At 37.6% G+C, this 63289-nt stretch overlaps 4 protein-coding genes and 1 pseudogene across 4 annotated transcripts; all 5 read left to right on the top strand.

The window, feature by feature from the left end:
* Window positions 1–5320: 5320 nt before the first annotated feature.
* LOC111380977 (FIP1[V]-like protein) lies at window positions 5321–8152 on the top strand. Its single transcript, XM_023004660.1, has 2 exons — window positions 5321–6357; window positions 7868–8152. Exons 1-2 carry the CDS (start codon window positions 5404–5406, stop codon window positions 8135–8137), a joined length of 1224 nt encoding a protein of 407 aa, XP_022860428.1. The 5' UTR covers window positions 5321–5403; the 3' UTR covers window positions 8138–8152.
* Window positions 8153–15014: 6862 nt separating this feature from the next.
* LOC111380976 (FIP1[V]-like protein) lies at window positions 15015–28022 on the top strand. The gene is made up of 9 exons (XM_023004658.1): window positions 15015–16046; window positions 17557–17813; window positions 20249–20375; window positions 20506–20574; window positions 20757–20894; window positions 21176–21277; window positions 21370–21665; window positions 22433–24107; window positions 26843–28022. The coding sequence occupies exons 1-9, from the start codon at window positions 15093–15095 to the stop codon at window positions 27404–27406; spliced, it is 4182 nt and encodes a 1393-aa protein (XP_022860426.1). The 5' UTR covers window positions 15015–15092; the 3' UTR covers window positions 27407–28022.
* A 465-nt stretch (window positions 28023–28487) lies between these two features.
* On the top strand, window positions 28488–29833 carry LOC111380975 (temperature-induced lipocalin-1-like). Its single transcript, XM_023004657.1, has 2 exons — window positions 28488–28925; window positions 29478–29833. The coding sequence occupies exons 1-2, from the start codon at window positions 28554–28556 to the stop codon at window positions 29661–29663; spliced, it is 558 nt and encodes a 185-aa protein (XP_022860425.1). The 5' UTR covers window positions 28488–28553; the 3' UTR covers window positions 29664–29833.
* A 1231-nt stretch (window positions 29834–31064) lies between these two features.
* Window positions 31065–34593, top strand: LOC111380978. Its single transcript, XM_023004661.1, has 3 exons — window positions 31065–31546; window positions 33420–33443; window positions 34217–34593. Exons 1-3 carry the CDS (start codon window positions 31354–31356, stop codon window positions 34516–34518), a joined length of 519 nt encoding a protein of 172 aa, XP_022860429.1. The 5' UTR covers window positions 31065–31353; the 3' UTR covers window positions 34519–34593.
* A 23337-nt stretch (window positions 34594–57930) lies between these two features.
* Window positions 57931–63289, top strand: part of LOC111380972 — a 15647-nt pseudogene continuing 10288 nt past the window's right edge.

The following is a 63289-nucleotide window of genomic DNA, read 5'->3' as shown; positions in this document are numbered from 1 at the left end:
TATATATCCATATCCATTGCCATAGAGAAAAGATTTCCTTCACTTTGCAAAACATTTATACACTCAAATAGAGAGCAAAACCGAAAATAAGAAAGGAAAGGAAAAGGAAGTAAGCCTAACACTTTCAATTCATATCTCAATCGAAGATTCTTCTAGTTTTACGGTAAGATACTTTCTATGCTTAAGGGGTATGATCTTCATGGTAATATTTATGCTTAAACTATGCATGAAAAATCATAATATGATTATGGTGGACAAGTCCACAAAGTTAGATATCTATTTATGTCTTAGGACAAGTCCGAAGGGCACCGGCAAGTCGGAATGTGCAAGTATGGGTTTGATTGCATTCTTTTGTGTAGTATTATAATGATAAAAATCCAAACATGGTATCTTACTGAGTATTCCTTATACTCATAGTATGTTATGCTAAATTTTCAGATCCATGATCGTTGTATTGATGGAAGTTAGTTGGCAAAATCGATGATGGATTAAGGACAAAGATATTTTGTACCGAAAGTTTCCTCTTGTATGCTTTGTTCGATGACTATTTTTCCATCTGTTTTTCTTATGGTATTATGTAAAAATATGTTCATGACATGATGTAATATGGTATTAATAGTAAATTTTGTAATTATATCTTTAATGTTATGTTAAGAGACATTTTTGTAGTTTATTTTCCTTACAAGAGACAGAAGGCAGAAACGGGACAGTTTCTGGAGTCAATTTCAAAATGATGTTTCTAACTTTATAAAGGTCCATTTGAGACTCTAAAAATATTTCTGTTTTCCTCCTTGAGTTTTCTAAATATGGCCGAAGGAATCACTCAATTTGGATATTTGTGACCTGAGATATAAATTTTTTAACGTCAAGGGGTCAATCTGGATTTCCTATGCAACACTTCACTGTTTTCAATAAAACGTCTATATCATATAATTTTGGAAAATTTTCATATTTTAACCTAGAAAACTACTTGAAATTATCTTTCTAATGCCACAAATTTCATATAAAATGGAGTTGGGATGAATTTATAAAAATTGTCAAACTTGCTGCCCCAACTAACTTTGATAGTGCCGAGGCCGTATATGTAATGTATAATTTCATGTTGACATACACTTTTACCGGCCATCAAATTTTATAAGAATTGTTTTACCAAATTGAAAATAAGTTTCTAACATGTAGTACTTCTATTTAAGAGTATCTACATGTACCAAAGACTAAAGTTATTATGTTTAGTACGTGACCCTCGAAGCTTAAGTTCGGGGTGTCACAACCAATCTGGTCCTCGTAAAATTTGGGTGTAGATTTTGATCATCTGAAAAATGATATGTTACTACTCTTAATAAGAGAAAATATAAACATTTTCTTTTGATAGAGCATTCAAATCAGGCAATGGCCTCACTGCTTTCTTCGAGTAAAAATCATTTCTAAAAATTGTTGTACAGTTATTTTCACTGGGATTTATTAAAATGTAGACTATTTATAGATTTTGTACTCATGGTTTAGACAAAGAAATAAGAGAATCGCATATGCAGAAAAATTAGGGACATATTTTTTAGAATACAGTGAAGAAGTGGGAAGTGTGTGAATATGCTTTTGTAAATGAATGTGTTTTTCAAAAGACAGTATCGTGTGTAAATAAATTATAAGCATATTTTTGTATTCATGACGGTGAAGAAGTAGGAGAATCACATGAATCATAGTGAAGAAGGTAGTAAATGTGTTTTTGTCTATATTTTCAAGAAGAAGTGGGAAATGTGTATTTGGATAATTTCAATAAGATAAATAAAAATATGTACAGTTTCAAGATTAAGTGGATGAATTAGACAAAGTAAATATGGGTATATCAGTAAATGAACAAAACAAATACTTTCTCAATAAAGAAACACAACTATATAAACGGGACAAGAAAATAAGGAAAGTCAGCTTATATAAATGAAAGAAGAGAGTACTTATTTACCTAGTCAATTAAAACACTCATCACTAATATTTAGGTTCAATTATTACTTGTTCACCCAAGAATAAAAAATAATTGAGTACTCACTCATTTTTGTACAAAGTTACCCATCCATCACCCATGTTAATTCTATCCGTCTATTTGGACAAAAAATTACACATGGCTTATGAAAATCCTACACGGTTATTTGTCAAGGATATGACTGATCATTGAGATAATGTCGACGTCACCCAATAATCATAATTCATTGATTAAGTTTTAACAATATATCTGCGATGAAGAAAAATTAGAGTTCATCAATAGAGCAGAGCAATACACACAAGAAGGCAATGATTAAAAACAAAGAAGAATGACTTGAATAGGAGCACTCTATACTATAAGAAAGTTAGAAAGTTAAGATCCTCCATCCAAGGTAGCCCGAAGTTAAATGCATCTAGTCCAATTACCATTACAATGTATTTGCTTTGCCATTCGGAAACAAATGTAGTTAACTCTCTTGCTAACCACAAGGTTGGAAGGTCTCTATTTGTATCTACTATCTACAAGATCAAGATATTTTGAGGGAGATCTTTCAATTTTGAAAATGAGTAGGTGTAGGAGTCTAGAAGAAGTACTATACATGCCATTACAAGGTTTGCCATGCACTGCCAACTATAAAGAACTTAGAGAAGAGTTGAAACCCTACACTAAGGTAACATGTACTCGTAGAAGAAATCACATAATCTTTAGAGTCCCTTGTATCTATTGACACGCTAAAAGTGCAGCCCAAATCAAATAGCTTAAAAAATGAAATCCAATTGGACAATTCAGGATAAAGGCCCAAATAGGGTTATTAATGAATGCAGTGGAAGCCTACAAACGAGGTAACACCATCGCCCAAACTTGCAAGACGCTAAAGATTTGAGCGAATGAAGTGCCTTGTAGTCACCTATGGTTATGACCTTGTTCTCGTCCAAATCTTAGAATCGCCCAGGATCTTAGCAAACATAAGATGTTATGGTTATCCAAGAGTGCAGTTATCGAAGCAGTTATTAAGTAATCTTATCACGTTCCACGATTCAAGGATGTTCAGTTGAAGACGGTTGAACGACAAAGAGTAGTGGCAGCAGTTAGAGACGACAATTCTACGATAAGTTGGCCACCATGAAGAAAGTGGGCAGTTATAAAGCAATTAAACAGTTTCTAAGCGGTTGATCATGAAGAGATCATTAAGAGAATATAAAAGGAAGAAAAGACATAGAGCAAAAGACCCCGAATCAAACACTCTCAAACAAAGAATATGTAATTTCAATTCCTTAGTTTAGACTTAAACATTTCTTTTCAGTACTCGTGTGCTTGCGCCCCTTGGAGACATTCTATTTAGTTCCAATTGTAAAGTCATCGCCAATAAAATACCCCTTTTTGGGACTTTGTTTCAAGATGTTTGTTCCTTACACAATCGTTTAATCCCTTTTTAATTGTTAGCGACTACCCGCGTAAAACAATTTGGAGGTTTGTTCCTTACACAATCGTCTAATCCCTTTTTAATTGTTAGCGACTACCCGCGTGAAACAGTATCAACAAAGAATATTATTGTGCTCACAATAATCATGTCAGGGATACAAAAAGAGCAACCAACAACGGTCATGAATAAGGAAACAATATGATGTCAAAAGGTATTTGAGATGAAATATGAAGTTCTATTGTACAAGGCATATTGTTCTACATCTTCAACAAACGTACTAATACTCTTTTCATTATCTAGGATACACAAGCTAGTGCTGATGAGCTTTGTGGTCTGTGGATGAAAACTTGAGATTCAACTAGATTTTCATATTGACAAAAGACCACACATTTTACCTTAAGAATACAGAACTCATTTTCTATGAACTTGTCAAATTGGTATTTGTAAATTGTAAATCAACTCGAAAAAACGATAGAAGTCAATAGCCATTGAAATGTTGGCAATTACACAAGAGTTGTTAAACGTGTACCTTGGATGGAGCCACATATAGACCATATAGGTAATTGTCAATGTTGGCCAAAAATCTGCATCACAGAATTTTAACTTCGCCTTGATAAAAAAGAAAGACACTTTACACATTTGAGAACCCTATGGTTTGCTAAGTGTGTCCAATGACTCAGATGATCTCGTTAGACTTTTGTTCAAGACCAGAAGTTGATCGCCGAACCATGGACAATCATCTTTTATAATTACGTGAAGCTAAGAGCCCAATTCAACTTGAACTTAACATGAAAGATGTGAGCCTCCAATGGAGGAACAATGCTCATATCCAACCAACCTACCCCTTAGAGGATCTTATATGCAGCAGAGATATGCTCATTTGACAACCTGGGATAAATGGTCAAAAATATTTTGTTGAACGAGATGTCGAGTCCTATCACTGTCTATCGAGATATCTCCCAAATGGTTAAATATCAATGTGTACCAATTATTTGCCAAGAAAGTTTGAAGGTAAAAGGCCACCTATAATAGAGTAATGTTGTGTGCCTACAAGCACCATTCTAGTGCAAAGAATTGGGCCACCTCAAGTCTAATGACATCAACTAGATGTAAAAAAGGGTAATGATAGACCTTCGATATGTGGGAAAATTAGCTAAAGTTTGAACAGTTTTGTTTGACACTTTACCCGTGAATACCACGAACAAATTTCAGTACAGGGTATGCATTATTTCACAATCTAGACAAAAAATTTCGTATCCAACTTATGTTTGGCTTGATAATCAAAGTGGATACAAATGATGCACCACTCCTGGTAACAGTGACATTGTATTCTACCTTGTTCTCCTAATGTACATATAACATACAAGAAGATGGTGAGGATGACGATGTAACGATATTTGCTTCTTCTTCTTCCTTTTATTTATTTATTTTTTTAAAAGAAAGAGTTGGCTACTTCTTGCAAAATTTTGAGGTCAACAATAATTATATAGATGTAATCTTGTAAGAGCATTCCGTGGTCTTTAGGTTTACTATATGAAGCTTAATTCTGTCAAGTGTACAAATGCTACGAGCTCGAGAAAGTTATCGAGATTGTGATCAATCAATTATAGGGACTAAATTATACATTTAATAGAAGGCCACGACTTGAAGAGTAACTCTCCTTCAACTCAAATTGTGAAAAAAAAAATAGGAATAATATTATTTACAGACATTCAGACATAATATACATGTGGCATTAATAATTAAGATGTATCAGAGCCTCGTTTGATTTTCATTTTTGTGAAAATAAATTTTTTTCTCTTATATTTTCAATCACAAATTATTTGACCTTCATTAAAATAAGTGTCAAACAACTAGTGTTAAACAAACCCTCCAGCTAATAGAAAACTACCACGTTAGTTCATGCTATACCCACAAATATCTACATATAGATTCTGGTCACCTCCATTACCTAGCACCCCTACATGAGAAACCCCTTTGCGCCTTCATCTGTACAAACGCACACATGGAAGATGACGACTTCGGAGATCTCTACACGGACGTGCTAACGACGACGTTTCAAGCCTCCCAGCCACAAATTGATGCGTCGGCAGCCGGAATCAAATCGACGTCGTTTCAGGGTCGCTCGATCGATCCGAGGATCAATAGTGACGATGAAGAGATTCTGCACGGAGCTCAAAATTCTAGGAATTCGAATTCCCAATCGGCCGATGGTTTGAATTTGAATGTCGTAATTGTAGAAAAACCCCTACCCGAACCGAGAGGGTTCAATTTGAATTTGGGTTCGAATCAAGAGGGAAAGGGGATTCCAGGTTTACCTGGGAACAAGGGTGGTGAGTTGAAGTTTGAAAGTAGGGTTTCGGAGACTTCTGCGGGCTCGAATTTTGCGGTGGCGGAGGATGATATTAATATCGTAGTGGAAGAGGGGGACAATAAAGATGATGATTTGGTCGAGAAAGATGAGAACTTGATGAACAGAAATGCCAATAATTCAGTGGACGAGAAGAAAGGAAGTGTTAATTTCGCCAGCGAAAGTGGAGTTGGAGAAATTGGCTCGGAGTTGTTGATCCCGGGATTATCAGGTGAACCGGAGAATCGTGGGGGAGAAGATTTTGAGGACGAGTGGGAGAGTGAAGAAAGTGAAGACGACTTGCAGATAGTGTTGAATGGGCCAATGGGGATCGAAAAAATGGCGGGAATGGATGACAATGACGATGAAGATGGGGAGCCACTGGTGATTGTCGAGGATAATGGTGACACAGGCCACCACCACTCGCAGATGACGGAGGAGCAAGTGTGGGATGGTGAGGATGTGGGGCCTGGGCCAGAGGGAGAAAGGAAGGAGTTGGGTGAGGCAGCCAAGGCAAGTGGAGGAGGTGCGGTGGCTTCGACAGTCGTGCAGTCTAAGATTGGGATCAGCAGTCATGCTTACCATCATCCCTTCCATTCACAATTCAAGGTCAGCATCTTGTTCGATGAGAACTTGAAATGTAAATTGGATTGTAGTTGTACTTGCTACATTTGTATGGTGAAAGTGTGGAAACTAGTGATATTGAAGTTTATCAGAGTTTGTTTTACTGGTGGGGTTAACTATTGTACTGGTTGTAATCTTTCACTGTCAATGAAATTAATTACATTCTTCATGAAACTAATTTCTGACTTGTGTTATTTTGTAATGCTTGTATATAGTGATGTCTGGAAACCTAAAGTCTATGGTTATGTTGAAAGTTATCAATCAACTATGCAATTATGCGCCATTTAAGGAATCTTTCAACAGGGGAGCAAGAAGCCTATTGAGTTTATAGGCTAGGCAATACCCTTTACAATCAGAAGTTTGCAGATAGGCTATGAATTGTTTCATTCAAGTGCATGTGAATACAATCTTTTCGCAGTTCCTGTTGCCAAAAGCATTTATCAGCTAATAGTTTCTATCCAGATGCATCTGAAACGATAATTGGAAAATTTAACACGTGATTACATGTCAAATGTGTAATCACTAGAGCTCAGATTTTTTGGTGCCGCTCTTAGTTCTGTTTTCTGTCACTATTACTCATGGTCAAACATGATTTCTGAAACATATCGGTATATTTTGGTACGACGGCTAGATTGTTGTAGGCATTTGCAATAACCTGGTAAATGGTCACTACCAGCACTCTGGCACGAAAAATTCTTGAAAACGAACTGCGATGTATTAATGAGCATTTCATTTAAGTCACTCTAGGAAGCTTCCCACTTTATCCCTAACCCTAAATCAATCATATTGTGAATGATGTATGAAACCGTTAGTATCATTTGCCAATTGCACACTGCAATTTTAAGTATCTCATACCTGGATGAATTATGCCACTGGACTTTAAAATGGCGAGAATTTTTTTGGAAAGCTAATTTTGGCTAAGTTTGCTAGTAGCATTTGACTTTTCAAGACTTTTATCTCTACAGATTTTTTGAATTTTACTTGATATCTTCTGAAGTTCTATCGCATTTGAAACAAAATGGTGACAGCTTATTTTTTATTTAATTTGAATAGCATGGTATGGAAAACAACTGAAACTGCCTTTTCAATTAATCATGAATGGTTCTTGTCAAGTCCATTGTCTTGTACTTCCTCATTGTCTAATTTTGGGATTAAGACTGTAGGGGAAGTTTAAAACCAATAGTAATTATTTTAGCAAATAACCATTGTCTGGTGCTGATGTTGCGTTGAACCAGAAAAGACAACTTATGTATTTATGTACCATCTAGTACTTTGTCTATTGATTAAATTCTCTTTCTAAGTCTCTGCAGGGTCTGCTTTAACGTAGTGAAAGATAACTATAATTTGGAACTTTGAATTTCATAAATGTGCAATCTCACTATTTTTTTTATTTGTTCTAATATGCTCGAAAGCTTTACTACATTCTTTTAACTGCTTCCTCGACTATGTTAACTTGTTTTCTTTCCCTGCCTTTTTGCCACTGGGAATCATTTAGTACGTGAGACCTGGTGCAGCACCTATGCCTGGAGCTGCTTCTGTGGGACCTGGTGGAATCCCGGGTCAAGTTCGTCCAACTGTCCCCATTGGCCCTATTGCTGGACGTGGTAGAGGTGACTGGCGACCAGCAGGAATAACAGGTGCTGTTCCCATGCAGAAAGGGTTTCGTCCAGGTTATGGAATGCCCCTTTGGGGAGCTAATGCAGCAGGGCGTGGTTTTGGAAGCGGATTGGATTTTACTCTACCATCACACAAGTATGTTATTTAGGTGCATATGTCTGAGCTCCAACACAACAATGTTCTTGATTCTTGGTTGTTTCACTTTATGTTTTCCTTGTATGTCACTAAGCCCCTATTTGAGCTCCATTAAAATGTGTTTTTGGGAAAAATGTATTTTGGAATAGTGATTTTTTGAAGAATGAGTGGTTAAAAAAGAAGAAAAGTTTTGGATTTACGTTTAATAGTATTTTTATAGGAGAATGTGTCCTTAAAAAAGGAAAGAGAAAAATGCATTTCGGATAAACTGGGACTCAAACAGGGGCGAAATCAATATTTCCAAATGGCATATGACTGCCTGATGGAATTGGTGAGTGAGACTATCATTCTTAACCTGATACCTACAAAGCTTGCAGTATCTTATAACTTTTATATCCAACTGCAGTTTCTTTATGTAGTTAGGCACCTTACGAGTCAATAGGAACTTTGTAGATTGTATTTGGAACTTTCATGTTTCAGTATATGATATCATGCATATGGTTTATAATTATTTTTTGTGTTCATGGACATTGTGTCTAATAATCTTTTCTGTTGGTAAACAAATAATTCTTCTCCTTTTTCTATCGTCATATCTTCTGTTCTACCTAAAATTTTTGACAAGATACAATCTAAAAGTTCTGTGTAGTTGAGTTATATCCAAATGAGGTCCATTCCCATGTTAATCAATGGTTTCAAAGTTGCAAGTCTGATGGCCTCCCCTTTGATGTTATACACGCATGTACGCATGTCCACATATGATCTCAAAATACAGTTTCTTAAGTGGATGTGACTTATAGTTTGGGAAATACTATATAGAGGGAGTACATTTAAAGGAAGTGGTAACCCTATATGCAATTGCGATTATTTAGTGTATGATGTTATTGGGTAGCTCATGGAGAATATATTAAAAAATGTGTGCATTATTTTGTTCATGGCATTGACTAATTATGGCTTAGTTCCAAGTTAGGGATTAAAAGTTTGGTTGAACTATAAGCAATGTGAACTCATGTAGAATATATGTACGTAAAATCTTATTGCTTACAATGTCCACAAGATACATTAAGGAATTAATTATTTAAAAATGATTGTTAACGAAGTGAGCTGCTAAAGGGCTTGTTATCTTGCTTTATTCCTTTAATCTTTTCCTCTTGATCAATTATCTTTTTACCTATCAAGAAAGAATTGGCATGTGTTCTTTCTTACTCTCTTTCTCTCTACCTCATTTTCTCTCTAGCGCTCTCACCCTCTTATGCTGAGGTAAAAACATTTGAATCCATTGTCCTAAGATAACATGGAATTCTAACTTAATTCCGTTAAACATTCCACCTTTATATTTATGATTTCACCACAATTATGGGGGAATACTTTAGCAATTGAAAAGATTGAAGAAAATCATTAAAGTCCTGGGTGGTTGGACTTTAGTTGGGCAGTGCATGGACTCGAATAAATGAATCTTGTTATACTCTTTCTCAATGTTTTCTTAATACAGACGCTGCTACCATTTTTTTGGGAGTGGCTGGTACACCTTTTAAATTGTCCCTTTCTCTCTCAACCATCCATTATGACATATCTACTTGACGCCGTCTGATAAAAAGGTGTCAAATCTTCTGGTAAAAAGTTAATCCTTCTTCAAAATTTAAAAAAACCGAAAATAAGAAAGGAAAGGAAAAGGAAGTAAGCCTAACACTTTCAATTCATATCTCAATCGAAGATTCTTCTAGTTTTACGGTAAGATACTTTCTATGCTTAAGGGGTATGATCTTCATGGTAATATTTATGCTTAAGCTATGCATGAAAAACCATAATATGATTATGGTGGACAAGTCCACAAAGTTAGATATCTATTTATGTCTTAGGACAAGTCCGAAGGGCACCGGCAAGTCGGAATGTGCAAGTATGGGTTTGATTGCATTCTTTTGTGTAGTATTATAATGATAAAAATCCAAACATGGTATCTTACTGAGTATTCCTTATACTCATAGTATGTTATGCTAAATTTTCAGATCCATGATCGTTGTATTGATGGAAGTTAGTTGGCAAAATCGATGATGGATTAAGGACAAAGATATTTTGTACCGAAAGTTTCCTCTTGTATGCTTTGTTCGATGACTATTTTTCCATCTGTTTTTCTTATGGTATTATGTAAAAATATGTTCATGACATGATGTAATATGGTATTAATAGTAAATTTTGTAATTATATCTTTCATGTTATGTTAAGAGACATTTTTGTAGTTTATTTTCCTTACAAGAGACAGAAGGCAGAAACGGGACAGTTTCTGGAGTCAATTTCAAAATGATGTTTCTAACTTTATAAAGGTCCATTTGAGACTCTAAAAATATTTCTGTTTTCCTCCTTGAGTTTTCTAAATATGGCCGAAGGAATCACTCAATTTGGATATTTGTGACCTGAGATATAAATTTTTTAACGTCAAGGGGTCAATCTGGATTTCCTATGCAACACTTCACTGTTTTCAATAAAACGTCTATATCATATAATTTTGGAAAATTTTCATATTTTAACCTAGAAAACTACTTGAAATTATCTTTCTAATGCCACAAATTTCATGTAAAATGGAGTTGGGATGAATTTATAAAAATTGTCAAACTTGCTGCCCCAACTAACTTTGATAGTGCCGAGGCCGTATATGTAATGTATAATTTCATGTTGACATACACTTTTACCGGCCATCAAATTTTATAAGAATTGTTTTACCAAATTGAAAATAAGTTTCTAACATGTAGTACTTCTATTTAAGAGTATCTACATGTACCAAAGACTAAAGTTATTATGTTTAGTACGTGACCCTCGAAGCTTAAGTTCGGGGTGTCACAAGCAATCTGGTCCTCGTAAAATTTGGGTGTAGATTTTGATCATCTGAAAAATGATATGTTACTACTCTTAATAAGAGAAAATATAAACATTTTCTTTCGATAGAGCATTCAAATCAGGCAATGGCCTCACTGCTTTCTTCGAGTAAAAATCATTTCTAAAAATTGTTGTACAGTTATTTTCACTGGGATTTATTAAAATGTAGACTATTTATAGATTTTGTACTCATGGTTTAGACAAAGAAATAAGAGAATCGCATATGCAGAAAAATTAGGGACATATTTTTTAGAATACAGTGAAGAAGTGGGAAGTGTGTGAATATGCTTTTGTAAATGAATGTGTTTTTCAAAAGACAGTATCGTGTGTAAATAAATTATAAGCATATTTTTGTATTCATGACGGTGAAGAAGTAGGAGAATCACATGAATCATAGTGAAGAAGGTAGTAAATGTGTTTTTGTCTATATTTTCAAGAAGAAGTGGGAAATGTGTATTTGGATAATTTCAATAAGATAAATAAAAATATGTACAGTTTCAAGATTAAGTGGATGAATTAGACAAAGTAAATATGGGTATATCAGTAAATGAACAAAACAAATACTTTCTCAATAAAGAAACACAACTATATAAACGGGACAAGAAAATAAGGAAAGTCAGCTTATATAAATGAAAGAAGAGAGTACTTATTTACCTAGTCAATTAAAACACTCATCACTAATATTTAGGTTCAATTATTACTTGTTCACCCAAGAATAAAAAATAATTGAGTACTCACTCATTTTTGTACAAAGTTACCCATCCATCACCCATGTTAATTCTATCCGTCTATTTGGACAAAAAATTACACATGGCTTATGAAAATCCTACACGGTTATTTGTCAAGGATATGACTGATCATTGAGATAATGTCGACGTCACCCAATAATCATAATTCATTGATTAAGTTTTAACAATATATCTGCGATGAAGAAAAATTAGAGTTCATCAATAGAGCAGAGCAATACACACAAGAAGGCAATGATTAAAAACAAAGAAGAATGACTTGAATAGGAGCACTCTATACTATAAGAAAGTTAGAAAGTTAAGATCCTCCATCCAAGGTAGCCTGAAGTTAAATGCATCTAGTCCAATTACCATTACAATGTATTTGCTTTGCCATTCGGAAACAAATGTAGTTAACTCTCTTGCTAACCACAAGGTTGGAAGGTCTCTATTTGTATCTACTATCTACAAGATCAAGATATTTTGAGGGAGATCTTTCAATTTTGAAAATGAGTAGGTGTAGGAGTCTAGAAGAAGTACTATACATGCCATTACAAGGTTTGCCATGCACTGCCAACTATAAAGAACTTAGAGAAGAGTTGAAACCCTACACTAAGGTAACATGTACTCGTAGAAGAAATCACATAATCTTTAGAGTCCCTTGTATCTATTGACACGCTAAAAGTGCAGCCCAAATCAAATAGCTTAAAAAATGAAATCCAATTGGACAATTCAGGATAAAGGCCCAAATAGGGTTATTAATGAATGCAGTGGAAGCCTACAAACGAGGTAACACCATCGCCCAAACTTGCAAGACGCTAAAGATTTGAGCGAATGAAGTGCCTTGTAGTCACCTATGGTTATGACCTTGTTCTCGTCCAAATCTTAGAATCGCCCAGGATCTTAGCAAACATAAGATGTTATGGTTATCCAAGAGTGCAGTTATCGAAGCAGTTATTAAGTAATCTTATCACGTTCCACGATTCAAGGATGTTCAGTTGAAGACGGTTGAACGACAAAGAGTAGTGGCAGCAGTTAGAGACGACAATTCTACGATAAGTTGGCCACCATGAAGAAAGTGGGCAGTTATAAAGCAATTAAACAGTTTCTTAGCGGTTGATCACGAAGAGATCATTAAGAGAATATAAAAGGAAGAAAAGACATAGAGCAAAAGACCCCGAATCAAACACTCTCAAACAAAGAATATGTAATTTCAATTCCTTAGTTTAGACTTAAACATTTCTTTTCAGTACTCGTGTGCTTGCGCCCCTTGGAGACATTCTATTTAGTTCCAATTGTAAAGTCATCGCCAATAAAATACCCCTTTTTGGGACTTTGTTTCAAGATGTTTGTTCCTTACACAATCGTTTAATCCCTTTTTAATTGTTAGCGACTACCCGCGTAAAACAATTTGGAGGTTTGTTCCTTACACAATCGTCTGATCCCTTTTTAATTGTTAGCGACTACCCGCGTGAAACAGTATCAACAAAGAATATTATTGTGCTCACAATAATCATGTCAGGGATACAAAAAGAGCAACCAACAACGGTCATGAATAAGGAAACAATATGATGTCAAAAGGTATTTGAGATGAAATATGAAGTTCTATTGTACAAGGCATATTGTTCTACATCTTCAACAAACGTACTAATACTCTTTTCATTATCTAGGATACACAAGCTAGTGCTGATGAGCTTTGTGGTCTGTGGATGAAAACTTGAGATTCAACTAGATTTTCATATTGACAAAAGACCACACATTTTACCTTAAGAATACAGAACTCATTTTCTATGAACTTGTCAAATTGGCATTTGTAAATTGTAAATCAACTCGAAAAAACGATAGAAGTCAATAGCCATTGAAATGTTGGCAATTACACAAGAGTTGTTAAACGTGTACCTTGGATGGAGCCACATATAGACCATATAGGTAATTGTCAATGTTGGCCAAAAATCTGCATCACAGAATTTTAACTTCGCCTTGATAAAAAAGAAAGACACTTTACACATTTGAGAACCCTATGGTTTGCTAAGTGTGTCCAATGACTCAGATGATCTCGTTAGACTTTTGTTCAAGACCAGAAGTTGATCGCCGAACCATGGACAATCATCTTTTATAATTACGTGAAGCTAAGAGCCCAATTCAACTTGAACTTAACATGAAAGATGTGAGCCTCCAATGGAGGAACAATGCTCATATCCAACCAACCTACCCCTTAGAGGATCTTATATGCAGCAGAGATATGCTCATTTGACAACCTGGGATAAATGGTCAAAAATATTTTGTTGAACGAGATGTCGAGTCCTATCACTGTCTATCGAGATATCTCCCAAATGGTTAAATATCAATGTGTACCAATTATTTGCCAAGAAAGTTTGAAGGTAAAAGGCCACCTATAATAGAGTAATGTTGTGTGCCTACAAGCACCATTCTAGTGCAAAGAATTGGGCCACCTCAAGTCTAATGACATCAACTAGATGTAAAAAAGGGTAATGATAGACCTTCGATATGTGGGAAAATTAGCTAAAGTTTGAACAGTTTTGTTTGACACTTTACCCGTGAATACCACGAACAAATTTCAGTACAGGGTATGCATTATTTCACAATCTAGACAAAAAATTTCGTATCCAACTTATGTTTGGCTTGATAATCAAAGTGGATACAAATGATGCACCACTCCTGGTAACAGTGACATTGTATTCTAACTTGTTCTCCTAATGTACATATAACATACAAGAAGATGGTGAGGATGACGATGTAACGATATTTGCTTCTTCTTCTTCCTTTTATTTATTTATTTTTTTAAAAGAAAGAGTTGGCTACTTCTTGCAAAATTTTGAGGTCAACAATAATTATATAGATGTAATCTTGTAAGAGCATTCCGTGGTCTTTAGGTTTACTATATGAAGCTTAATTCTGTCAAGTGTACAAATGCTACGAGCTCGAGAAAGTTATCGAGATTGTGATCAATCAATTATAGGGACTAAATTATACATTTAATAGAAGGCCACGACTTGAAGAGTAACTCTCCTTCAACTCAAATTGTGAAAAAAAAAATAGGAATAATATTATTTACAGACATTCAGACATAATATTCATGTGGCATTAATAATTAAGATGTATCAGACCCTCGTTTGATTTTCATTTTTGTGAAAATAAATTTTTTTCTCTTATATTTTCAATCACAAATTATTTGACCTTCATTAAAATAAGTGTCAAACAACTAGTGTTAAACAAACCCTCCAGCTAATAGAAAACTACCACGTTAGTTCATGCTATACCCACAAATATCTACATATAGATTCTGGTCACCTCCATTACCTAGCACCCCTACATGAGAAACCCCTTTGCGCCTTCATCTGTACAAACGCACACATGGAAGATGACGACTTCGGAGATCTCTACACGGACGTGCTAACGACGACGTTTCAAGCCTCCCAGCCACAAATTGATGCGTCGGCAGCCGGAATCAAATCGACGTCGTTTCAGGGTCGCTCGATCGATCCGAGGATCAATAGTGACGATGAAGAGATTCTGCACGGAGCTCAAAATTCTAGGAATTCGAATTCCCAATCGGCCGATGGTTTGAATTTGAATGTCGTAATTGTAGAAAAACCCCTACCCGAACCGAGAGGGTTCAATTTGAATTTGGGTTCGAATCAAGAGGGAAAGGGGATTCCAGGTTTACCTGGGAACAAGGGTGGTGAGTTGAAGTTTGAAAGTAGGGTTTCGGAGACTTCTGCGGGCTCGAATTTTGCGGTGGCGGAGGATGATATTAATATCGTAGTGGAAGAGGGGGACAATAAAGATGATGATTTGGTCGAGAAAGATGAGAACTTGATGAACAGAAATGCCAATAATTCAGTGGACGAGAAGAAAGGAAGTGTTAATTTCGCCAGCGAAAGTGGAGTTGGAGAAATTGGCTCGGAGTTGTTGATCCCGGGATTATCAGGTGAACCGGAGAATCGTGGGGGAGAAGATTTTGAGGACGAGTGGGAGAGTGAAGAAAGTGAAGACGACTTGCAGATAGTGTTGAATGGGCCAATGGGGATCGAAAAAATGGCGGGAATGGATGACAATGACGATGAAGATGGGGAGCCACTGGTGATTGTCGAGGATAATGGTGACACAGGCCACCACCACTCGCAGATGACGGAGGAGCAAGTGTGGGATGGTGAGGATGTGGGGCCTGGGCCAGAGGGAGAAAGGAAGGAGTTGGGTGAGGCAGCCAAGGCAAGTGGAGGAGGTGCGGTGGCTTCGACAGTCGTGCAGTCTAAGATTGGGATCAGCAGTCATGCTTACCATCATCCCTTCCATTCACAATTCAAGGTCAGCATCTTGTTCGATGAGAACTTGAAATGTAAATTGGATTGTAGTTGTACTTGCTACATTTGTATGGTGAAAGTGTGGAAACTAGTGATATTGAAGTTTATCAGAGTTTGTTTTACTGGTGGGGTTAACTATTGTACTGGTTGTAATCTTTCACTGTCAATGAAATTAATTACATTCTTCATGAAACTAATTTCTGACTTGTGTTATTTTGTAATGCTTGTATATAGTGATGTCTGGAAACCTAAAGTCTATGGTTATGTTGAAAGTTATCAATCAACTATGCAATTATGCGCCATTTAAGGAATCTTTCAACAGGGGAGCAAGAAGCCTATTGAGTTTATAGGCTAGGCAATACCCTTTACAATCAGAAGTTTGCAGATAGGCTATGAATTGTTTCATTCAAGTGCATGTGAATACAATCTTTTCGCAGTTCCTGTTGCCAAAAGCATTTATCAGCTAATAGTTTCTATCCAGATGCATCTGAAACGATAATTGGAAAATTTAACACGTGATTACATGTCAAATGTGTAATCACTAGAGCTCAGATTTTTTGGTGCCGCTCTTAGTTCTGTTTTCTGTCACTATTACTCATGGTCAAACATGATTTCTGAAACATATCGGTATATTTTGGTATGACGGCTAGATTGTTGTAGGCATTTGCAATAACCTGGTAAATGGTCACTACCAGCACTCTGGCACGAAAAATTCTTGAAAACGAACTGCGATGTATTAATGAGCATTTCATTTAAGTCACTCTAGGAAGCTTCCCACTTTATCCCTAACCCTAAATCAATCATATTGTGAATGATGTATGAAACCGTTAGTATCATTTGCCAATTGCACACTGCAATTTTAAGTATCTCATACCTGGATGAATTATGCCACTGGACTTTAAAATGGCGAGAATTTTTTTGGAAAGCTAATTTTGGCTAAGTTTGCTAGTAGCATTTGACTTTTCAAGACTTTTATCTCTACAGATTTTTTGAATTTTACTTGATATCTTCTGAAGTTCTATCGCATTTGAAACAAAATGGTGACAGCTTATTTTTTATTTAATTTGAATAGCATGGTATGGAAAACAACTGAAACTGCCTTTTCAATTAATCATGAATGGTTCTTGTCAAGTCCATTGTCTTGTACTTCCTCATTGTCTAATTTTGGGATTAAGACTGTAGGGGAAGTTTAAAACCAATAGTAATTATTTTAGCAAATAACCATTGTCTGGTGCTGATGTTGCGTTGAACCAGAAAAGACAACTTATGTATTTATGTACCATCTAGTACTTTGTCTATTGATTAAATTCTCTTTCTAAGTCTCTGCAGGGTCTGCTTTAACGTAGTGAAAGATAACTATAATTTGGAACTTTGAATTTCATAAATGTGCAATCTCACTATTTTTTTTATTTGTTCTAATATGCTCGAAAGCTTTACTACATTCTTTTAACTGCTTCCTCGACTATGTTAACTTGTTTTCTTTCCCTGCCTTTTTGCCACTGGGAATCATTTAGTACGTGAGACCTGGTGCAGCACCTATGCCTGGAGCTGCTTCTGTGGGACCTGGTGGAATCCCGGGTCAAGTTCGTCCAACTGTCCCCATTGGCCCTATTGCTGGACGTGGTAGAGGTGACTGGCGACCAGCAGGAATAACAGGTGCTGTTCCCATGCAGAAAGGGTTTCGTCCAGGTTATGGAATGCCCCTTTGGGGAGCTAATGCAGCAGGGCGTGGTTTTGGAAGCGGATTGGATTTTACTCTACCATCACACAAGTATGTTATTTAGGTGCATATGTCTGAGCTCCAACACAACAATGTTCTTGATTCTTGGTTGTTTCACTTTATGTTTTCCTTGTATGTCACTAAGCCCCTATTTGAGCTCCATTAAAATGTGTTTTTGGGAAAAATGTATTTTGGAATAGTGATTTTTTGAAGAATGAGTGGTTAAAAAAGAAGAAAAGTTTTGGATTTACGTTTAATAGTATTTTTATAAGAGAATGTGTCCTTAAAAAAGGAAAGAGAAAAATGCATTTCGGATAAACTGGGACTCAAACAGGGGCGAAATCAATATTTCCAAATGGCATATGACTGCCTGATGGAATTGGTGAGTGAGACTATCATTCTTAACCTGATACCTACAAAGCTTGCAGTATCTTATAACTTTTATATCCAACTGCAGTTTCTTTATGTAGTTAGGCACCTTACGAGTCAATAGGAACTTTGTAGATTGTATTTGGAACTTTCATGTTTCAGTATATGATATCATGCATATGGTTTATAATTATTTTTTGTGTTCATGGACATTGTGTCTAATAATCTTTTCTGTTGGTAAACAAATAATTCTTCTCCTTTTTCTATCGTCATATCTTCTGTTCTACCTAAAATTTTTGACAAGATACAATCTAAAAGTTCTGTGTAGTTGAGTTATATCCAAATGAGGTCCATTCCCATGTTAATCAATGGTTTCAAAGTTGCAAGTCTGATGGCCTCCCCTTTGATGTTATACACGCATGTACGCATGTCCACATATGATCTCAAAATACAGTTTCTTAAGTGGATGTGACTTATAGTTTGGGAAATACTATATAGAGGGAGTACATTTAAAGGAAGTGGTAACCCTATATGCAATTGCGATTATTTAGTGTATGATGTTATTGGGTAGCTCATGGAGAATATATTAAAAAATGTGTGCATTATTTTGTTCATGGCATTGACTAATTATGGCTTAGTTCCAAGTTAGGGATTAAAAGTTTGGTTGAACTATAAGCAATGTGAACTCATGTAGAATATATGTACGTAAAATCTTATTGCTTACAATGTCCACAAGATACATTAAGGAATTAATTATTTAAAAATGATTGTTAACGAAGTGAGCTGCTAAAGGGCTTGTTATCTTGCTTTATTCCTTTAATCTTTTCCTCTTGATCAATTATCTTTTTACCTATCAAGGAAGAATTGGCATGTGTTCTTTCTTACTCTCTTTCTCTCTACCTCATTTTCTCTCTAGCGGTCCTAAGATAACATGGAATTCTAACTTAATTCCGTTAAACATTCCACCTTTATATTTATGATTTCACCACAATTATGGGGGAATACTTTAGCAATTGAAAAGATTGAAGAACATCATTAAAGTCCTGGGTGGTTGGACTTTAGTTGGGCAGTGCATGGACTCGAATAAATGAATCTTGTTATACTCTTTCTCAATGTTTTCTTAATACAGACGCTGCTACCATTTTTTTGGGAGTGGCTGGTACACCTTTTAAATTGTCCCTTTCTCTCTCAACCATCCATTATGACATATCTACTTGACGCCGTCTGATAAAAAGGTGTCAAATCTTCTGGTAAAAAGTTAATCCTTCTTCAAAATTAAAAAAAAAAAAAGAAAAAAAAAAAGAAGCTTTTTGTGGTAGGCTACTTTTGTTAATAGATGATTTTTTTCACTACAAATTTATTAGAAAAGAGATAATCATTTGTTTGTGTATCTGAAGTTAGCATTGCATGTACCCAACTTTTATGCTGAGAATGTGATACATTGAAGAAGAAAAATTGTGCAGATTTGTTTGTTGTATGTTACCTGTGTTTGTATATATATGTGTGTGCGCACGCGCGCTTGTGCCAAAAAGATGAGTTGTTAGATCAGACACGGGTTTTGACAAACTGGTGTAGACATTTGAGTTTTCATGGTATTGTGCTTCCGTATTGGCATATCTGACACTTGACTATTATTTTGGACCTTGCTCACCCTTTAACTTCAAATGTGAGTTTGAAGTGCATTAATAGCTCTTTATTATAAACAATTTTACTGCATTCTAGCTTCTATTACTAATTCAGTACAATGGTGCCCCTGTGTAACATCTGGTTGTCGATTTTCTAATAATTCTTAATAGTTACTTCTGTTTTGAGGTGGCAACAATTCTTGAAATTAGTTTCATGATGCTATTAGTTGTTTGTGGTCTTATTCACATTTTGAATAGTCATTGTTTTATTTTTTTTTGGTAAAATCTAAACACCTGTACTCAAGGTGACAAAGACTGGATAAAAATCATCAGGATGTATTCTTTCTACAATTTACACTTGTTTGGTTGTCCTGATTAGTGATTATATGTGATGGTGTATCTTGTCTGTCCTGATGAAATGCTGGCAATTTGCATTATGGATAATTTATGTGCTGATGATAGAGCTTAATGCCTTCTTTTTTCTATTTTTAGGACCATATTTGAAGTTGATATCGAAAGCTTTGAGGAAAGGCCATGGAGACTTCCGGGCGTTGATGTCTCTGACTTTTTCAACTTCGGTTTAAATGAGGACACTTGGAAAGATTACTGCAAACAGCTGGTAGGCCCCTGAGTCAAAATTTGCATTAGTTTCGATGCTTAGTTATATTTGTTGAGCTCGCACATTTATGTGCTTATTTGTTAATCGATCCATGGAATTGGAAGCTAAGAAGTTGAAAAAATATCTTTAGGAACAACTCCGCCTTGAGACAACTATGCAAAGCAAGATTCGTGTCTATGAAAGTGGGAGAACAGAACAGGTAGTGTATTGCCCTTTTACAGACACACACACACACACACACACACAGCACTTGCATGTATGGATACTTCATTTGGACAATGTTCGTGTATGATACTTTTCTGTTACCATCCTTTTGATTAAGAAAGTGTTCCTTGAGTTTTATTACTCATTCTTCTCCTTTTGCTTGCGGTTGTATTTTAGGATTATGATCCTGATCTCCCCCCCGAGCTTGCAGCAGCAGTTGGCATCCAAGATATTCCATCTGAAAATGCAAATCTCGGAACAGACACTGGTGGAAATGACTTAGCAAGAGCATCAGCACGTGGACGGCCCCCTCTTGTATGTTTTGGAATCTATGTTTTCTTTATGATTCATGTTGGAGGAGATTTGAAAGCTTTTATTCATGCTACCTTTATGCTTGATTTTGGGATCTTTATGGAATACCATAGCCACTGTCTTCTTCACTTAATTCTTTCTAGGAAGTTATTTTCAGCTTTGCCCGTCAAAAGGGTCAATATATGTTCTCTGAAGTTTCTAGTAAGCAAACCAGTGGCATTATTATACAGAGTTTATTTGATGTCAGAATATCGTCTCACCAGCATTCTTTCATTTGATACTAGCCTGTTGGCAGACCAATACCGGTAGAAACTGGTTCTGGCGATCGTCTCCCATCCATTGACACCAGGCGTCCACGAATGCATGATTCAGATGCAATAATCGAGGTGAGCAGTCACCTTCTTCTCTGCCTTGGCACTAAACAAATTTGTTAACATCACTGCATCTGTGACACACTACTGATTTTTTTGGCGAACAGATTGTGTGTCAGGCAGATGATGATGACATGGCTGAGCATCAAGAAAATGAACCGTCGAGAAAGGATCTCAGAGGGGATGATGAGATAGATGATCTTCTGCAGGAGGATACAGAAAATTATGATGGCTTTTCACATGCATATGATGGTCGTAAGAAGGAACTGATTGGAAGAAGTGCACAGTTCAATAAAACTGATCATGATGATGAGATTGTAGGCGATGATGCTCTGGATTTACCTTCAGAAGCACCTGGAAAATACCATCCTGGTCGGGAATTTAGTGTCCCCCATGAGGAGAGGTAGTAAAATGTTGTATGAATATCTTTACATTATCTCCACATTGACTGGTTTCCTTTTCCAGTCTCTTTAATTATGGGTTACTGGTGGTGCTTCTTTCTATGCAATCCTCCTGCAAATTGGATAACATCCTAGGAGCTAATGAGTTTGATTGATATTAGCATGGTTACCTTGCAGAATGTTCGGTAGCTTCTTTGTGTAAAGCAGGATACTGAATTTCATATACCTGCAAAAGAAAGAAGCCTAATAGACAAGTTCTTATAGAATTGAGTTTCACTGAAAAAAAAAAAAGGGCTATAAGAAAGGTTTCAAAAATACCTAATAGCGAGACTGGGGGAGTTTAGAATGGATGGGAGCCCATTTCTAGTTGACATAATTTATCTGTAGATTTATTTTGAAGGATACTTAACTAGTTTGGGATGGGAAATATTCTTGTAATTTTCTTTCAGGTGTTTTACTAATCCTTTTTGTGAGATTGCCTCATCACTGAATTACAAACACGTTGAATGATATATCCTATCATCAAAGAATTTGGTCAACTTTCTTATTATTGCGTTTGAGGTTAAAACTCTTCATGTTGTCATTTACCCTTTTTTTGGTTGTTCGGCCATAAGCAAAAGAGGTCCAAGAATTACTGTGTCCAATATGAGTATATATGATATATGTTAGTTTGGTTTTTAGTACAATGATTAGCATATAATATATCTAATTACTCATTGAAACAACTTGCATCTTGTACTATCTAAATGCTTTCAAATTGCTTTAATAGGCAGACGAAAGGAAGAGCTTGTGTTGGGTCCCCCAGAATAGCTTCTGGTGAATTTGAAAAAGAAGAGCAACATGGTGATAATGAGAAGGGAGAATCATTTGAAAGTGGGGATGGTAATCACAGTCCTATATCATCTCCTGTCACCATTGGGTCTGCTGGGGAGCAGGTTGTGAGCGATAGGGGTAATACTGACAATGATTTGGAGGCAGATGAGAGAAGCTTTGAAATGGAAAGAGAGGAAATAGTTTTGGATGCAACCACCAGAAATGATGCACCAGAAGAGGAGAATTCATTGTATTTTACAAAGAAACAAGCTCAAAGTCCACAAGGGGAAGAACCTTCCCAAGAAAATGATGGTGGAGAAGACTCGAAGGCTCCAAGTAGTAGTGAAAACAGCAAACAAAGATCAGAAAGTAGTAAAGATTATCGAAAGTTCCACGACAGTGTCGAGGACAATACCCTTCAGGATGATTGCTCTATGGGCACTGATAACATCAGGAGACGAATGGGATATGAGGATACTGATAATAGGAAAGGTCATCGTGAAAGACAAGAAACGAGAAGACACCGCATGGAAGTGAAGGGGGGAGAAGATTCCTATGCACATAGAGGTGTGGATCCTAACTCATCAGTCCATATGCATGTCAAAAGTAGTATAGACAGGCGAAAGGAGAGTGATGTTTCTGAAGGAGGCTGGCATTGGAGAGATGAGGATATATATGGGAGAAGGATGAGAACCAATGACACGAGAAACAGGGAGCGTGATGGGGAAATTGGGTCCAGGCATTGGAGCAAGGTTAGAGAAAGTGAGAGGGGCGAAAAAGATGAATATCAACAGCCAAAAAATCAGTTGGAAAATAGCAGCTGGAGGGGAGCTAATCATGATAAAGATTTGGGATCAAAACATAGAGATAGGGTTGATAATTTCAAGAGACGGAATGAAAAGATGGATGATCTTTACAGCAAAAGACGCAAGGAAGAGGTACCTATAAGTAGGGAGTACACTGAAAATGAAGTAACCTCACGTCATCACCGAGAAAGTAGCAGCCGGAGGAAGAAAGAAAGAGATGACGGCTTGGGTCAACGAAAAAGAGATGACCAAACGAGGTTGAAGAATGACGATCTACATTATGTTAGATTAAAAGAAGAGGGATCATTTCAGAGGAAGAATAATGAGGGGAAGAGAGAACGTGATGAATGGCATAGGCTTAAACAGTCCCATGATGAAATTTTACCAAGGCGAGAAAGAGAAGAAACACGTACAGGAATGAGAAGTGGGCGAGGTGCTGAAGACAAAACATGGACTGGTCATCCTAGAGGGAAAGATGAATATAAGGGATCTGGTAGAGAGCATAACTCTAAGGATATTGGGCGGCAGAGCGAGCAGCTTAAGAGAAGGGTCCGAGCTGATAATGATAGTCTTTCCCAGCATAGGGGCTATGAAGACGTTTATGCTCGTGTGAATCAACTCAGTAATAATGAAAAAAGAGCAAGGCATGAAAGGCCTACCACTCATGAAGAACGCATTGCGTTTGCTTCTGACACTTCTAGGCTACATGAAAACAAACACAGAGAGAGCAAGAGAAAGAGTAAAGAATCTGAGAGCGGAGATCATAATTTCTTGATCCCTTCTAAGAGGAATAAAGATGAGCACAGTGGACAGAGAAGTGAGATGGTACGTCTTTCTTTAGACCCGATTCAATAGCATTCCATGAAGGCATAGCTTCCAGTAGAAACTCTGATTGTGAAATGAGTTAATACTACCAAGCTTACATAAGATTGTATTATTAGTAATACTTTGATTATCTAGAAATCTACAAATTGGTTCGATATTTACTGACCCGGTACTGTGATTTTCATATATGCTTGCCCAAGTTTTTTTCTTCTTTCCTTTTTTTTTTTTTTTTTTTCCCGAGTGCTGGGTGGGGGTATATGGAAAGGGTTTCTGTATTCACGTGACTATGTTAAGAAAAGGAGAATTATATGCATTTTTATAGCAAAAAAAGACTTAATTGCTTAAGAATTATAGTAAGTAGTCATGATACCTTAGCAATCTGAGAGCTGCAAGACCACTGCCATCCCGCCAGCAGAAAACAAGGAACTTATCCAATCGCGCGTGTGTGACGAAACTTGCTAGAGTAGCTTCCCATCACACATGTATTAGGATAGTAGTACACATGTATCTAGATTTCCCTTTGCCCAAAATGTGGTGCTTGAATTCAAGTAAAAACATTGTCATGCACTCAGGTTCAAATAATTTATTTTATTTTTTGTCTTTAAATAACATTTTGGCACTCAGAAGTCAGATGAGAACTTCTGACAATACTAGTAGGAGATACCTTTTGAATCTCTAATAAAGTAAATAATCTCAAGTCTCTTACCTTAATTGAATTTCGATAGATTATTGGGTAGTATTAGAAGCATATCCATTTTTTGCAACTTTTGTCATCCCTAGATGTTTAATAGATCCTGAAATCTGGGCCACTTCTCGCTAACTCAGAAATGCAAAAAGTGCAGACATCAGTTTTTTAAACTCAATAATTTCAAAATAGTAATTACCGAATAGGGTATTCTCAAACAATGAATTCTGATATCATGAATAGGAAATGAAGTTATTCAATATGGGACCAACAGATTAGAAGGCTACTAAAATTGTTTTGGTGGTTTGAAGAGGAGGACAACATAGATTTCAGATACCTTGGCAATTCATGTACTACAGTGCAAGCCAAGCGTGATACTCTAGTTCTATGATTACAGAAATTTCGCAATTGCAGTCTTAATCATGAAAAGTGACCAATGGAAGATGAAAGGGAAAACTCATGTTAGATTGAAGTGAAATCTAGTACTTTTATCTTTTTCCTTTTCTTTTTCCCGTTAAAAATAATAACTAGGTAGCTTCATGAATGATGGAAACCACTTCACTAACTACACATACAAAAGTAAATTGATGAACCTCATGCTTCCCTTTTAATTTAACAATGACAGAGAAAATATATTTGAAATGAAATGACAATTGCTGTTTCTAAAAGGAAAGTATCTCTCCTTTTTACCTCTTAGAATGTCTGTTTATGTGCTCATGTTCTACTCCTACAATCTTATAATTTCCTTTCTCCGATTATTCAAATGTGCTGTACTGTGCTCCTATTCTATCCCGTAGTGCAGAACGATGGTGCCAGATTAATAATGTTAAGATGTGTAAAAAGAAAGAAGAGTAAGAAATTTACTGGATGCTAAATGTGGCAATGGCAGTGTTCTGTTTACAGGATGGCAGATAGAGACCAAATGGAACTATATTTGACAGATTAAACAACATGCTATCTTTGAGCACGTATCTTTTGGGTCACTCGATCACCCTTCAATTTGAATTAGCAATGTCTCCTTGCATGATATGGATTCCTTACATTCATAATCTGGATGAGTAGTTGAAAATTCAGCTTCGTGAATTACGTATTTCGGTTGCTTTACTTATGCTGTTTCTTTGAGGCGATACATGTGTGATGTAAAATTGGATTCTGTTGGCAAAATTGCCATGTCAAGAATACAAAATCAGTCTCTTTAAGTTTTGGTTTAATCTGTTTACACATCCTTTTCTTCTGCTGTTGTTTCTGAATGATTTTTTTATGTAGCGCTTGTTAATTTCTAATGAGTTTTACAATTTTTAGTTTTGGTGGACCTTTTATTATAAACAGCCTATTTTCTTATTGGTTCGCGATCATATCCTTACAGATTCCTTTAACTCGGAATTATAATAAGTGAGACAATGTGCTTTTTATTCTTGTAATTTTCACATACTTTTTCCAGCCTTTTTTGTCTTGGCAGGACAGAGGTCGGAAGAGAAGGTGGGAGGGGAGAGTGAGATGTATTATTACTTAAATCATTGACATAAATCATGGTTTAATAACTTCTATATATTTGTATACAGCAATTACATCTGATGAGAATTCAGGAATCTGGAGCCTCACTGCTAACACTAGTTACAATGCATACATAAATGACTCCAATCCTTCACACACAACTTTAACTCTTCAGTAAATGATTTTATGGAAATTTGGGGTGCATGGTGGATCTGGAGCTGTTGATTGGTGGCATTGCATTACTAAACCCCCGACGGTCCAAATCAAGAATGCATTGCTCACTTGGACAGAAATGGACCAAAAAGCTAGAGAGTGAACTCTCAAATAAATATTTAGATAGTGAAGTTTTTCTAGATTAATTATTGCTCCAGATGCCCAACAAATCATTCTGTGCTTTATTTGAATTATAATTTTCTTGCTGCAAGCTGTACCCTTTCCTTCTTTTATAGCTTTTTCCATATTTTTCCCCTTTTCTCTGGGATAAGCTTTTTACCATATGGAATGAACTGTTTGACAAGATTACTATTTTTCTTCACTTTCCACTTTCCCCCTTTAGGTGAAATTGAGAAACAGAACAGGTCAAGAAAGTGGTGAGAATGAAATCTGTGTAAATAGTGATCCTTCCAGAAAGCGCAAGGAAGAGGTCTCATCAGATGAGGAGCAGCCTAACTCGATGAAGGGACGCTCTAAATTGGAACGCTGGATGAGCCACAAGGAAAGGGATTTCAGTATGACTTCCAAATCATCTTATTTGAAGAGTAAAGATGTAGGCACTTACACAGCCCGTGACACTTCCTTGGTCAGCAAACTTCCCGATGGACTTTCAAAACAGGTGGAAGGTCAGACTCAGCCTTCGGCTAAAGAGAAAGACACTGGAGGTGCAGAAGTCAATGATGCCGATACAAAACCAATGGATGACAGACACTTGGATACAGTGGCGAAGTTGAAGAAGCGAAGTGAGCGTTTCAAGCTCCCTATGCCAAGTGAAAAGGATGCCATGGTGATAAAGAAAATTGAAAGTGAACCTTTACCTTCAGGGCAAATTGAAACCCAGCCAGATTCAGAGATCAAACCAGAGCGTCCAGCACGAAAAAGGAGGTGGACTGGAAATTTGAATTGAGCAGCAGAGCTTCGGTTGATCTTTAATTTCTCTTCCCGATTATATTATATCTGCTTTGCACCTTTTTTACGGTCACGACATGCCTAGTTTGTGACCTGCCATTATAATGTACCCCTTTAATAGGATGACAGAACTGTATCCATGAGACAGGCATTACTTTTTCATTTTTAGTACGTGTATACATGATTAAATATAACATGACACTGGCCGCTGATGGGGCTTAACTATAACTTCTGAAGTCATTTATAGATGTATGGCATCTATAAAGTGCTACTAGTGAATAAGGTACCTTAGGATCTGGCCTTGCGTGAAGATGAAGCTCCGCGAATGGAGGTTGTTTTTGCTTGGCTTCTTTAAAATTAGAATGTTTTGAGATTTGGAGAATGCTCAGAACCCAGCAAATGAATGAGAACGAAGCTTTGGATCGCAGAGGGAACTGTGGGTAAGAATATGATTAGAACCAGATGAATATGGTTGCTAGTGTTGTATTGTATCTGGATTAGTTTTCTTTTACATTTTTACCACATTTTTTGACTTAAAAATTTTGGTTGTTCATGTTGTTTTGAAGCCAAATAAGATATAGAAGTAATGAAAGAAGGGGAATTATAATGATAAACCGGTGTTCATCTTGAGATTAAGTTCAATCAGTTTGCAGGTTTCTGAATTTCATACGATATGAAATCATTGCAGAGCTTTCGGATTTTTGATTTTGCAATGTTAATGGTATAACCATGCATGGTTGGAATTGACAGTGCAGGATGGAGTTTCAAATAGGCAGTTTAAATCTTTGTATGCAAGAATTAAACCATTTATAAATTAGACCGTTTTAAACGTAACAATCAAACCTACCTTATTACTAATAATATTCAAATAACAATCGAACAAAACCACAAGTTATATCAAGATAATTCGATTGACACGACCATACACGACCCACTACAACCATCAGTATTATTGGAGGTCATATTCAAGAAACGACTCGACTATCGATCTCTAAATATCCTTCTAATGGTACACTTGTACGGCTATCAACTGTCCACGTATATCACCAAAATCTCACGACACCTTTATATACATCTCATGACCCAATAATCCGATTCACCTTATCTAGATCTCTCTCATTTTATTGCAAGAATAATCTCAAGAAATGGCCAAGAAAGAGATGGAAGTGGTGAAGGGTTTGGACATAGAAAAATACATGGGAAGATGGTACGAAATAGCTTCATTTCCATCGAGATTTCAGCCCAAAAATGGTGTAAATACAAGAGCCACTTACACCCTGAATCCTGATGGCACTGTACATGTTCTTAATGAGACATGGAGTGACGGAAAAAGAGGGTTCATTGAAGGCACTGCATATAAGTCTGATCCCAATAGTGACGAGGCGAAACTCAAAGTCAAATTCTATGTGCCCCCTTTTTTGCCTATAATTCCTGTCACTGGGAATTACTGGGTTTTGTATATTGATGAGGATTATCGGTATGTTTTGATTGGCGAGCCCAGTAGGACGTCTCTTTGGGTATGTCTTTCTCCTCTCTCTTTTGTTCCTTTCATATATATCTTTAGCTTTTTGAGGGTTACCCGAATTAGATGATTTGTTTTTATGTTTTTCATATTAATAATTCTGGATGGTTTTAGAGCCTGTTTGGCTGAGCTTAAGAAAAGAACTATAGTTATTTGAGGATAAAGATAGCTATTAGAGTTGTCTTTAATGTTAAAGTGTATTTTGGAACTCATTCTTGTTGCTTATAAGTAAATTTGTGTGAGAAAACTCTTTAGGCTTCGCCAGGCATGCTTGATGTTTAGTAAGTTGGATGAACACAATATTTGAACAGAAGAAACTCTCAAGTCTGAACAATAAAATTATGTGCTTGTTTGGGAAAAATTATCATCACAGATCTAAAACTACTACTCAACTATTCACTACTCATTTATATGACATATTGAAGTAAGAATCATAACAACTTATTTAAGTAATGTATGTATCAAATGTGAGAGAACATAAATGAAGTAAGAATTGTTACAAATGAATTAATGTGTTCCAAAAAATTATTGTGTGTATTTGCTTCAGATCCTGTGCAGGCAGCCCCAACTTGACGAGGAGATACACTACATGCTTGTACAGAAGGCTAAAGATGAAGGATATGATGTGGAGAAACTCCACAAAACACCACAGTCTGATCCTCCACCGAAGAGTGAAGATGCCCCAGCCGACACCAAAGGGTTTTGGTGGATTAAGTCCATTTTCGGGAAGTGATTTAAATATAAAATGTGTGAAAATAACGGAAATAAAAGTGCAGTTTGTTATATCGACTAGTCTTGTTTGGTTGTATTTGCCCTTTGATCTTTGTAAATTATGTAATTTTCAGTGTGTTTTGGATTATCAATGAGAAGTCTGAATGGGAATTTTCAATTCTCCTTGGGTTATCGTCATCATTTTTTATTTTTATTTTTAATTCCTTAAAAGGATTTTAAGGGACTATGGTATTATGGGAAGTGCTACATGTACATAATTGTCTACATAATGATGTTCATAATTACACGTGACATTGAATCTAACATTTAATTCAAATCTCATACTTGCACATCAACAATCGAATGATTCCACATCACATTATGGAATGTGCAATAATTATGTACAAGTAGAATTTTCCTGGTATATAAATGTCCCCCAGAATATCTCCTTTTTAGTACTAATCTCAAAGGTGGATATGTTTGATGACCAAAACATTTTATTTTGTTGTTGATTAGGTTGTACCTCAATAAGGGACATTGACTTTGTTTTAGTTCTTATTAATGGCACGTATCTAGGTATTTTTCCTTCCCTTGTTTCATAATAAATATTTTTATGTCCCTTTCACAATAAGTGACATTGGCTTCAATAAATAGAACGAATTTTAACTTCATTAATATTATGCATATTGAATATAAACTTCATCATTAGTTGTCACCATGAGATACGAGTTCCAAATGTTCGATTCAAGCTTTGCACAAATTGCATCAAAATTCTTGAATGAACTTCCTTCTTCAAATTGCAGCCTGCTCAAATTTTTTGCAATAGCCCTTCTCCCAATTCATTTCTCACGTATGTGACCTCATTCGAACCACAATTTGTCAAGAATGCACAATGTGGGCCCACCTTTGAACCCATTATGGTATCGCCATAGACATTCTTTTGTTTTGCCCTTAGCACAGAGGATAGAATAAATTTCATCCGTCTTTGGTTTCTCTATATGTTTATATTGGATTTTATGTACAATATTAAAGAGATGAAAAAAGATAATCAAGACAAGAGTATACGTGGTTCGACGGTGTGCCTACGTCCACGAGAGTGAAATGGAGATTTCTTTATTTAGTAGTGAAAAATAGAGTTACAACATATTATTTATATTAACCATAGCTTGGGCCCATATAAGACTTTAAGATCCGTACAGAAAATACCCCTGTACTCGATGCCGTCGCTCCACTCTGTTCTATTCGATGAGCTTCGCTCCGCGCCGACATCAGTCCATTTGATCCAGGACCTGTGTTCCATTCTATATGAGTCACATACACAACAGTTTATTTATTTGTTAGTATCAAAATACATATTTTCGTACACACCAATATCCATAAACCTAGCTTATAAGATAGATAAGCTAAAAAATAACTTATAAGTTGAGTTTATGAATTTATGAGATTTCAACTTAAAAAAAGGCAATTGTTTTGGCGAACATGCTCTTCGTTCATGTCTTGTTAAGACGTAAATATAGTACCACTGCACCCACACAAAGAAATGGCCATGCAACTCAGGGTCAATTGACCCACCGACTGTTCTTCCAACTCTCTCAACGCGTATCGTAATTATTTACAGCATATAAATCCTAAAAAGCCCCGTTTAATGCTACACTCTTAGATCCCATTCCAATACGGCCGCTATTCTTCCTTTCACACACACTGAGAGAGAGATGGGCAGGAGATCTGGAGCTTGCTTGAGATGTTGTTTGCTGATATTTGCGATGGTGTCTGCACTTTGTGTATCTGGGCCTGCTTTTTATTGGAAATTCAAGAAGAGTCTGGCATTGGAAGGCGTTTCGGCTTCTTGTACTCCTTGCATCTGCGATTGTCCATCTCCTCAATCCCTTCTTCAGATTGCCCCTGGTATGTGCTTTTGGACTCTTCTCTGATCGTAAATAGGCTTTATCAATGAATTTGGCATCTGGGTTCTCGTGATTTTGGTGATTATGATATAATTTGTAGTTTTCCATTGAATTTAAAAGGCATTGTTGGGTAGTTTAAGTTTTTATGCTATTTTAGGTCATCATTTCTTTATTGATTCGGAAGAATTCGATCCGTGCACTGGTCTCTTCTCTTTTCTTGACCAGTCAAATAATACATGGGAAGGTGAATATTATTTTCACTCATTTGTTGGACACGATAATTACATGCTGCTTATTAAACCAGTGGCATTGACTTTATTTGTCTCGGGTGTGTAAGAGTGCTTTTCCCAAGCTAATGCTTCATTTAGAAGATAAGTTCTTGATGTGGAATGAACTTGATTCATTTTGTACTAGAGTTTCTTTTGAGGGAGTAATTCGCTTGATTTTAAAAGGAACAAATTAGACAAGTGTGCTGGCTACATTCTGCATAAAATTGGGAAGGAAGAAAAATTTTTATAAATTGTTTTAAAAAAAAAAAAAAAAACTATTTATTCTTCTTAGTTCCTTGTACAGACATATTATTTTAACAAATTTCCATGAATATGATGCGCTATTGTTGCAAATCTCAGTGAATTCAGGGTGTGAACAATAAAAGAAACTAAGAAGAATGAAGATATCCTATCTAGTTATATGGTCTATATAATTAGTGGATTCTTTGATACTAAAGTGATTAATATGCAAAGTAGTCAGTGAAATTTGAAAACCATATCCTCATTTGCATTGTTTGGGAATCAAATTAACTTTCTCATTAATGCTTGTGTACATTATTTTACGAGGACCACACAGTTGTAAGTTATTTGGTTTGGTTATCTTGATAAGTCATGCCACATTGGTAGTAAAGTATCCCCTATTATATTTTACTAAAAGAAGGTTGGCAAGCCTTGCCAAGTGTCTTTATTGACCTTGGGAAATGAAGATAGATTGTGACTTATCTTTGTAAAGTATTGTGAACAATTACAATAAATGGAAACTTACATCTCATTATTGGCAATCATGAACTCCATTTAAAAAAAAGTTAATTGTATACCAGAACTGAGTCTTTCCATGACTCGAGAATTACTAAAGATATGCATTTTCTGCGAAAACTTGATTTTAATGTTAAAAACTGGAGTTTAATGACAAAGAACGAACCACTTGGATCTTTTTGAGTTGGCTAGATGTTTTGCATACAATTAGGCACTTTTTATACTTGCCTAAATGAACTATTCATTGGAGAGAAATATTCTCTTACATTAAACATCTCTCTCTTTTCCCTTATGTATACCATGGGCTACTTTTACAATCTCATTTATATCAATTAACGAAAAGCAAGGCCAAGCAAAGTCTCGTCTGCTAATTCAATTTGGCCGAGTTAGAGAGGGTCTTCTCTCATTCATTTTCTCGTGATCAGCATAGTATGTATGTATGTATCTATATATATATATATATATATATATATATATATATATATTATTTTATTTTCTTTTGGTATGGAAGTTAGCCCCTTACTGTCAAAAGAAGGGAAATTGTTCAATGACTATGTAGTATTGAACTTTTAGCTATGGAACATCTTTTTATGCAGTATTTCCCTTTAGCTGGCGCCCAAAAAAAATAATAATAAAAAACAACAAAGTGTAAGCATTGTAATGATTTCTGGGATTCATACTACAATGCTAGTATTAGCAGCCTTGAGGTCATTTTCAGTATCCTACCTTGTATGTTTTTGTTTTCAGATTGCTTGTTTGATTACTAGATGCATTATATTTGGTTCGGACTTGTTGGGGACTAGAAAATTAATTTGCATTAACACTTTCGACCTTTTTCTTTGTTTGCAGGTTTGGCTAATCTTTCTGTCCCTGGTAAGAATTCCATGCGATAAAAAGAACTTCCTTTTACCCTTCCCCTTTCATCCTGGGAGAAATCTGGGGTGGGATCTGCATGGGAAAAAAAAATTGGACTCTGATGTTCATTTGTGACAATATAAAATATTTACAGTTGGTTGAGAACTGGCATGAATGAACTTGGGAAATAAACTTATGTTGCTTTTTCATTCTTACAATTTATAAAATGGTTCCAAAATTTGGAAGTTGGCACCAAACTGGACTTGTCATTCTGCCTTGTAAGGTGTCATCTCTGTTCTTTCTTGTCTCGAGTATCCTAACTCATTGCCTGGAGATAAAATTTGATCAATAATGTTATTAAAAAGACAAACCCTCAATTCATTGCATTGATCACTCTAGCAATTAATGGTAAAATCTAGTTGATGATGGACTCAGGTTACATCATTGGGTTGGGATCATAATTGTTTAGATGCCATTGTCAAGAGAAAATAGCCCGTTTCAGTTCTGAACTCAGAAATCTTTTGCCCATAAGACATTGATAATTTACAATGATGCTCAATCTTTTGTGATAAATTCGCCTACCTGCATGATGTTGCAAGTGCAGCTTGGGAGGGATTTCGTGTAGGAATTAGAATTCTTTTCGGTGATTTAGATACTGGACACAAATATTACAAGGAATCCATGAGCATGAGTTTGAGTACATCGTTTTAATCCTTTAGGTATCATCTTATGATGAGTTTTTCTGCATTTGTTCTGAATTCATGATGCGTATTAAATTTTCATTGCAATAGATTGCGGAAAAGATGATCCTGATCTGAAGGAAGAGATGGAGAAGCAGTTTGTGGACTTGTTATCAGAAGAACTCAAACTGCAAGAAACTGTCAGCGAAGAGCACTCCCAACGAATGAACATCACATTTGGGGAGGCTAAAAGACTGGCATCCCAATACCAGAGGGAGGCCGAGAAATGCAATACTGCCACAGAAACGTGTGAGGCAGCCAGAGAACGAGCTGTGGCACTGCTCACTAGGGAGAAAAAGGTAACTATTTTGTGGGAACAAAGAGCTCGACAACTCGGTTGGGAAGGGGAATAGTTACAACTAACTACTTAATTTCTGATGCTCTATATGAAACCTATATATGCTCAAAACTTAAAATTTTTTACTAAATTTTCTGTCGTAGACACCCCCTCTTTTTTTCTATAGATAAACATCATTCAAAAGTTTTGCAAACAGTTTTTTGATCTGTGTATGGGATTCTTTTTTTTTTTTAATCAGTATTCCTTCTTTTAAGTGTGTTAAGAATTTCTAATGTGTCAGGGGCCTCTCAGCATTACCTTCAAGAACCGAGTTCCATTAAATCTAGCCAGATCAAGTATTTGTGTGTGTTTGAATTCTTTCGTTTGTTTTGGGGGGTGATCAGTAACGAAAAGTTGATAACTTTGTACATGTTTTATCAAGCGAATTCATAATAATAATAATAATAATAATAATCAAGAAGAAAGTTAGACTCATATCACAACACGTCCTACATAATTTGCTACTGCGTATCGAACATGCACAATATCATTACATCGAATTGGGCATTCTGATTCCAGAATCAATTGATTGATGATTTTTATGAAGAATTGTGCAATTTGTTCGTTATTCCATGGCATATCTTAACCTATAATTCATCAAAAATTAACATGTCCTGATGTAAATATCTTTGATATAGATTCATTTTTGAGAAGTTTTGTTTTGCCTTTTTGTTTTTGTTTTATTATTTATTTATTTTGGTATCAATTAATTTATTTTGTTTTTAATGTGTTTTAAAGGAGTATTTCGGTTATTAATAGTAAACATAGACGTGAATCAGAGTCGCTCGATTTGTTATGATCATCTAGAAAATTTGCATCGTATAGGGGCTTCTTTCATTCAATATGATTTGAACATATTTTGTGCATGAACTTGACATAGCCGTATACAAACATAACATATATCAAGCCTAACATATTCTATAACTCAATTGCAAGAAAAAAAATAAAAAATCTTAATTTTCCTAAATAATTGTAGTTAGTTCTTAGTAGATAAATAGTAAAATTTTGCATCGTTCATGTACAAAAATATTAATTAGTATATGAATGTTTACACTACTTATTCTACTAAAAATGATCTTTTGAGATAGAAAATTCATATGATATTAGAGTTCAAAACATTTAAAAAAGCCATTCGATTCATCTAAAACTCAAATAAAAGGTAAGATTTCAACATTAATGTTCTTGTATGGCCACCATTTTTCTAAGCACATTAAAGCCAAATATCCATGTATGTTGTTACGGTAATGTAGTTTCAAATGCTGCTCTTAATATTGTTGAATTTTTAAGATGAAAATTCAAGACTCATTATTGTTACATTTTTTTCAATATGACGGGATGATACAATAAACATGATTAAACATAAATATTATCTTGATACAATTGACATGGCCCTATATATCAAATATACGTGTATCAAACTTATAATTCCTTGGTCGGATTTTATGCAAACAAACTTAGTCCTGAATCTATCCCGGCTGTGGTCCTTATTATCCCAAGGAGTAGAATAGAGAACCGAATGTATAATCTAGAAAATATTATATATTCTATATGCTTTCTTATTTTAAGATTTCATTTTCTGATTTTATTGTGTTGTGATAGCTAACATAGTGATTGTTGACATCATTTTTCTAATCTTTCTTGATATATGTTCATTTCTATATACAATATAATTGGGTCAACAATTAAATTTTATATTATACTAGTCGCTATCACGTGCGTTACACAAATTTTGTATTTATCGTATTTTTATTAGTGTATGAATTTTAGTTTTTTTGAAAAGTTTTTGAAACTATCTAAAAATATTTCCATAATATAAGAAAATAATTGTAAATTATTTTTACAATTGCATAGGAGTATGTTATCCAGAAAAAATATGCTTGTATATTTCATGCTTGAATAAGAAATATAAAAATCATTTTGCTTGTATTCTTTGATAATGTTAATATGATTGAATTGAATGTGAAGATTATATTTCTAAATTTTGTGTAATTCAATATTGTAAAATAAAAAAAAACTTTCCGCACAGTGTGTAGAGTTCGCAAACTCTTCGCGCAGTAAAGAAAAAAACATTTCTGCACAGTGCGAAGAGATGACAAACCAACCCTCAGAGCAAAAAAAAAAAAAAAAAAAAAAAAAACTCTTCGCACTCTGCGAAGAGAGTTAATCTCTTCACACAGTGCGGAGAGTTGGTCTGCACCATGACAAAACTCTCCGCACAGTGCGGAGAGAAAAAACTCTCCCCACAGTGCGTAGAGAGTCGAACGATGTGCGGAGAGAAAAAAACATTTCCGTACAGTGCGGAAAGAGTTGAACCATGTGTGGAGAGTTGGCAAACTCTTCGCACAGTGCGAAATAAAAAAAACTCTCTGCACAGTGCGGAGAGATGACAAACCAGCTCTCCGCACAGTACAGAGAGAAAAAACTCTCCGCACAGTACGAAGAGTTATTTTCAAATTCCTTAATTACAAGTCAAATTTCAAGATTGTAAAATTTTCATATATACAACGAAACAGAGTCAAAAAACATGGCTCAAAATCAATTATGTTTTCTTTAAATTCCAGTCACAGTTCAATTTCTGAGCATGCAAATCATATTTAAGATATTTGAAAGGAGCTTTCTCGTGATTCATACAATGAAATAATATGTGAGTTATGCAAAGAAGGAAATATTGACAGTACCATGACATTTCTTTCACAAATGGAGGCTCTAGGGTACCACTCAAATTCAATATTTTACACTTGCTTGATAACAACTCTTGGACATTAGAAGCGGATACAATTTTCAATGAAATTATACTTTCGGGTTGTAGGTCAGGAATTAAAATGTTCAATACATTGCTCAAAAGTTGTTTGAGAAAATGCCTCTTCGAACTTGCAGATAAAGTTCTGAGAGTTTTTGTTTTTCTTTTTACACTGTGCGGAGAGATAATTTGTCATCTCTTCGCACTTTGTGGAGTCTTTTTTTTTTTTGCTCATACGCGGAGATCTTTTTTTTTTTTGTCTCATGGAGTTTATATATACTAATTTTTTTTAATGTTGTTGGCATGATGTATGTGTGGAAAAATATTTGTCAATCATCATAAACAAAATTCTTCACAAAATGCAAAAAATAAAAATGTATAATAAATCTTCTTATTACGCTAATAAAATTAAAATATATATATTTTTTTTACAAATAACATAAAAAAATCATTTTTATTTTCAACAAAAAAATACATTTAAAAATTAACAATTTCATAATCACTTTTTTTTTTAAATTCTCGAAAATACAATTATAAAAAAGGAAACAATATTGAATTATAACATTTAATACTTAAGAAATTCAATATTAAACAAATTTTATACATTTACAACAAATTATAAATCCATATATGCAGCTTACCGTATTTGCAAATAACTTACTATATTTGCACCTTACCGTATATATTGCCTACTGTATTTGCAAACAACTTACCGTATTTTCACCTTATCGTATTTGTAACTTATCATAAATGCTGCTTACCGTATTTGCAACTTACCGTATATGCTGTCTATTGTATTGCAGCTTATTGTATTTTTATATATCGATTTTTGTACTTACAAATACTGAGAATGCAGAATACCATACATTCACTTACCAAACCAAATTCACTTACCAAACCAAATTTTAAAAAAATTCCTAGATTTTTATTCTTTCAACATAAGCATAAAATAAATATTAAATATATATGAAGCACAAAATATAAATGTATATGAATATGATGCTCAATCTTCAATTTTCTAATATTGAATTACACAAAATTTAGAAATATAATATTCACATTCAACTCAATCATATCAATACTATCAAAGAATACAGGCAAAATAATTTGTATAATCTCATATATTTCTTATTCAAGTATGAAATATACAAGTATATATTTTTTTAGATGACACAATAGTGTTATGCAATTGTAAAAATAATTTGCAATTATTTTCTTATATCATGGAAATATTTCTAAATATTGTTTCAAAAACTTTCTAAAAAACTAAAATTCATACACTAATAAAAATACGATAAATGTAAAATTCGTACAACGGACGGGACATTCATTGTGCATAGAGTTTTTTTTTTTTTTTTAACTTTGCACTGTATAGAGAGTTTGCCAACTCTTCGCACTGTGCGAAGTTTTTTTTTTTACTCCGCACTTTGTGAGGACAGTGTCCGCACAGATTGTGCGGACTATTCGCACCATAAGCTATCTCTCCGCACTGTGCGAAGAGATTTTTTTTTTACTTCACACAGTATGGAGAGTTTGCCAACTCTTCGCACATGGTTTGCCATCTCTCATACTATGCGGAGAGTTTTTCTTCTTTTTTTACTCCGCACATGGTTTGCCATCTCTCCACACTGTGCGGAGAATTTATTTTTTATTTTTTAAAACTCATATACGAAGAGTTTTTTTTGGTTGCTCATGGCAGTTTATATTTACTAAAATTATTATTTATTTTTTAATGCTAGTGGTATGATGTGTGGAAGAACATTTGTTTGACATAATTATTTTTTTAATGCTAGTGAAATGATGTGTGGAAGAACATTTATTTGACATAACTAAAATGAAAAAAAAATGACATCATGCATATTAAAATTGGATTCATTTACTATTGTATGAATAGTAGACCTTCATTTCCCTTTTTATTAGAAGTTAGATACATGATAGAAATGGGCAGGAGTGAAATTAACCAGAAGAACCAAAAATCAATTAAAAAAAATTTGAGATACTTCGATTTACAGTTCAAAAATTTCAAAAATGTGGTAATGCAATCAATAAAGGGCAGGTGTTGAGGTGGAGCAATGTCTACTATTTTGTTATGTTTTCAATTTTTTTTATGTTAAATATAAAAATTATGCAAGTAGCATGTTTTAACAAATTTGATTTTTAACTGTAAAATGAATGATCTCATCCAATTAATTCATTCATGCAACAATAATGAAATACTAAAAACCAAAACACTCTGCTGACCTCGCGAATTGGACTCTCCGCGTGGCCAACCGATAGCTACTCCATGTAATCCTCTCTGTGCACAGTCAACGCACGGTCAGATGCACACGGCCGGAATTAGCGGGAGTGGTGACGGTCGCATACACTCCAACGGTCAAGTTAGCTTCTGGTGATCAAAATAGTACCAAGGTTGTGCAAAAAGGGTGGGGAGGAGAATGTATATTTGCTTGTTATGGAGAGCTAAGTTGTATGAATTTCATTACCTTTACCTCTTGTCAAACCTTGGGTATTTATAGTTGGGGAGAACCGTTAGATGTGGGACACGTGCATGCATCTGACGGTGTGAGATTCTACTCATAGGCGTCCATCAGCCGCGTCTATAGAGTGGACGGGTAATAACTTCTCTCGAGTTGAGTTAACATAAAGTTGATATATCACATCAACTAGGCCTATGGAGACTTCAAATCAATTAAACTTTGGAGGAAGAAAGGATCTTGATACAAATCTCTTTCTGAAATTGGTGGCGGATCCTCTGATAGAGATCGCCAGAGTGAATTGCACTTCGGGGGTCAGAGGCAAGAACGCTTCGACTGGTTCAGTAGAATTGTTTGTGCCTCGCAGTGCATTAGCGGCTCGCCAACATTAGTGATGGAGTCACTTCGGAACCACTTCGGATGGATGTTGGACACCTCGTTCGACACAGTAGAAGACTTTTCGAAGTAGTTCAGATAGGGGGCGTAATAGTGGTCCCCCCAAGTTTAGGCATGACTATCTATATCATGGGTGGACTTGTTTTTCCGATCGGGTATGACTGCCTCAGGATAGGAACCGCGGTTTGTGAGAGCTTGTGGGATGGTTATCTGAGTTCACCGAAGAGATGGAGGTTGGGACATATCTCCAACATGCGCGCTAAAGCTTCATTTCTGCCTAAGGAACTTATCTGTAACTGATGTACTGGTCAACAGGACGGTGCGTTCGGAGACGGCTAAAGCTTTGTAAAGTTTAGGAGGGAATGCAGCTACCGAGGCGATGACCCACAGGGGACTCCGCGTTAGGTGCGTATAATCTTTGTAAACCTGAGAGGCTAATCTGCCACCGGTGCATTGACTTATAGGGACGACGCATTGGGAAATGGCTAAAGGTTTGTAAAGCTTAAGAGGGATGCAGTTACTGAGGTGATGACCCACAGGGGACTTCACGTCAGGTGTGTATAAGCTTTGTAAAGCTGTGTGGAGCTCATCTGTCACTGGTGTACTGACCCACAGGGGACAACGCGTTGGGAGATCGCTAAGACTTTGTAAACCTGAAGAAGGAATGCAGCTACCGAGGCGATGACCCACAGGGGACTTCACGTCAGGTGCGCATAAGCTTTGTAAAGTTGTGTGGAGCCCATCTGTCACTGGTGCGCTTACCTACAGGGGACGACGCGTCGGGAGATGGCTAATACTTTGTAAAGTTGAAGAGGGAACGCAGCTACCGAGACGATGACCTACATGGGACTTCACGTCAGGTGCGCATAAACTTTGTAAAGCTATGTGGAGCCCATCTTTCACCGGTGTGCTGATCTACAGGGGACGACGCGTTGAGAGATGGCTAAGGCTTTGTAAAACTGAAGAGGGAACGTAGCTACTGAGGTGATGACTCACAGAGGACTTCGCGTCAGGTACGCATAAGCTTTGTAAAGCTGTGTGGAGCCCATCTGTTACTGGTGCGCTGACCTATAGGAGACGACGCGTTGGGAGATGACTAAGGCTTTGTAAAGCTGAAGAGGGAACGCAGCTACCGAGGTGATGACCCACAGGGGACTTCACATCAAGTGCGCATAAGCTTTGTAAAGTTGAGTAAGGGGCTCATCTGCTTGATCTGAGATGAACATTTTTGACGTTAAATGATTTGACAACTGTTGCATATTTTCAAAGCGACAGTTGCGTGCGATGCCCATTCACAAAAAAGGCTGCTGCGACTACTTATTGTAGACAGCTGATGGTGATCAAGCGACGCGTTCTACGTGAGCGTGAAGGCCACAGCTAGATCCTGGGCGTAGATCAAATCTGACGTTTCATTTCAACGACCTAGATTGATGATGCAAGTGACGACCCAGATTGATTGTATTTGAATTCAACGGTGGAAATCAGTTGGGATGTCCTATAAAAGGCGGACTTGAGCATTCGGGGAGTTTTTCACTTTTGCGAAATCGGAAACTCCATTTGCTCTCAAAAACCCTTACATTTTCCGAGTTCTTCAAGTATTTTTCGACGTTATTCAAGCATTTTCCGGCGACTCTACAGCATGCCCTAGCCATTTCCGGTTGTGGAACCCCCATTCCATGAGTTTTAGTAAGTATTTGACATTTTTCATTTATGAGAAAATGGCTTCTGAGGGTAGTGGTAGCTCGGGGAGGGGGCTGGAAGTAGTACAAATGGATGAGCCCATTTTGGCGACCTCCTCCAAAATTTTCGAAGCGATAATGGGGGAGAAAATATCTGGAGGAGACTTGATAGCCCAGTAGACATGTCTATGCATTGGGGGCGTTGGTTTACCCCTCTAAGTTGAAAAGTGCCGACCTTGATAGACTTAGGACGGAGTATAGGATTCCAGATAGTATGAATCTGATCTTACCTGAACCCTATGAGAGGGCATGCTACCCCAGGCTCGGGTGTGTGGCAATTAGTGAAGCAATTCTTAGGGCTGGCCTTAGGCTCCCGATTCATCATTTCTTTCACCTAGTGCTTGGGTCTTATGGTTTAGCTCCGACCCAGTTGAACCTGAGAGCCAAATGGTGGGCTCCTGGATGTTGTGGAAGGAGGCGTCGCTTAGGGTAGAGATGCCCTTTTCTGTCTTCCAGACCCTCTACATCCCCAAGGTAGCGGCTGGGGGGATAAAACCAGGGGCTGGTATTACCTGACCTCGAGAGGTTCCCATACTCTATTCGTGCTCAATCTGCCGAGCTTCATTAAGGAGTGGAAGAGCTCGTAGTGCTGGGCTGTCGAGAGATGGAACACGATGGTAGGGGACCCCCTGGGGCCTCTTACGATCCCCACGAAGTATTCTACACTTAGTGAGTACTGGTTGCTTTGCATTTATGTTTATTCATCTTCGGTTCAGATCCTTATTGATATTTGTTTGCTTTTTGCAAGTACTCTTCCTTGGTGTGAGATATCCACTAACGACTTTGGTATCATCTGCATCATCTATCAGCTGCCTCCGATGAAGAGGTCATACCACCAGCTGATTAGAAAGAACATTCACTTCGTGACGCACGATCTAATGGCTTCTCAAGGTAAAATTCCCTAAGTGAATACTCTAGTAGTTTTCCGAACCCTTTACACTTGTAATAATTTGCCTTTTTCTTTGCAGATAACTTTAACAAGAAGATGCCTTTTAGGCTAGACTTCAAGACCATCCAGAAGATGATGGCCGAGGCGAGAGCCTTGAAGACCTCTTTCTCTGCATACAAGAAGCAGATAGAGGATCTAGTGGATACCAGTAAGAGGCTCCAGGCTCTGACGAAGGAGGAGGTGGCGGAGGACCTAGAGACCAATTTGCTGCTGAAGGGCAAGAAGTTCGTTGGCCATTCGAAGCGCCCAACAGTGGTGAGGCCGCCCCCGATCCTAAAGCAGACCACCATACCTACTGGGGTGGCCATCTCTGAGAAGACGCCTAAACCCTCCGAGGCTTCTCCTGCCCCGGCTACAGCCCCAGTTGTTGCTGTTCCAATTGCCCAAGTGTCGGGGCAATCGAAGAGGAAGAGGGCCTGTCCTTTGAAGGATGAGGACTTCTTGGGCACAAATTCGAAGGACCCGGTGAAAGAGGTGCTGGAGGCTCTTCCTCTAGAGATGGTGACAGTGGCGGTGGTCCACAACAAGTACTGGACAGAGGAATGGAGAGACCACACTACCACCTGCACCATCGAAGACCTTGTCGCTGCCAACAGTGCCTGAGTGGCTCGGGCCCTAAGCACAAACATCCAACTTGAGGGCTTGGTGAAAGACTTCAATACTAAGAGGGAGGACCTCGCCAAGCGTCTTGAGGAGGCATTGCATTATGGGGACGCAGTGCGGGAAGCCCAGGCTAAGGCCTCAAAGGAGGAGGAGGCAAGGAAGGAAGCCGAGGCCCAGCTGGCTGCTACGAAGAAGGAGATAAAGCGGCTGAAGAAGGAGCTCTATGAAATGGAGTGCGAGGTGACTGTAATGACCAGAAGAGTGGATCATGCCAATAAGCACCACCAGCTCGCCACGGAGGCTCTGGAGGCCTTCAATAAAGAAAAAATAGAGCTGAGGCAGAGGGCGGAGGCCCAGGCTGAGGAGATTGCCTCCCTGAAGGGGGAGATGAAGTCGACAGGGGAGATTGCGGTGTAGAACTTTATCGACCATTTCGAGGAGCACCCCCTGTACGATGACTTTGCCAATTACTGGGCCTCTTGGAGTTCCCAAGGACTGTTGGGTCAGCTAAAAGATGTCCACCCTCCTCTGGACATATCCTCCTTGGAGGTAGAGTTCGGTGGGCCTTCTGGAGGCCGGCCGGACAGGTTTGTCGAGGAGGCTCAAGAGGTCTCGGAGAGGGACAAGGCGGAGGCTGGTGTGGATGATGCCCTGGTGGAATAGGGTCATTCATGTAATGGCTTCGGCCTCTTTTGTAATTCAATTTCAAATGAATGAAATGAAAATTTTTTGTTTAAATATTGTTGCTTCTGCCTTTTCATTGTGTTGAGCTGTTTATACTTGAGTATATGAATGACAAACACTTAAGCAAACAATAAGCACCATTTACCGATAACTAGTCGATAACAGGAGATCGGAACAATAACATATTACATAACCGAGGCAACAACTCATTAACCGATTAGACATAAAGAATTGAAGTACCATTACTTAGAGGTTATCATCCATCGCTAAGGCAATTTTTAGCACTTAGCAAGGTAAGGGAGTTCAAATGAGATCGGATCGTGACACACATATTAGACAGCATCGAGATCAGATTGGAACATATGTTCATCATTGATAGTACTTTCTCAAGTGTTCGATGCTCCATTGATGAGGCAGTACTCTCCCTGTCATATCTTCGATTTCAAAAGTACCAGGTCGGGACTCGTTACAGATACGATAAGGACCTCCCAATTTGGTCCAAACATTCCGACCCCAGTTGGCTTTGACGATTGGAAGACCCTTCTAAGGATGAGGTTCCTCAGCCGAAGAGTTCGATTTTTGACTTTGGAGTTGTAATAGCGGGTCATCTTCCTTTGATACTTGGCCAGTTTCACTTGGGAAGTATCCCCCTTTCTTCAAGGAGTTGGAGTTCGTTCATTCGGGCTTCGTCGTTACCGATCTCATTGAAGTGTATCCGACGGTGCGATGGGACTCCTACCTCGACAGGGCTCATGGCTTCGGCTTCGTAGGTCATCGAAAAGGGTGTCTCCCCTGTAGCGGTTCGGCTTGTTGTGCGGATGGCCCAGAGGATGTGGGGAAGCTCATCGACCCACGTCCCCTTCGAGGTGTCAAGCTTCCTTTTCAAGGTATGATTGATGGTTTTGTTCCCTGTCTCAACTTGTCCATTTGCTTGGGGGTGATGAGGCGTCGAGAAATCCTTCTTTATCCCCAGTTCATTGCATAAGTCTCTCATCTTCTTGTTGTCGAACTGTCTTCCGTTGTCAGATACCAAGGTGTGGGAATGTCGAACCTAAAAATGATGTTCTTCCAGACAAACTTTGTAGTATTCACCTCGGTGATCTTGGCAAGAGGATCAGCCTCGACCCACTTGGTGAAGTAGTCAATGGCGACGATAGAAAAAGTCGCGCTTCCTCTTCCTTTTGGGAGTGGACCAATAAAGTCGATGTCCCATTTGGCAAATGGCCATGGACTAATGACAACGGAGAGGCTTTGGGAAGGCTGTCTTTGAATGTTTGAGAAGCGCTGACACTTATCACATTTTTGAACGAATTGGCAAGCATCCCTTTTCGGGGTTGGCCAGAAGTAGCCTTGTCGGAGCACTTTGTGTGCCAGAGCCATTCCTCCGGAGTGATTTCTACAGATCCCTTCATGGATTTCCCTAAGTATATACGTGGCTTCTTCCCCTCCTACACATTGGAGAAGTGGTGAGGCAAAGCCTCTTTTGTAGAGGACATCCTCTTGTAGGACGAAGTGCGCGACTCTCCTTCTTAACTTCCTCGCCTTCGCTTCTTGAAGCTGGTAGTGATTGATCCTTAAGATAGGCCATGATGGGTTGCATCCATACGGGGATACTTTCTATCCATAACAACTCTTCTCCTCCGGAGATGGAGGGCTTTGACAAGCGTTCGATGGGGACAATCTTGAGCAGCTTTGAGTCTTTGCTGCTGGCTAATTTTGACAGGACATCTACGTAAGTGTTCTTGAGGTATGGAACTTGGATCAATTCAAACATCTCGAAATGCGGGATTAGGTCCAGGACCAATTTTAAATATATAGCCATGCTATTGTCTTTGGCGACGAAGTTCTCGTTGACCTGACCCACTACAAGTTGAGAGTCGCTGATTGCCAGGAGCCTTCTGACCTGCATCTCTTTTGTGAGTCTAAGGCGTACTAGAAGGACCTCATATTTGACAGTGTTGTTTGAGGCTTTAAAGCCGAATCTTATTGCGCAATTTAGATTGTGGCCTTCCGGGCTTTCCAAGACGATCCCAGCTCCAGAGCCAGTTTTTCCTGAGGATCCATCTACGAACAAGTTCCATGTTGGGGACTTGGCTGGTTCCATTGCCGCCTCCATTTCTGGCGCTATGGAAAATTTAGCCACAAAATCTGTAAGGGCTTATACCTTGATGGCATGTCGAAACAATAGGTTGAACTCACTGAGTTCAATTGCCCATTTAGCAGGCGGCCCGAAGCTTCCGTTCTCTGTAGTACCTGCTTTAATGGGAAGTTGGTGAGAACTTCGATTGAGTGGGCCTGGAAGTATGGCCTCAGTTTTCTTGATACCGTGATGAGGACAAGTGCCAATTTTTCCATGTCCGGGTAGTGGGTTTCTACCGTGAGTAGTGCTTTGCTGACCTAGTATACCTGTAATTGATGGTCATCTTCTTTTCTAACTATGATTGCGCTGACTGCCTCGCTTGATACCGCCAAGTATAGCAGTAGTGATTCCTATGGTTTAGGTTTGGATAACAGAGACGCCTCGCCTAAGTGCTTTGATATGATCTAGGAGTCGAGCCCGACGAAGGCAAGTGCGAGACGAGACCCATTGATAGTCGATGGCGGACCAATGACGCGATCAAGGGCAAAGCAAGTGAAACAAGCGATCAGATTGCTCGTTCAAGAAACCATTAATAGAACCATGTTTGGGACTCAAAATGGAGCAACTTTCATATTCGGATCGAAGGCCGAATCAACTTGGATCAATTCGTTATCAAGTGACAAAATCGGAGGCTGAAAACAAACCTGTGCGACCACACAGCTAAAACACCATGTGACTGCATGGAGGCATACCGAAACTCAAGATGGATTTTTGGTTGAACCATGCGGCCGAATGGCCCAAAAATTTGGCGAATTTTTTAATTTTGGCAATTTTTCATATTTTGTTTGTTTTTGATTCTTTTCCATATTTTGGGGATTATGATCGACTTTTGCACGATTTGTACCTAGTTTTTAGGTTTAGTATAAATAGGAGTTTTCATTCAATTGTTAAAAACTTTTGGCATTATTGATATTGAATTAAAGTGAGGCATATTGTCTTCTTTTCATCGTTCTTCATTGAACAACTTCGAACTTATCAAGTGTTAACTTGTGGCGTTCAAAGCAACTGGATATAATTCTTGGATTACGTGATTAAGGGGTCTTTCAAGCGTCGTTCTTGTTGGGTTTTTTGGTTCGACTTTCTTTTGGGTTAATCCTAAATTCTTGGATTAATTTGGCTTTCTTGGGTTCGTCAATCTCGTTGTGGGTTTCGTATTCAACGTTGCTACGGGGTTCGCATTAGTTGGTATCAGAACTTTGGCTCCAAATTAATTGAAGGTTATATCTTTTCTTTATTTGTTTGGGTCGTTAATTGTTCTTTCTTAGTTCTTCTTCTTTCTTGTTTTCTTTTCGTCATTTCGTTGAGTTGTTGGTAGTTTACTCATCTTCTTTCATCAAGGAGTAAAAAAAAAAGAATACAAAAAAAGGAGAAAAAAATGATATTATTATTGATTGATTTTGTTTTTCTACCAATAATAATTCCTACATTGTGTTTGATTTTGGGATATTCAATTGGGTTCGATTCTTCCAATCTTCTTTTGAGTCTGTTCACATATTCGTGTCAAAATATTCATCTATTCCACTTATACAAGTCCTTTGAGTCTCGTGGTCTTCGATTAATATTCGATTTGTTTGAATTCCAGGTAAAACAATTGATTTAGTTCACTTGGTTCTTTGAAGTGCTTGGAGGGAGACTTTGAGTGGTAAAAGGCCTAGTGGTAAGTTTAATAGAGGGAAAAAGCCATAGTCAGTGTTTTCTGAGTGAAATCTTTGTGAGGCATAAAAAAATTGTGTGATATGATGACGGAAAGAGAAGGTTCTAATTCAAATCGAAACGGTAATGACAACAATGCATCGGAGGACATGATAAGGAGGTTTGAAAAGGTACTTGGTGATGTTAGGGAAAAGGTGGATAGGCAAGGGGAATGGATGGTGCAAATGGGTACTACAATTGCTAATCTTAGCCGGGGACAAGTGGAGATGTCTAATGCTAGGGGGCCGGGTAGGCGTGAGTCTAGGAGAGGAAGGCAGGATGAGTATCGTAGTGATGAGGATGATTTTGATGAAAATGACATTGATATGGGTCCAGCAAGGCATGGGGGCGATAGGATGGAAAGCCGGGGTAGGAATAACTTAGGAGATGAAGTAGATGGAAATTTGGGGAGTATTAAAATGACTATTCCGCAATTAAAGGGGAGAAGCGATCCGGAAGCATATTTAGAGTGGAAAAGGAAGGATGAGATGATTTTTGAGTGCTATAATTATTCAGAGGAGAAAAAGGTAAAATTGGCGGTGCTTGAATTTGTGGATTATGCTATATCTTGGTGGGATCAAGTACTTACATCACGGCGTAGGGGTCGGGAAAGGCCAATTAGCACTTGGGATGAGTTGAAGATGTTGATGAGGAGGAGGTTTGTTCTGAGTCACTATTATAGGGAAATCCATCAAAAATTGCAAGGTTTGTACCAAGGATCGAAAAGCATAGAGGATTATCACAAGGAGATGGAAATTCTTATGATTCAGGCTAATGTGGAGGAAGATTGGGAAGCTACCATGGCACGGTTCTTGAATGGGTTAAATCGGGATATTGCAAACGTTGTAGAGTTACAACACTATGTGGAAATCGAGGACATGTTACATGTGGCAATGAAGGTCGAGAGGCAATTAAAGAGGAAGGGGACGTCTAGGCAGCCGTTAGGTATTTCGACTCCTAATCCAACATGGAAATCGAAGTGGGATGATAACAACAAAAATGGGGTTGCACCTAGAGTTAAAAATGATTGGCAAAAGGACAAGGATGAAAATGCTAGCAAAACAATATCAAAATCGGAGGCACAACCGTTGCGCAATTGGGACATCAAATGTTTTAGGTGTTTGGGAATGGAGCATATTGCTTCTCAATGCCCAAACAAACGGGCGATGGTGTTGCGGGATAATGGAGAGATTGTGAGCGATAGTGATGACGAGTTTGATGACATACCGGCGTCGGAGGGTGTTAATGAAGAAAAAAAGTTGAAGGGCCGGTTGGGCATCTACTAGTCACAAGGCGAGCTCTCACTACTCACATCAAAGCAGATGACTTGGAGTTGCAACAGGAGAACATTTTCCACACTCGATGCCACGTCAACAATACGATATGTAGTGTTATAATTGATGGTGGTAGTTGCACTAATATAGCTAGAGTATCTCTTGTAGAAAAATTAGGTTTAACATTGTTGAGATACCCGAGACCTAATAAATTGCAATGGTTGAATGATAGTGGTGAGGTGAGGGTGAATCGAAGGGTGTTACTTAATTTGTCAATTGGGAGGTATAAGGACGAGTTAGTGTGTAATGTGGTGCCAATGCAAGCGGCACATATTTTATTGGGATGATCATGGCAATACAATAGGAAGGCTATGCATGATGGGTACAAAAATTGATATAGTTTCATTAAGAATGGAAAGACTATTACTCTTGTGCCATTAACACCGGCGCAAGTCTATGAAGACAAATTAAAATTGAGAAATGTGGAGAGCAAAAGAGTTAGAAAAAATGAGAGCAAATAATGAGTTGGAGAAAAAGAGAAAAAATGTTGAGATAGCCATTCGAGAGAAAAAGAGAGAGCAATCACAAGAGAGAAAAGAAAGAGAGTGCCCCGAGAGAAGAGAGAAAACACGAGTGAATTTCTTTGCAAAGGAGAGTGATTTGAGGAGGGCGGTAGTTGAGAGAAAAGAGATGATCTTGTTCGTTTATAAGGAATCACTCCTCAATTTTGAGGAAACTAATCCACCCTTCCCTAGTTTGGTTAAGTCTTTGTTACAGGAATTCAACGATATATTTTCGGAGGATGTATCAAGTGGATTGTCACCTATTCGAGGCATTGAACATTAGATTGACTTCATTCCCGGAGCTGTCATTCCAAATCGATCGGCTTATCGAAGTAATCCCGAGGAGACTAAGGAGCTTCAAAGGCAAGTGGAGGAGTTAATAAGCAAATGATACGTGAGGGAAAGCATGAGTCATTGTGCGGTACCGGTTTTGTTTGTGCCAAAAAAGGATGGAACATGGCGAATGTGCGTGGATTGTAGGGCTATCAACAATATAACGGTAAAGTATCGTCACCCTATACCTAGGTTAGATGACATGCTTGATGAATTACATGGCTCTTGCATATTTTCTAAAATTGATTTAAAAAATGGGTATCATCAAATTCATATGCGGGAGGGTGATTAATGGAAAACGGCTTTTAAAACTAAATATGGTTTATATGAATGGTTGGTTATGCTCTTTGAACTCACAAATGTACCTAGCATTTTTATGCGTTTAATGAATCATATTTTATGTGCTTTTATAGGAAAATTTGTTGTGGTTTATTTTGACGACATATTATTCTATAGTAAAGACCTAGGAGAGCATTTGGAACATTTGAAGTGTGTGTTAATTGTTTTAGGGAAAGAACAACTCTATGCTAATCTTAAGAAATGCACATTTTGTATGGATAGAGTTATATTTCTTGGATTCATGGTTAGTGCTAATAGGGTAGAAGTAGACGATGAACAGATAATAGCTATTAGAGATTGGCCGATACCTAAAAGCATAACAAAAGTTAGGAGTTTTCATGGTTTGACTAGTTTCTATCGGCATTTTGTGAAAGATTTTAGCACTATCACCACACTACTCACGGAAGTGGTTAAAAAGAGTGTAGGTTTTCATTGGGGTGATGAACAGGAACTTGCATTTAATACTATTAAAGGTAGATTGTGTGAAGCACCTATTTTGACATTACCTAACTTTTATAAAACATTCGAGATTGAGTGTGATGCATCAGGATTCGGAATTCGAGCAGTTTTAATGCAGGATTGGAGGCCTATTGCATACTTTAGCGAGAAATTGAGTAGAGCTGCTTTAAATTATCCTACATATGACAAAGAACTTTATGCACTTGTTCGAGCTTTGGAGACTTAACAACATTATCTATAGCCGAAGGAGTTCGTAATACACACCGATCATGAGTCACTAAAGCACTTGCGGGGACAAGGTAAATTGAACAAGAGGCATGCACGGTGGATGGAATTCATTGAGACCTTTCCATACGTCATTCGGCATAAACAAGGTAAGGAAAATATGGTGGCGGATGCTTTGTCGCGAAGGTACGTATTGCTAACTACTCTTGATTTTAAACTACTTGGGTTTGAACATATTAAGGAATTGTATGAAAAAGATGTTGAATTTTCGGATATTTATTTGTCATGCATGAAAGGGGCGGTTGATAGGTTCTTTAGGCATGAGGGGTATTTATTTCGGGAAAATAGGTTATGTGCTCCTAATTGTTTTATTCGGGAGTTGTTAGTAAGGGAGGCACATAGTGGTGGATTGATGGGACACTTTGGGGTTCAAAAGACTTTAGATGTATTGAAGGAGCATTTTTATTGGCCTAAGATGAAAAGTGATGTTGAGCGAATTTGTAGTCGATGCACAGGTTATAAAAAGGCTAAATCTAAGGTTTTACCACAAGGTTTGTACACACCTTTACCTATACCTAGTGAGCCTTGGGTTGATATCTCGATGGACTTTATTTTGGGTTTACCTAGGACTAAGAGAGGTCAGGATTCTATTTTTGTGGTTGTAGATAGGTTCAGCAAAATGGCACATTTTATACCATGTCACAAAACTGACGATGCCACGAACATTGCTGACTTATTCTTTAAAGAGATTGTGTGTTTACATGGGGTTCCTAGAAGCATAGTGTCAGATCGAGATGTCAAATTCTTGAGTCACTTTTAGAGAGTTTTGTGGGGTAAGTTAGGCACTAAGTTACTATTTTTCACAACTTGTCACCCACAAACAGATGGGCAAATCGAGGTAGTGGATAGGACTATGACACAATTGTTACGCACAGTAATCAATAAAAATTTGAAGGGTTGGGAGGAGTGTCTACCATTTGTTGAATTTGCATACAATCGTGCTGTTCACTCTACTACGTCATATTCTCCATCTGAAATTGTATATGGTTTTAATCCACTAACTCCTTTGGATTTAATTCCTTTACCTGTAAATGAACATGGTAGTTTAGATGGCAAAAAGAAGGTGGAATTGGTTAAGTCACTCCATGAAAAGGTAAAAGCGCAAATTGAAAACAAAAGTAAGTTGGTTGCATCGCAGGTGAACAAAGGTAGGAAGCGCGTGACATTTGAGCCAGGAGATTGAGTTTGGGTGCACTTTAGGAAGGAGTGGTTTTCGGAGCAAAGGAAGTCCAAATTGCAACCGAGAGGTGATGGTCCATTTCAAGTTATCGAAAAGATAAATGATAATGCATACAAGTTGGACCTTCCAGGTGAGTACAATGTTTCGGCTACTTTTAATGTATCCGATCTCTCTCTGTTTGATGCAGGTTCAGATTTAAGGACGAATCCTTTTGAAGAGGGAGGGGATGATATGATCCAGGAGTCGAGCCTGACGAAGACAAGTGCGAGACAAGACCCGCTGATAGTCGATGGCGGACCAATGACGCAATCAAGGGCAAAGCAAGTGAAACAAGCGATGGTATTGTTCGTTCAAGAAACCGTTAATGGAACCATGTTCGGGACTCAAAATGGAGCAACTTTCATGTTCGGATCGAAGGCCGAATCAACTTGGATCAATTTGTTATCAAGTGACGAAATCGGAGGCTGAAAACAAGCATGTGCGTCCGCACAGCTAAAACGCCATGCGACCGCATGAAAATACACTATGCGGCCGCATGGGCAAAAAATTTGGCGAATTTTTCAATTTTGGCAATTTTCCATATTTTGTTAGTTTTTGATTCTTTTCCATATTTTGGGGATTATGATCGACTTTTGCATGATTTGTACCAAGTTTTTAGGTTTAGTATAAATAGGAGTTTTTATTCAATTGTTAAAAACTTTTGGCATTATTGATATTGAATTAAAGTGAGGCGTATTGTTTTCTCTTCATTGTTCTTCATTGAACAATTTCGAACTTATCAAGTGTTAACTTGTGACGTTCAAAACAACCGGATATAATTCTTGGATTGCGTGATCAAGGGGTCTTTTAAGCGTCATTCTTGTTGAGTTTTTTGGTTCGACTTTCTTTTGGGTTAATCTTAAACTCTTGGATTAATTTGGCTTTCTTGGGTTCGTCAATCTCGTTGTAGGTTTCGTAGTCAACGTTGCTACGGGGTTCGCATCATGCTTCTTCAGCGCTTGGAAGGCTTCCTCGCACTCACTGGTCCATTGGAACTTCTTCCCTTGCTTCAATACTTTGAAGAAGGGTAGGCTTTTATTTGTGGCTCTGGAGATGAAGCGACTGAGTGTAGCTATGCGACAATTGAGGCTCTGGACCTCCTTTGGCTTCTGAGGCGACCTCATTTCTAGTAAGGCCCTGATCTTTACCAGATTTGCTTCAATTCTCCTTTGGTTAACAATATACCCCAAGAACTGACCCGAAGCCACGCCGGAGGTGCATTTGAGGGGCTCAATTTCATTTTGTATTTCCTAAGAATCTGAAAGGTCTGGTCGAGGTGACTTAGGTGTTCTTTCGCCTGGAGGCTTTTGACTAGCATGTCGTCCACGTAGACTTCTATGGTTTTGCCAATGAGTTCAGTAAACATCATGTTAACCAGCCTCTGATATGTAGCTCCGGCATTTTTCAATCCGAAGGGCATTACTCTGTAGCAGTACGGTCCTCTGTCTGTGATGAATGACGTCGCCTCCTCATTAGGTTGAAACATGGGTATCTGGTTGTATCCTGGGTACACATCTATGAAGCTCAGGAGTTCATGTTCGGCAGTGGAATCCACAAGTTGGTCTATCCTCGGCAGTGGGAAGCTATCCTTAGGGCATGCTTTGTTTAAGTTTGTGAAGTCTACGCATACCCTCCATTTTTCGCTAGGCTTCCTCACCAGAACTGGGTTGGATATCCACTTCAGATAGATGGCTTCTCTGATGAAGTCGCTGTGGCTAATCTTGTTGACCTCATCTCTGAGCGCCTTGTACCTCTCCAGATTGAGGGGCTGTCTTTTCTGTCGATGTGGGGTACAGGAGGCGTTGATGTTTAGGCGATGGCAACTGATCCTTGGATCTATCCCTACCATGTCTTCATGCTTCCATGATAAGACATCAATGTTCCTTTTCAGGAAGCTAATCATTTGTTCCTTCACTTCGGGGGACAATGACTTTCCTATCCGTAGGACCTGACTGAAGTCCTCTGGGTTGACGGAAAAAGTTTCAAGTTCTTCCATTGGGGCCGTGTTCGATTCTGATCCAGTTATTCGGGGTCTAATTCATCAAGAGGGTCCCCTTCTTCAGGGGCCTCTTCCATGTCAACGTCTTCCTCCTGTTCGGAGGTATGCCCAATTTCAGGGACGTCGAGCATTTCCACATCCAGGTCGGGTTCTCCTGCAACTTTTGTTATGATTACATTAATAGTGCGGGGTTCTAATTTTCACAGAGAGTTCAAATAACATGCTCTGGAGCCCATCTGGTCGCCTCGAGCCGTAGCAATTCCATGCTCAGTTGGGAACTTCATACACAGGTAATGTATGGAGGTGATAGCCTAAAGATCTTTCAAGGTGGGTCTGCCCATTACTCCGTGGTAGGCTGACCTGTGGTCTACTATGAAAAACTCCATGAAATGTTGAGCCATTAGGGGAGCTAAACCCATCCTGACGGCCAAAGTAATCCGTCCTCATAGGATGATGCTGCCTCCAGTAAATCCAAACAATGGGTCGGTCATGGGGATTAGCCCTTGTTCAATTTGCATTTTGTCGAAGGTAGAGCTAAACAGTATGTTCACCGAGCTGCCGTTGTTGACAAGCATGCATTTGAGTCCATTTCTAGCTACTATGGCTCTTACTACCAGTGCGTCACAATGGGGGTGGTGAACTTCTTATGTATCTTCTTGGTAAAAGGTAATCGGGGCCATCATGTTGGCTTCTTGGGGCTAGTCGATGATGTACGTGAGTATCGACGGATCCTTTGCTTCCCTTGTGTAGTTCCTTTGGGCATTCTTAGTGTTGCCGCTGATGTGAGGTCCCCCGATGATCGTGTCAATTTTCCTTATGATTTGGCCTCCAGAAAATGGGGCCTCATTTCTCTGTCCGGATTCTACTCTGTCCTTCGATCTTCTTCATCGGGGTGATTGACCTCTCTGTCTCCTTTCACCCCTATTCGAGGGGGAGGGGACGGATCTGAGGGGATGTTCGTCCCTTCTGGAGAAGTGTGGGTTATTCCGATCTGAGCATCACGGAGCGTCTCTGCATTCGTTGGTGTCATGTCCATAGAGTTGGTGGAAGTTGTAGAACTTTGCCCCTTCTAAGGGTCTGTTTGATCGCTTCTTCTTCTTCTTTCGACTACTGTCAGTACCCCTAGATGGTCCCGCCTCAGTAAGGACATTCTCGTTTGCCAATACTGGCACTATATTTAGCATAGCAGAAGCTAGTGCCTGCCCGGACGTGGGAGCTATTGTATGCCATGCCTGGGTCCATTGCTGGGTGACAAGGTGTGCTGTGGATCCTAGACCTACCTACCTCTGAGGCTAAGGCAGTTCCCGTGCGGCACGATTTCGGTGATCAATCATCTCTTCATTAACGATCTCAACTCTCATCATTTTCACCAGTTTGTCATAGGTGGTAGGATTCTTGCTGCGTACATCCCTCCAGAACAAAGTGTTCATGTTGAGCTCGCCTTTCAAAGCTAAAAGGGCTTCTTTGTCAGTGATCTGCTCGTAGTAGGTGATCTCGTTCGTAAACCTGGCGAGGTAGCTTTTCAGCGTTTCTCTAGGGGCTTGTCTCATGTCTTGCAGGCGTTGCACTGGGGCCTCTCCTTCTCTACGTGAGAGGTACTGGTTCGAGAAGGCCTTTTTTAGCTCTGGCCAACTCCTAATGCTCAGAGGAGGCAGCCTGCTGTACCACACTTCGGCGGCTCTGGCCAGGGTTAGGTGGAAGACTGTACATTTCAAAGCAGGCAAGGCTCCTCTAAGACTCATCTATGTCATGTACTTCATGAGGTATTTCTCTGGGTCCCCTTTTCCTTCATACTTGGGGATTTTAGGTGGTACGAAGTTTGCAGGCATTGGGGAGCCTCAGATCTCCCTTGAGAAATGGAGATTATCATCATCATTGTCAATCTCGTAAGATCGACACGGCCCTTCGGAGTCCCCTTCATCTTGCGTGTTCTGGAGGGAGGGAGGTGCTCTTCCTCGGCTACCCCAATCAACTAAGTTTCTTCTCTCCTTCCTATTTCTAGGTGGAAAGGACGCTTGTTCTTGCTCTTCCCCTTGAATCTCTCCACTGAGCGGACCCTATAACTAGGCTCGCGCCCTATTCAGTCAAAGATACTAACTGACCTTTGTGCTTCATATTCTGTTGGGAAGTTGTCTCCCAACTGCGGTTCTGCTGGTTGGCTCCCTTGCACATAGGATTTGACTTCCGTACCCAGTTCTCTCTCAAGGGGGGTTCTCTGTGTTGGTTCGTATGGCCTCGGGAACGAGACGCAATGACTTCACGAGCTGGATATGATTCTTGGGACATTTGGACGCCTTGGTACATTCTGAGCTGCGATCTCCCTAATGCTAGCAGCTATTTGGGCATTCCTTCAGTGAGCATGGCCGTTCTTTCACCTCGACGACGCCGATGATGGGGTCTTTGGTGAGTGACATTGTTTCGAAGTACCTCTTCTTCAGAGGCATCCATGGCGGGGTTTGCGTCCTCATTGCTGGAACTCATCTTATCCACACCTTTTTCAAGGGTGATGAGGGTCTGGGTTGTAATTTGACTTTGTTCTTTTTCAAGAATGTCCCATTTTCAGGGTAAGTCAAGGGTTTTCTGGCGGCTTTTTTGGTAGAGAATGTAGAACTTTGGATGGGAAGTTTCCCACAAACGGCACCAATCGGTTGACCTCGCGAATTGGACCCTCTACATGGCCAACTGATAGCTACTCCACGTAATCCTCCCTGTGCACAGTCAACGCATGGTCAGTGCACACGGTCGGAACTAGCGGGGGTCACGGCGATGACCGTATACACTAGGACGGTCAAGTTAGCTTCTGGTGATTGGAACGGTACCAAGGTTGTGCAAAAAAGGTGGGGAGAATAATGTATATTTGCTTGTTATGGAGAGTTAAGTTGTATGAATTTCATTACCTTTGCCTTTTGTCAAACCTTGGGTATTTATAGTTGAGGAGAATCGTTAGATGTGGGACACGTGCATGCATCTGACGGTGTGAGGCGTCTGCTCATAGGCGTTAATCAACCGCGTCTATAGAGTGGGCGGGTAATAACTTCTCCCGAGTTGAGTTCACATAAAGTTGATACGTCACATCAACTAGGCCTATGGAGACGTCAAAGCAATTAAACTTTGGGGAAAGAAAGGATCTTGACGTAGATCTCTTTCTGAAATTGGTGGCGGATCCTCTGAGAGAGAATGCCAGAGTGAATTGCACTTCGGGGGTCAGAGGCAAGAACGCTTCGACTGGTTCAATAGAATTGTTTGTGCTTCGTAGTGTGTTAGAAGCTCGCCTACATTAGCGATGGAGTCACTTCGGAACCACTTTGGATAGGTATTGGACACCTCGTTCGACATAGTAGAAGACTTTTCGAAGTGGTTCAGATAGGGGGCATAACACACTCCATTTTATAGTTAGAGACTAACTTGCTGTTAAAGTGTCCCCATTTCCCAAAACCCAAACACGATAAAATGACCAATCCATTCAACCTCTAATGATTCATCAACATAAAACTTCAATTAACGTTTGATTTTGTGAATTAACGTTTGAAATTAGTAAACATGCAACCTCGTAGTAGAGAAATGCTAGCCATGAACGATGATTCATTGCTGAACCTCCCAGAAATCCATAATCATCAAAACTGTGAAAACCAATTCGATCCGACGTCGTCAAACGACTATTTTATCGAGCAAATGCTATCCTCCACCACCACCTCTCCATTTCCCTGGGAGTTCTCCACTGCAGCAAAGCCCAGCCAAACCAACGATCAGTCGCCTCAACCGAATATGCTTAGCCATTTCAATTACCAGTCGGCGTTGTTGGCTTCGAAGCTGAGGCAACATCAGATCGAGGATGGCGCTGCCGCCAAAGCCTTGTTGTTCCAGCAGCAGTTGATGTCATCCAGAGGACTCGTAGGAAACGGTCTTTTCACTATCCTCAGGTCAGTATCATCAAGTCTAGCGTGCCACATAAACATTTTAATAGTAAATTCCCTGTTCCTGCTACTCGAATTTTTTTTAAATAATTATAGGGAGAAGCAATTCAAGCTCAGAACTTTGGAGCTCCAGTTGCAGTGGCAATAATTGGAGGAGGGCGCTACCCCAGCCGAAGCAGAGGGTGAGGGCACGGAGAGGACAGGCCACCGATCCTCGTAGCATTGCTGAAAGGGTACATAGTACAATCAATGCACGTTTATTTAGAGCCTGTTTGAGAGTGATTTTGAGATTTGATTTTTAGGAGAAATGTGGGGTCTACATGTGAGAGAATAAGTCAAATATCACGGTTGGAACAGTGAAATAACGATCAAAAAATCAATTTTTTGGGTGAAAAAACTGCTCCCAAACAGGCCCTTAGTAAAGTGAATTCGAAACAAATTTTGGTCCAACATGCCATCAGTTTTTACTCTGTGTTTTTTGTTTTACAATTTCCACGTTTTTTAAAACTCTTGAATAAATGTTTGTCGAAAATGTATTGTGGACAGTTACGTAGAGAGAGAATTGAGAATGAAGGATTTGCAAGAGCTCATGCTCAATGCCAACAACGTCCTTATCTACATTCAATTTTTGAATTTTATTTGAATCAATTCAATTGCAGTTTGTTTTACGAATGTTGGATATATGTTTTATGTATGTAGGCAAGAAAGATTAATAAATGGGGAATTTTGCCATTTGGCCCAACTAAACAATATATTTGATGAAATGACATTTGACTAATAATAAAAACAAATAAAAAATGTAAAATATTTTAGTTGGCAAAATGACAAAATTCTCCTTTAATTGTTAAGTTAATGTCTTCCATTTTTTCTCATTTCAATTAGTCATTTTTCCTTCAAATGTACCTTAGAACCTTAATTTCTTTTTTTTCTTTTCTTTTGAAGATAACATTTTCTTCCCCTATTCATCTTCTTCAATTTTAAGTTCTCAAAATTATATTCACATATTTTCTTCTCTTCAATCACATTTGAACAAGAGTTTGGTTAGTATACATTTACATAGAAAGAAAGAGGAAAGATGCTCTAAGAAATTCCATCTATGTTGTATTTTTATTATTAAATATAGTATTAAATAATATTTAGTTGGTATTGTTTGCGTATTTAGTGTGTTTTTTGCTACCATTGAATGTAATAACACTACAATTGCTATCTGAAATATAGAACACCATTCTAGCCATTATCTGTAAAGTAAAACGACACTACAGTCGTTATCTGTTGTAGTTTAATTTTTTTCAAAGAAATGACTCTAATAATGGATTCACTAACATATATAACACAAAAATATTGACTAGCTACAAAGAATGATTGAAACGACATATAATTTTTATATTATTTAGATGGTGAAAATACAAGTTATCAAACTTATATGTGTCGATTAAGTTAATAAGAATATCTATCAATTTTTGTACGTGTCATGTACATATTACAATGTAAATAAGTTTCAGTTATTATTTTTCAGGAAAGGAATGAATCATGACTACTTATACTCATATTTATATGTGTAACAACACAAGTGTCATTTTCATATCTAGTAACGACACCGAAATTTTCGCCAACATCCGATTTTTTTCAACAAAACAACATTTAATAAAGGACTTTCTAACATATGTAATATAGAAAGTTTGACAATGTCATAAATAACATAAATGAGTTCCACTATTAGTTCGTGAAATATAGATTAGACGTAACTGCTTTTACTAATGTTAACACGTATAATCTTTGTTTGAGCCTCATTTTTCTTCAAAATGTATTTTTAAACAGTAATTTGATCCCATTTTAACCACAAGTTCTTCAATAAAATAACATTACACACAAATTCAATTTTTTTTCTATTTTTTAACCATACATTCCCCATTACAACACTATTACAAAATTCATTTGTTGAAAAAAAGGAGGGGCTCAAACAACACTATTGATAAATACGGGTTTATTGAACTTATTCGGACCATTAAACTTAGATATTAGCGATTTATTACTTAATTTTCTTATTTTTATTTTGTAGGTGAAAATTCGAAATTAAACGATGAATTGAAGGAATTTATGTGAGAAACGAATTAAAGATGAAGGTAAACGAAGAAAACAACTAAAGATGCCGTCAAAAGAAGATTTCAAAAAATAAAAATAAAAATTCAACGACTGGGCACCTTGGCGCCTTGCCCAAACAAAAGAACAGACACTGTGGCGCCCAGGCGCCACTTGGGCCTTTTTAATTGTTTTCAAAGTTTCAGGGACCAATGCTGCAATTTTCTTTAGGTTTTTGGTTAAAACATTCAACCAGACACAAGATTTTCATTCTTCAACTTGTGGGACAACTGGTTCTTCTTCTTCTTCTTCTTCTTCTTCTTCTTCTTGTTTTCTTTCTTTTTCCTTTTTCGTTTCACCTTTATTTTCTAAGATATTTTGGGGACGATTGGAATATGGAGGTGGTGCATTAGCTTGGAGAAGATGACCCATTGATATTGAAAGATTTTCAACCATTTCTCTTTTTATCAATAAGTTTTTCTTTTCACTTTTTCCATCAATATTTTGTAAGAAATTGTTAGTTATTTGTGGATATTTCATGGGTAACTAATTATATTTTGTGATTGGGGATTATTTCAAACCCGAGTTATGATTTTCAATTAATTTGTGCTTTATAATTCTCTTGATTAATTTGTTTAATCCATTGTGTTAAATGTTTATTTTGTTCTTCTTGATTGTTTAGGTGTACAACTAAATGGTTAAGTTGTTTCGATAATGCTATTTTGGAATTAGTAGTACGTAATAGCTATTGATTCTAAAACCTAGTAGCAATTACATTTCGATAGATTATGAAATTTTTTCAATTGAATGTATGTGGATTAACACTTAAGTTTGTAAACCGAGCTTGCGAGTTTATCATTTTTTCAATTCATCTCTTTTGTCGTAATGCGTTTGTTAAATTAAATTTAGAGAGCTTGTTCTAAATTGTTTAATGAATAGGGTTAAGTAAATAGCTTGTTTTATTCGACTAACATGTAAGAAGAGATTGAGGTAATTAAGCTTGTAATTATTCTCGAATTGTTGTTCATCTTGAGAATGAAAATCTATTGTTGTGATTGATATGAAAATCATTCTCGTGGTGACGAAATATCCCTAACCACATTTTCTCGCATTCAATTAGGAACCACTTTGTTTATTTCAGATTTCTAGTCTTTTCTAATTTAAATTTATCGCTTTCCTTAGTCCAACAAACCAAACCCCTCCATTTAATCTATTTGGTCTATTATTATTAATTTTACTTTTTAGTGCGCAATTAACATAATTGAATGAATCCTCTATGGGAAATGACTCTTACTTGCCATATTACTATTTAAAACGATTGAAGTTAAGTAACGAAAATTAATTGGAACGTAATATGCAACGTATCAACCATAATGGCCAAATGATTGTTTTCATATTAATAATGGCACTTGTGCTATTCTGTTGATTTTTTCTACATTTTTGTTAATATCTTTTAAATTAAATATTTGCGTTTTAATTATTCATCTATCTCAAATTTGTTGTTGTTTCATGATAATGACACAATTTACGTTATTAGAACTATAAGCATCCATGAAAATGATACAAGCGCCGTTGCTGAACTTATAAGAGAAACACGAGAACGATATAAGTGTTTTCATGTTTGTTACAAAATTTCATGAGAACGGAGCAAACATCATTACTCAGATAAAAATGTTTATGATTAATTAGGGGGCCCAATATATGAAATCGTTGTACTGGAATAAAATCAAAATATAGGAAAAATCAATAGAACGGCACAAGAGCCGTCACTGAAATGAAAACGTCCCTTCCGTCGTTCTATCTATAAATATGAGTTGAGAAATATGCTTATTAATTATAAGTCTAGCATCCCAATGATGGCATAACTACTGTTATAACTATAAATTTACTTGTCCATGAGAACGACACTTGTGCCATTACTAAGACGAGAACATCAATTGTGTACGAGAATGACACTTGTATCGTTATTGAGATGAAAATGGTTATGAGAATGGCATAACTATCACTATATTTGATTTATAAGTGTCCATGAAAATGGAACAAGTACCGTTACAGTAGTTAAAAAATCCCTAAGAACGGTATCAGTGCCGTTATTGAGATGAAAATTTCTAATAGAACAACACAAGTGACATACATAAATATAAACTTCTATTATTACTAAGAGAATTGCACAACTTAGGGTGCCCAAATCTAAAGGTCGTTGCGTTGAAAACAAATGAAAATAAAGGAGAAATCAACATAACAGCTCATGTGCCGTTACTGATAATAAAATAGCACTTGCGCCGTTCTGTTTATCATTACGAGTTTAAGCAACCACGACCAGTCCTCGCCTTATGAAATAATAAGTTGAATCCATTTAACTTGCAAGGTGGATATGACATTTAAAAAAAATTAAGAAATGTGCCCATTACTTGTATTTTGTTGAAAATAATCGAATCACTTATGTCGATACTGAGATGAAAAGTTCTAAGAGATTAGCATAAGTGCCATTTAGAGGATGGAAATGTCATTGAGAACGTCACTTGTGCCATTACTAAGATGCAAAGTTCTAAAAGAACGACACAAGTGCCGTTATCTAAACATAATTTTTTCATGAGAACAGCACTTGTGCCATTACTGTAAAGAAAATGACACTTGTGTCGTTCTATCTCTAAATACGAATATAGGCACTCACAATTCGTCCATGCCCCAAAACTCATTTCAACTACAAGATGGATATGCCATTTACAAAAATTGAGAGATGTACTCATTAATTATATTTTCTAACGAATCAATACAATAACTTATGTTTTCACCAACTCGATATTGTATAATTTATATCACTTCAACTGTTCTTTGTCACGTGATCAACCTTTCTAACTTTCTTAAGTTAGTGGATCCATGTTTGAGGTCGTTGCGTTGGAAAA

This window comes from Olea europaea, unplaced genomic scaffold (genome assembly GCF_002742605.1).
Source record: "Olea europaea var. sylvestris unplaced genomic scaffold, O_europaea_v1 scaffold2238, whole genome shotgun sequence".
In the NCBI taxonomy this organism is placed as follows: Eukaryota; Viridiplantae; Streptophyta; class Magnoliopsida; order Lamiales; family Oleaceae; genus Olea; species Olea europaea.
Note: the sequence above shows the minus strand (reverse complement) of the source record. Positions and strands in the feature narration are given on the sequence as shown.

Excerpts from the sequence above, each read along its gene's own strand:
- LOC111380977 (XM_023004660.1), top strand. The coding sequence starts at position 5,404 with ATGGAAGATGACGACTTCGGAGATCTCTACACGGACGTGCTAACGACG. Across the intron at positions 6,358-7,867 it reads CCTTCCATTCACAATTCAAG|TACGTGAGACCTGGTGCAGC; the intron begins GTCAGCATCTTG and ends GGAATCATTTAG.
- LOC111380976 (XM_023004658.1), top strand. The coding sequence starts at position 15,093 with ATGGAAGATGACGACTTCGGAGATCTCTACACGGACGTGCTAACGACG. Across the intron at positions 20,575-20,756 it reads AAAGTGGGAGAACAGAACAG|GATTATGATCCTGATCTCCC; the intron begins GTAGTGTATTGC and ends GTTGTATTTTAG. Across the intron at positions 20,895-21,175 it reads CACGTGGACGGCCCCCTCTT|CCTGTTGGCAGACCAATACC; the intron begins GTATGTTTTGGA and ends ATTTGATACTAG.
- LOC111380975 (XM_023004657.1), top strand. The coding sequence starts at position 28,554 with ATGGCCAAGAAAGAGATGGAAGTGGTGAAGGGTTTGGACATAGAAAAA. Across the intron at positions 28,926-29,477 it reads CCAGTAGGACGTCTCTTTGG|ATCCTGTGCAGGCAGCCCCA; the intron begins GTATGTCTTTCT and ends TATTTGCTTCAG.
- LOC111380978 (XM_023004661.1), top strand. The coding sequence starts at position 31,354 with ATGGGCAGGAGATCTGGAGCTTGCTTGAGATGTTGTTTGCTGATATTT. Across the intron at positions 31,547-33,419 it reads CCTTCTTCAGATTGCCCCTG|GTTTGGCTAATCTTTCTGTC; the intron begins GTATGTGCTTTT and ends CTTTGTTTGCAG. Across the intron at positions 33,444-34,216 it reads GGCTAATCTTTCTGTCCCTG|ATTGCGGAAAAGATGATCCT; the intron begins GTAAGAATTCCA and ends TCATTGCAATAG.